Here is a 72,089-nt window from a genome sequence, read left to right on the forward strand (position 1 = left end):
CCAGCAATAACTATGTGTACTTTGTTTGGACCTTGACTCTAATAAATAAATTATAAAAGATTAAAAGTATGAAATTTTTGAAACAATTGGCCATGTGGTAATATCAAGGAATTACTGTTAGCATGATGACTTAGATTTCCTTCAAAACAATATGATAGGGAGGAAGTAGGTCATGGTATAAATTAAATAAAATTGACCACGAATTACTTTAAAGTTGGGTAATGTGCACCTGACAGTTTATTATAAATTACATTCCTTTTTAAATAACTTTGAAATTTCCCATAACAAAAATATTAAATAATGGAAGATAATATGATATATATTGTGCATATTCACAGCAGTATCTGGAAACAGTATCCAGTATCAGACTTATTACCATTTTGCAAGAAAATAAATAATATTCACCCTAAGTGGAAAAAATAAAGATTATAAATAGTCACATATCTGTTCAACTGATTCTTTGCTGCCAGATAATTTACATAACATCTCTGATTTTCGGAATTTTTTGATTTAGACATTTTAGATAAGGGACTGTGATCCTGTGATTTCAACATTTTAATAATCAGCATAGCTGTAGTTGTACTCATCTCCTAAATATGAGCCCTGCATTATAGCAGAAAAGAATCATACATTTTCTACAATATTAGCTATGTCTGATTAACCCCTGTTTATTTTTTGAGTGTCAGCATAAATTTCTTTGGCTCAGTAAGACCTTTCTGAATCCTTCTGTTAGGTTACAGGCCCTGCTACTTACTCCTATAGGCCATATACTTGCCCTTTCATGACATTCAACTTGTTTTAACTACTTATCTTCACTATTAAATTGCCTATTTTTGCTACTAAGTTGAAGCTCAGAGATGTCAGGGATCTTAGTTAATTACTGTATCCTAGCACTTGTACTATGCAATTGGAGTGATAAAGAACTTATGGAGTGATTATAACTAATTGCTAACAGTTTCCAAGTCCTGCCAATAACACCTGAATGAAAAATAAGCACAGAGACATTGTAGACACACTTAGACACACACTTACAGACACATGGTGACATCTTTTAGTATTTTCTTCAGTAGGTTAAGCATAAGCCTTTACTAACTGGTTGAATTAGTAATGAGGAGAGAAATCTTTTTCATTATACACTGTAAAAATTCAGTCTCTTTCTAGTGTAATTTTAATGAATTCTGAATTAAATTTGAATTTCAACTAATTAGAATTTCCCTGAAGAAAGAGCCGCAAATAAACTATGTGGAATGATTTTGATGATAACTACAAAATGAACATCTTCAGTCATAATTCAGTGTCTCAAACCCCAATATTGTTCTCAAGTCTTTCATTTTTTCTCTAGTCAACTTTCCCTCTCTTTGTAATTCCAATTTTAAAGCTTTTCCATTCTACCTGCATCTTAATGCCCTGTTACAGCTTTATCAGATTTTTGAGAAAATTATTTAACATCCTAAATACCAAAAAGGAGAATCCATTATCAGAATCTGACCTCTCCTTGCTGCCTCTGTTGCTACCACCTAAACTATCATCTCTCACCTGGATTTTTGCAAGATCCGTCAGATGCTCCCATTCTCAACCCTTGTTGTCCGTTATCAACAAACACAGCAATCAGAATGATTCTGCTTAAGGCTTCAATTCATTCTATGAAAACTCCAGTCGTTACAAGGCCCATTTGATCTGTAGCCCTCACACTCATTACTTCTCTGAGAGTAACTCTACCACTCTTCTCACTGACTCCATACTGCTCTCCTTACTTTTTCATAAATTAGCCAGGAATTCTCCCCTCTCAGGGCTTTTGCACTAGTTGTTCTTTCTGCCTGGAATTTCCTTCCTGTAGATAACTTCATAATTTTCTCACTTACTTTGTTTATATCTTTACACTATTGTCCCATTTCAAAGAGGCCTTTCATGACTTTATTTCAAATTGCAAGCCCTTTGCATTTCCCTGACTTATTTTTCTCCTGAGCTCTTATACCGTCTAACGTACTATGTATTTTTCTTACTTATTTTGTTTAACGTCTGTCTGTCCCTATTAGTTTGCCAGCTTGGGTCCCAGAAAGTATTCTTGTTCCCTGATATATCTCCAGCTTCTACAGCAGTATCATAAATGCTTTAAAAATATTTATAGAATGAATGAATAACCACTCATTATCACACCTACAAGCTAAGCTGCAACCCCTGTTATCCTTTTATTCCTTTTTGACACTGCTGTCTCCAGGGCCTAGACTCACTCACTACCAACCCACCAGTAATCTCTTCCATTGACCTCCAGTGAGCCATTGTAGAACTCTCTTTTACCTTAAACCTCTCTTTTTGTTATTTAAAATTTCATCTTAGTATTTAAAATATTCAAAACCTTTCGGTCTTTAAAAGGTGCTCAAAACTGCATCTTACCCTGACAGTCTACTCTTGTCAACTTGTTGTGAGTCCTTCTTGCTCTTCATTACTACAGCTTTTTCATTAGTTTGGGCTGCTGTGGTTCTCACCTGAATATAGTTTCCAAACGGATGTCCTGTCTTCTTTTCTTGTCCCCTGCTGTGAACTGAATTGTGTCTCATGTTGAAGCTCTCACCCCAATGTAAATAATATGTCGAGGTAAGAACTTTGGGCAGTAATTGGGTTTAGATGAGATCATGGGGGTTGGATTTCATGATGGGATTATTGTCCTTATAAGAAGAAGAAGAGACACCAGCTCAATCTCTTCAACCTTTTGAGGACATAGCCAGGAGGCAGCTATCTGCAAGCCAAGAAGCAGGCTCTCACCAGAAACTAAATCTGTTGGCACCTTGATCTTGGACTTCCTAGCCTCCAGAACTGTGAGAAATAAATGCCTATTATTTAAGCCACTTAGTATATGACATTTTTGGTTATAGCATCCTGAACTGGCTAAGACATCTCCCTTTATTAATTTCATTTCCCCCACTAAAACCAGAATATTTCTATTAAGCACAAATCGGTCATAGTTCTACCCTAAACATATCAGTGATATCCTCACTCTCTCTCCCCCCCGCCCCCCCCCCAATAAAAAGTTTAAATCCCTTTGTCTACCACCCTCCTATTGTGGCCTTGATGAGCTCTATAATCACTAACACCTAGTCCTGTTAATTTCTCTAACTGTCCATGCTCAGTCTCAGCAATCGACATTTACAGCTACTGATCATCCAAGTCTCCCAACTTTTACTCATCCTTTAGATGTCACCTCCTTAGCAAAACTTTCCTACTCCTCACCCATCCAACACTGTTCCTCTCACAGCACCTTAGACTTACTAATTTGAGGTAAAACCACAATTTATTAAAATAGACCAGGGCAGAGTAGAATTGTGCAGTATTTGACTTTAATGTATTAAATCCTTTGTCATTAGCAAGACAAGCAAGCAAGCAAATAAACAGTCACCAGCCCTTGCACAACAAAACCAGACCTCCAGAAAAGGATATTATAATTTATATAGCCTGCTCTTAATTGAAAGACAACTGCTTCATTTGGTGTGTAATTGATCGGTTTCAATGCTAAGAAACGCCAGAACAAACTGCTGAGGGTTGATACAGGATAAGCATAACAATGAATATTACACTTTATAGATGAACCAAGGAGTCTTCAAGGAGATCTATCTAATCCTACCTATCCTCCCCCTTCTTTCTTGCTAATAGAATGCTGATATTGGAAAGTCAGGTGTTTCATGCCTGCCTCCTTAGCCTTAAGCATCAATTTTAGTCTCAGCTAATAGTGATAATTACCTTCTCTGTGGAAGTGATTGCTTTCAGCACAGATGTATGACAAAATCCTCACCAAAGACATGTAGAGGAAATCTGTTGGAGACATTGTGGAATTGTCTAGATTTGTGAGAGCCAAAATGGGAATGTTGCTGATAGAATAGAAAATTGGAAGAAACTGGATCCTAGATTGTCAAACCCTTGGACTGGACCTCCTCTTCCTCTGGAATTTTTGGTTTATGAGATTTAAAAAAATCTATTGTTTGGACTATACTTTAGTCAGGGTATCTGCTAATTTGCAGCTGAGAAATTCCAACTGATTTGAAAAAGAATTTAAAAAACTTTTTTAAAACAATGTTTTCATACTTATAAAAAACATGTCATCCAAAAAGATGCTGTATAATTTCACTCAGACTCAAATATTAACCTTACTACACTTGCTTCCTCATCCTCTCTCCTCTCTCTCTCTGTATACATGTATGTATGTGTATATATAGGTACACATACATATATGACATTTTTCTGTCCTTTTTGAGAGTAAATTGTACACTTAATGCCTCATTTCCTGCAAGTAAGAATATCTCTTTACCTTGATACGAGTCTCCAAAACAGGAAATTATTGATACAGTACTGTTATCTAATCCATAGACCTTATTAAGTTTTTATGATTTTATGAGTGCATTTATTAGCAAAATAAACAATAATTTTGTGATTCAAAATCCAATTTAGGGTCTTAGATTTCCATGTCTCTTTAGTCTCCTTCAGTCTGAAACTGTTTCTCAGTCTTTGTTTTTCTTGACATTGATGCCTTTGAAGAATGAAGAGCAAAAGCAAGTATTTTGTAGCTTACTCTTTAATTTGAGCTGTCTAATGTGTCCTTATGATTATATTTAGGCCATGCATTTTTGCCAAGAGTACTGGAGAGATTGTATTGTGTCCTTCTGAACCCATCCAATCAGGAGATTCATGATAGCTGTCTCATGTCTGGTAATGCTAATATCGATTTTTTGGTTAAGGTCGTATCTTCCAAATTTCTCTACTGTAGTCCTTATTTTTCTATTTGTAATTATTAGTTTATGAAATAAGTTCTTGTGACCATGTAAATTTCCTATTTATCATCTAATTTTCCCTCACTATTTAGCATGCAATGATGATTCTTGCTTGAATCAATTATTTATTGTGATGTTTGACATGATGATTTTCTAATTCTGTCATTACTTTTACATTTACTGGTTGGCATTCTACTCTATGGAAGAGTTTTTCTTTTCCCTCAAATTATAGATTTTATTTGTTTATATTTGTATGAACTCATAGATTCCTATGCTGTTAAATAGTTATGATTTTTTATAATCATTTTTCGCTCAACTTGTCTCATCCTAGACTGTGGGAACCCCTTTAAACTGGCTTTTCTGTCCTTTTGACATATTGCCATTTTTTAAATTACCTTATTCCTTACTTTCTGGCACAAAAAGATGTGTCCAGGCTTCTGTTGTGTTTTACTAAATATACCCTGGACTCAGCCATTTCTCTAAAGAGCTCCTTTTAGTGGAGAATGGTGTTTAGAAATCAAGAGGAAGTCATTAAGTTATCTCAGTGCTACTCTGTCATTTTACCTAGGTCTTTTCAGCAGAGTAGTAAATACACATGCACATGCACACGTGTGCGCACACACGCACGCACACACACACACACAAACACACACACACCTATAATATATAAAGCTACACAGATATGTTAAAAAACATGATTTTTTTTTAATGACTCAAATTCTAATTCAATGAAAAGGGTTCATTTTAGCCTTCCCCCTTTCCTCTAATATTGAGAAACCTCAATCCCATTATATATATTTATTTGCTCAATCGTACAATGTACTTAAGTAATTTCAGAATTCTTAACTTGTAACACTGAAAAACAAACCTAATAATTGTAATTCAATATAGATACTTCTTTTTATCTTTAGTTTGAAGTTATATAATCAAATTACTGTTTCCAAATATTACTTAGATTAACTCTTTCCCCACCCCCCCTCTCTTCAGTGTAGTTATGTTATTCATTTAAAATAGAATTAGACTTCGTTGTTCTGTATGTATTCTATATTTTGGTTTTCCTCCTTTTCTTATTTTATCAATTTAGGGTTTTGCTTTTGTTTTTGTTTTAGTTTTTGTTTTGAGTTTGTAAAGCATAGCATGACTCTAAAGTCAAATCTATGCACAGAGTTATATTCAGAGAAATGTCACTACCCCATTTTTTCTTCCCATCCTTTACACTCTCTCTCACTTATATCCTGTGGGGAACCAGTTTCATTAGTTTCTTGATTATGGTTCATATATTTCATTTTGCCTAAATCAGTAAGTACATGCATTATTATTATTTCTGTCTTTCTTAAACAAATTTAGCAGCTATAGATACTCTTGGACTTTGCATTTTTAACAATATTTTTGGAAATTACTCTAAATTAGTTCAATAGAGATCTTTCTCATTCCTTGTTATAGTTGCATAGTATGCCATTGTATGAATACATCAAAGTTTATTCAACAGCACTCTTATGTATGGCAGTTAGAGTCTTTTTAATATTTTTCAATTACATATAAAACTGCAATGGAGAACTTCAAAACAAATAGATTTTTCTTATTGTTGAAGTGAGTATCCTTAGGGTAAATTCCTAGAAGTGAAATTTCTGGATCAAAACATAAATAAATGCATATGTAGTTTTGTTAGACATTGTCAGATTTCTTCCCAAAAAGTTTATATGTGTTTAATTTTTGCCAGCAGTAAATGAGAATACCTACAGCCTCACAGACAGAACATATTATCCTACATTTTATTTTTGCCAGTGTGATAGGTTAAAGTGGTAGGTAGGAAACAGTGTATCTTTATCTTGTATCTTTCTGAGTGAGATTGATCAACTTTTTTATATGTTTAAGGGCCTTATTATATGTGTGAAGTTCTAATCATGTTTCTACCTATTTTTCTTAGTCTTTTCACAGAAAGTATACAAATATACAAGTGCCATATGTATTACAAAATACATGTTAAGCATATCAAATTTTCATCTTATACACAAGCTTAAAATCATAACTTTTACAGAAATGACAGACAAATTTGTCTTCCTCTATCAGAATTCTTAAAAATCAAGTTTATTGAATTATAATTTATATTTTAAAATATAAATAATTTAATATTTTAACATATGTATGTAGCATATGTACTTAACTTATGTAGCTATCACTACATGACATTTTCATTACCTTCTCTTGTGACTTTTCTGCATTATTTGGAAGCAAGTGGTCATATTTGAATATTTTTAAGATGTATTTTTATTGATTTCTAATTTAAATTCATTATAATCAGAGAACATACTCTGTATGATTTCAGTCCTAAATTGTCACTTGTGTCATGCACCACTGTAGGCTCAATCTTGTTGAGTGTTCCATATGCACTTGAAAAGATTGTGTATTCTGCTCTGTTTGGGGGAACTGTTTTATATGTTTCAATTGGGTCAAGTTTTTTGATACAATTTTCAACTTTTTTTATAACTTTCTTGATTTTCTATCTACTTGTTTTATAAGTTACAAAGAGAATATTGAACATCTATTTCTCCTTTCCCTTTATAACATTTTAGCGTCCCCTACAACTCTATATGTATTCTTACATCTTGCTAAGTTTGTTTCTACATATTTTATAGGATTTCCCTGCATTGGAGTACATGGAATGTGTGACTCCTCATCTGTCTATTGTTAATATAGAGAACACCTATTGGTTTCTGTAAATTTTTTTGATGTCCAGTCTGTTTACTTGATTATTTTATTAATTCTTGGAGTTTCAATTTTACATATTCTCATGAATTTCCTAAATAAATCCATCATACTTTATCATAAAAAGGATGAGTTTATATTGTTTTTCTAATATTTATGGTTATTTTTAATTTTTTGATATACATTTATAAAAATCTTCAAAATGCTATTGAATAATTAATATTAAAAGGAAGCAACCTTAATTTTTGTATAAAAGAAAAGTTTTAGCATATCAACCTTTAGAATGATACTTTATGTTTGAGTTTATGTTCTTTATATTTAGAAAGTTCTTTTTAGTCTCATTTAATGTAGAAAATATTTTTCAGAAATATTAAAAGTATATGGTTTTGTTTTAATATAATATATTTTCTAATATTAAACTGTCTTTTTATTAAGCCCACTTGTTCAGTGTTGTCTTATTTATTCAACATTTTGCTGAATTGTAGTTTTAAATTTCTTAGTTTTTTACTTATACCATGCCATTAGACTGATATAATGTCAACTGACATTAGACAATATTTTTTTTCCATTCTATTTTTGTTACATTTTAGTATTAACATTATATTAGCCTCATAGTTACTTGAAGATATTTTCATCTTTTTCTAGCATCTGAAATAGTTTAAATTAATTTGAAGTAATCTTTTCTTGAAGTTATTTAGAGTCCACCTGTAGAATTATCTAATCCTAGTGTCCTTTTCAGTGTTAAAACTTCATTTACTCTTTCAATATTTTCTGTGTTAATCAGGCTACCAAATTTTCCATGTATTCTTACATCAATTTTTATAATTAATAGTTTTAAGAATGAGCTATTTCCTCTGGAATTTCAAATCTTTTCTTATAAAATTGAATGTAGAATTCTATTAAACATTTTCATAGTTTTCATAGTTATGTTTTTTTCTTAATTGTGAATATATTTTATCTCTTTTTTTCTTTATTAAAACTCAGGAAGCTTATAACTAACTCCTTTCTAGTCTTTTCAGTTATACACCTACCTATACACACAAATACACCATACATGCCTACAGACAAAAAGTTTTGAAAATTAGTGATGAATATTATCAGCCTGCCTTTGAAGCATGTTATGGTGCCTAGAAATTGTTCCTAAAGGGATCAGAGAGATGGCTCATTCAAAATTATCTTTGTATTTTTACTTGCTTTATAACATACTTCATCTTTTTCTAGTGGAGAAAACGCAGTCTCTACATCAGAGATCCAGAGGTCAGCAAACTACCATCTATGGCTCACATCCAGCTCACTACTTGTTTCTGTATTAGCTGTAAACTAAGAATGGTTTTTACATCTTTTAATAGAAAAAAAAACACAAAAGAACTATAATACTTCGTGACATGTGAAAATGATGTAAAATTTAAATTTCAGTGTTTATAAAAATTTTTAAACCTGTCAAAAAATATTGTGCTCAGTTGAAAACTATACATTATCTACATACTGCACATCTTTTCTGAGTTATCAGCCTTTCACTTTCTTTGAGTTATTTTGCAATTTTGCAACTCTCTGTAAGTGTAGATGACTGGGAAACATGCAAGCTCTGTCTTGTCCAGTAGAGTATTGATTGACTCCTCATTGCTTTGTGGGAAAAAAATAAAGCTTTGCTTCCATTTTTCACCTCGATTCATTTACTCCACATCTCCGTATAAATTGGTGCTTGATTTTTCCTTTGAACTATTTGTAGCATCTGCCTATTTCCTCATATAAGTAGAATAAATACACATGTTTATTTTATCTATGTAAGAGTTATTAATCTTAAAAAAAATACTCCAAATAAGAGGCAACAAGTGTTTATTTGGGATCAAAAGGAATTGCCATCTGGAAAGCACAGATTCTGACAGAGACCCAAATAGTGTCCCAATTACAGGGTGAAGCCAAGGGGTTTTTAATGAGAAGAAGAAGGGAATAATTACATGAATAGAAAAAAGAAATGACTATGGGTGCTAACAAACTGAGTTACTCCTTTGCTATACATGGCCAGTCGCTTCAGAAAGGGAGTTCATAATCATCAGTCATTCTGGTCAGAGAGCTGCTTTCCTGTTAGCTTTGCAAATAGTTGTTTGTAAGACAATATTAGTTTTGCCCAGTGCAAAGGTTATTTTTCCAAGTTCAAACATTTCAAAGGTTCAAGGAGCAACATGTGCAAAGCAGTGCCTCTGGAATGGATGCTCTGGCTTTATTTTAAAATGGCTCCACTTGTGTCAACTTTGCAGAACTTGACAGAACTCAGCCACACTCATTCATCTCTGTGTCATCTATGGCCATTTGCACATTACAATAGCAGAGCTGAATAGTTGCGAGTGGCCATCTGGCCTATAAAGCGGAAAATATTTGCTATTTGGCTCTTTTCTGCAGAAAAATAACCAACTGTTGATCTACATCAGACCAACCACAGCCACACTTCAGGGGGTCCAGTGAGGAGTCCATTTATCAACAGCTGTCCAATCTTTTACATTGCTAAAGTTACACATTTAAGTTTTCATCCACAGTAACAAAGAAAGCAATCGGATGTTATAAATGCAAGTTAGAATAACTATATTTATGTTTAGGTATCAAAATTGGCATTTTAAAAATTCATATCTTTACATCAAATCATGAACTTCTTAATTGAATTTTTTTAAATAAAAGCTGATTCCTATTGAATGTGAGAGAATTGATTCAGTTGTCTGGGCCTGCCTTTCCTAGGAGCAAACAGAACAAACTGAATTAGAAGACACCAAGGTCATACCCCATCTGACCATGTTTTTGAAATGATGTTAAGCTAAGAAAGATTCTTAAAGGATGACTTAAGATGTTATTAGATTGTTAGGTTATTAGATTATTAGATGTTATTATATTATTTGTCATAAAAGTCCATCTCAAGTGTATATTTCAAGGTTTTATATACATAGTCAAGAAAGGTTCTTGCTTGCTTATAAAAAAAATATGATTGTCATCACTAGAGGGAGCTAGTTTTACATAAAATTATGGCAGGAATGTGGAAAAAGAAGAGCACTTTGTTAGACATGTTAAAAAAATAATCTTTTCAAAATATTCTCATTTTATTACGAGTTGTACCTCCAAATAATTTCTTTACTTTATGAGTTGAAAGTTTTCCCCAATGTACTGTTATCTATCTCTTTTCCCAAGAGGATCTTTGATACTCTAAATTTGATAATGGAATAAACATTTTATGGGGTGCTATTTAGTACTATTGATGTTCATAGTCTTTTAATTGTTCTTTAAATTTATTGTTTATTTTCTTCGAAACAGAATTCTGTCTTCGTTCAGCTTAAACAATACGCTAAGCAGAATTTCAGTATATAGAACAATATTTGGGTTAAATGGCCTATTTATTTAATGTAGAAAATAACTTTTCTGTGTTACTTTGAAATGCCTAATTTTCAGGGAATGTAAAATAAAAGTACAAGCATTTAAGTTGAGCAGTCATTTTTTGTAGAGTTGGAAGAAACTGGACTGAGTCCTCTGTTTTGTCCAAGGAGATAGTGAACTTGTTGACCACAAGTTACACGGTTCAAAGCAAGATTTGCAAACTATGGCCAGCAGGCAGCTAGTTGTAAATAAAGTTTTATTGAAACACAGCCATGCCCAATTACTTAAGTATGTCATGTGGCTACCTTCATACTACAGCTATATTTGTTTAGTAAGTATTTGTGATAGAGACCTAATACCTGCGAAGTCTAAAATACTTACTATCTGTCCCTTTAAAGAAAAGTTTGTGGATTTTAAAGCATATTAATTAAAAATATGTATTGAATGGATAAATGAATGGATGGATGAATGAACAAATCAAGTGTGTTCCATGAGTGTAAGCAAAAAGAGCACTAATATATTAGAGAATTGGAGACATTCTTTGAGCCATTCTTTGTTTTTATCACATTCATGTGTATGAAAAATACCTATATTCAAATAAGTATCCTAATTATACCACCAACTCAATGTTGCATAGGCTTTTCTCTCAATGGACAAAAGTATTTCTATGTATCATCTCATTGACCATCAATGTCCAATAAATAGTCTTGGCCAATTAGGAGGTACGTTATGGAAATTACTAAATTCACAGCGTTTCCTTGAAAAATTTAATCGGAACAAGACCTGTTAATTTCCACTAAGTAATAGTTGAGCTAATTTGTCTCTCTACACTTTCCCTGATTCATAGATATCAATGTTTATATATTCTTTATGAATCTCCTTTCAAGTTGAGTACACCCCTAATTCAGAAATAGAATTGAAATTAGTAGAACAAATTGGACCAGATGATTGGATATTTAATAGAAAAAATTGTCTCATACAGTAAAGAACTGGGCTTGGTTAATTCATTAAACAGTTTAAACACACACACACACACACACACACACACACACACACACACACTGATTCTCTATCGCTAAGTTCATAAGCTTACATCAATTTTTTTTAAATTTAGATTATACCCTCCCTTGATAGTACTTTTTGGGCTAATAAAGATTTTTGGCATTTCTTATTTCTACCATAACTTTTTACAGAGAGATATGTTTTTAAAATCATGAAATAATTTTGTCAGTATCTGTGCAGCTGCTCTTAAATCAAGTAGAGAAAATTTAAAATACTGCTAAGTTACACAATTGTTCATTAGTTGCTCATTAATTATAATTGAATCTATCAATATGAACTAGAAAAAATGGGTAAGGATTTTATTTAAAATTGCTTCTCTTTCAGAAAAACAAATAACTGGAAGCCAAAACACAGCTGACAATGCTTTTTCTTTCCTGCATTCTGGTCTTAGCAATCAGTGGTAAACAATATGATTTGTTGTTGTGTCTACTGAGAAGAATATGAACAGCTATTACAAGCCACAGTTAATTGCTCAGTAGTTTTTCTGTTGAACTTGTTGATTTGAATCACAGTAGGGTTTCAAGCTATTTGGTCAACCTCTGTCAGGATTTTTGTGTCAGAAAAAGTACCAAAATGTACAAATTGGAAGAATGATGTTCCTTAATGGTACTTAATGGCACCATCTTTTGACTCTCTCAGTGTGCTTTGATGAACAAGGGACATAGAGATAACTGAGGTCAATAAGAAAATCAGTGAAAGCTGACAAGATTTGATTCTTGGAACTCAGGATGGCTAAATGTCACCAACTCCTTCAAACTAGTTTTTGAATATTTTGGATTCCAGAAAGACCAAAGACTTCAGCCAAACTCTTTTTTTCCCTACTCAATTTCCAACCCTTAATATACACTTTTAAAGGAAACTTGGTGGTAGAAGAGGGGTACTAGATTAATTGAGGTGAACATTTTGTAAGTTATATAAATGTCTAATCACCATGTTGTACACTTGAAACTAATATAATATATGTCGACTATAATTGAAAAAAAAGTGTTTAAGGAAATTTGAAGGAGGCCTTCTAAGTAACTCATAAGTAAGGAAACCAAAGTAGTAGGGATTTCATCCCTAAATATATGTTATGTCTTTCAGCTTTGAGAACTGGGAAGTGGGTCACCATATTTTCAATTGGAAGAGACTGAGTTTTAGGCGATCCAACTACATTTAAGTCAGGATTTTTAAAACCTGGTGCTCATGAATGGACTTCTGGATCTGTGAAGTCTCAGAAATGGCATACAAATTTTTACATTATCTATATCTGTATATTTTGCTGGTATAATGCCGAAAGTTTCACCAGATCCTCAAAGGAGTCTATGATACTAAAAATGTTGAAAGTGATAGGTAAAGGTATTAAGATAAATTATCTTACAGAAAAGGTAAATTGTTCCACTTAATCTTCTCAGTGACTTTGTAAATTGACTAAGTATCATAATGGAAAGGTTAATACTGGTTTTTGTACTTGAGTTGCCTCATATGCAAAATAGAATATAACAATACTAGCTAATAGAGTTGTTATAAGGAACAAATGAGTTATGGATAAGATACGTAGACCTTGCTACATAATAAACATATATGACTGAAGAAAGCTGATTTATGTGTGTGTGTGTGTGTGTGTGTGTGTGTGTGTGTGTGTGTAATAAACATATATGACTGAAGAAAGCTGATGTGTGTGTGTATTTATCATGTAGTAAAGACTAGGCATATGTTTATATGTAAGTACAGATATATATGAAAAGACCGTACACATGAAAAAAAAAACACTAAATAAATATCCTCAGGTTTTAGATGTTTGCCTAAAACCACGTTGTTTATAAAAAGAAGAACTAGGTCTAAAATTTGGGAGACTTGTATGTTTGATTTTTTTTTCAGTTTTAAATTTTCCTAGTTATTGGCTCTGATCAGTTCTCTACAAATGGCTCTAACTTGCATTCCTCTCTGTTCTAACCTGCCTTGTGTTTCACTTTAAAATAATCTTCCATTTCATTCTACTCAGAAACCCTCAGAGTCTCCTTATTATATAGTTTGGATCAAACTTTAAATTTTCGATATGAGCTGGATTAAGGGTACAAAAAGGATTGTTGGAGTACTAGTCTATGAGAGATGGTGAATTATCAATAGAATACTAAAATATAATTTATTTATCCAAACTCCTCTCCTGGAGAGCAAAGTAAGGTACCTTTAAAAGGAGAAACTTTAATTGATACCTTCCCTCCCTGCTGCACTCACACACATCCCTATGCCTCAAACAAGTTCAATATAAATTGCTCTGGCTAATTTCCGTGTTTTTCTTTGACTGAAAGAAGTGTACAGACTTGGAACCAACTTTTAATTTTTTCTGACAGGGGAAGAGAGATTTATCCTCACTGCCTGGGATCACCTTTCTCCCTTCTCAGCTGCAGGACTTTACATTGTTGGGCAAATACTTAAGGAATAAAAGTTTGAAGGGGCACCAATTATTAACCCCACCAAAGAGATCAAACTATTTTTTCTGGGAGCCTTTGAGTCTATCTCTAATCCTGCTTCTGACCATGAATTATAAAAACTTTTGCTGTATAATCCTGCCTCACCTGGATTATCCATTATTGCCTGGAGTAGAATCCACAATAGCACTCTAGTCCATTAGGCTCTCTCTCTGTCTCTCAGCCCTCATTCTTCTTCATCTTAAGCTATCTCAAAAGTGGGGAGTGGTTTTCTTTGTCAAGACTGCCACAAACATTAGGTAGTAGTGAAAAGTCCACTGGCAAAGTTATTACCAAGCAGACCTAGCTTCAAATCCTCATTCCCCTACTTGCTTCCTGTGTGATCCAGAGAAGGTAATTTTGTCTCTCTGAGCTTCCTTATCTTTTTCATCTGTAAAACTAGAAAATAGCATCTACTCAAGGGTCAATGTAAGAATGAAATGAGTACAAAAAAGATCCTGGCAAAGAGCAGCTCTCAATAAATGCTAGGTTGTTTCATTAATTGTAGCCAAAAATTTACTTTGCAAATATAATCTGTTGTGTTTTTGAATGTTTTATAATTTACACAGAATTTTTACATACATCATTGCATTTGTTCCTCATGACGATCTTGTGAAATAAAAAAATATGATTTCTGTTTTACAGATAAGGAAACTGAATGTCACAATAATTAAATGGTTTGCCCTTGACCACACAGCTAGTGTCAGAGCTGGCACTGAAATATATTTCTTTTGAGTTAAATAATTTTCCCTTTCAACTATGCCAAATTGATAGTGAAGAAACTTTCATTGGATTAGACAGTGGTTTTAAACCCAGTTTTTTGCCCCTGTATTTTTCACTTAATATCCATAATTCTCAGTTTCCTCATCTATTAAATAAAAAGCCCAAACTAGACCGCTCTTAACTCTTTTTTAGGTTTTAAATTGCTTGGTTATATAGTTCTAATACTATGCAAACTAAAACTCTACCAACTTCCATAGTTTCTGAAGTATTAAATTGGACATTTTTCTTACTTAGTGTCAAGAATTACTCATAATTACTTTTTTAATCATGGATTGTTGCTTAAATGGTCTTTCCCTAAGAATAACTGGATGAACTCAATATGTAAGAATATATAATCATGTGACATAATGATAGTAAAGCAATTTGTGAAGTTTTCCCAAAAGTTTGCTTTCTATTTCATAAAATTCCTTGATCTCAATTAAAAATAGGGAACTGAAAATTGGAACTACCAAAATATAATGTCATCATAAATTGCTGTGTATACTAAGTCATTCTCATAAATTTTTTTTGCTTAATACATTTTCCCTAACTGATATTGCTTCCTGTTGTTCCCAAGAATTGATGTGACTAAAATGTGAAGTACCACCTTTTCACCCAGATGGCTTTGGCTTCTCTGTTTACATATAGCCTTTTAAAAGAAGTGGAAGAGAAGCATATTACAAAGCAAACACTGGACTGTAAGTGTTCTCTTCCCTTTCTTGGTTAATGATATCATTGTTTACCTGCAGGTTAGAAAACTTTGATAATTCTGAATTTTCCCATAACTTGATCTATACCCAAATATCCCACAACTTAATCTGCCACTAAATATCTCTTGAATCTGATGGCTTATTTGTACTACTAATGCAGAGGTCTCCTGTTAGACTATTAAAATAGATTTCTTTCAGGTTTTTTGTTGCCAGGCTCTCTCACACCCTCCTTTCTCCAAGTGATTTTCCCCCAAACACGAATTAATTAATAATTTCCCTCCACAATCTAAGATCCTCTGTAGCTTTCTTCCTATGAAACATTGCCCCCTAGATAATGACCAATACTCTTAGCATGTAGTTTCTTCATAATTTGGTTTTAGAACCTTCTCTTCAGTCTTCTCTCTGGCCCCACTACTGTGTACCTTATGCGTGCATCAGTCATATAAATTGTTTTCACGGATCCATGTCTTTGCATGTTTTCTTGTTCCCTATTTCTTATATAAAGCTCTTCCTGACAGCCTCCCATGCTCATCTTTTCACTGCAACTCCAGTATTAGTTACTCTGAGAAGATTCCCCTGGCCTTCCCTTCCTACCAAAGCAAGGTTAAGTATTCTATGTGATACCATAGGTTTTGCGCATGTGCCTTTATAGGATTTCTGCATATTTGTAATTAATTATTTGCTTGTCTATCTTTCTCATTAGACTGTGAGATCTTGAGCTTGTATCTGATTCATTCTATGTTCCATAGCCAGTGATATGCCTAGTACGTATTAGGCTGTTAAAATAGGCATATTTAATGAATAGCAAAGGCAAGTGTTTAATATTGACCCCAAAGTTTATTGAGCATGTTCATCACTGGTCCCTAAATCAAAGAAAGAGTCAACAATGTTGGTGACTTAAAATAGTTGGCATGACAGACACAAATGCTGGTAGAATTATTAATTAATAATATGAGCTACAAACTGACAAGGCTTATGTATGTGATTAATGGCCAACTAAGTGCTTTAGACATTAAATGCTATAAATTCAGGCTCAGAAACTGGAGAGCTACAGTGATTTGGTAAAGATTTTTGAAGAAGTAATTTAAGCTGATACTTAAAAAGCATCTAGGATCTGAGAGCTAAAGAGGAAGGGAAAAGATATTGGTAAAGGAAAAATATGATAAAAGGCATAGAGACAGAAGTAAAGAGAGTTCACAAAACAGTGAGCTGACAAATTATGCCAGACTGGAGAATTAGGATGTGGCCACATTGACATAGTTCTTTGTGCCATACTGAGAATAACATATCGTAGAAAATCTTTAGGTAGCTCTATCACTGGAAGGCTTCTGCTGGAGCATTTTAAGACCTGCCTTGAAATGGAGTCCGTGGAAATGTACAAAGAGCTTGAGGAGCAATCAGAATTAGTTTCCAACTGGACATGGGGCTGTTGGTTAAAGAAAACAACCAAAAACAACTCATGCTCAAACCAGGAAAATCAAGTAATAGTCATCATGTTAATAATGAGTGTAACATTGAGCACTATTATCTGTCAGATGTTTGATGTGTATTATTTTTAATACCTACAAAAACTTCAGGTTAAGTGTTGCACCATTACTCTTATCTGATAAGAAGAGTGGTGTTCAGAGAAGCTAAGTAACTTATATTGACCTAAACCCTGATGTCTTTCACTTTAGTTTGTTCCTATGACAGAAGCCTCACCTTACTACTTGTGCCCTTGACTTGATAATTTGCCCACAACCCAAAAAACTCCAAAACAAAACCAAAAAAAAAAAAAAAAATCTAAGTACAACAAGACTGGAAAGCTGAGACTTCTTCTAGAACTTCCAGTATCACAAAGATATAGGCTTCTTGTCTTCACTTGTTTGGGGATTAACCCCCAAGCACCAGTTTAGTTTCCATTTTCAGGTCACTCCTGATGCAAGTCATTTTACTACTCACTAGCATATCTCCTGCAAGTAACATTTCAAATGCAAAGGAAGTCAAATGGAATAGCCAATTCATAGAAAATAATGAATTGCGTTATTAAATGTGAGTCACCAGTGCAATCTCCAGGCGGAAATGTTCATCCTAGTGTTGGAAATGTGGGATAGGAGTTCAGGAGGCAGATCAAGGATATAAAATATGGCCTTTAATCTAGAGGAATTTATTGAACATGTTGGCGCCAATGGTAGCAACAAGGGATGGAAGAGAGCAAAATAGAAGACTAAAACTGAAGCCACACACACCATTAGGGGACAGCCTAGATAAAGAAGCCATCGATAGGAAAAGAGCAGGAGAGAGAAGTGATGCAGAAACTACAGGAGGTGTCTTTAGTGACAGGGTAGTAAAGAGTGTTAATTCTTACAAAAAGGTTAAGAAAGGTAGGAATTAAGTAAAGATGAATAAACTTGTCAATCAAGAAATAATAGGTGACCTTTCAGAATGTGGTTTTAGCACAGTGCCTAAGCTTTGGCATCCTCTTAATCATTCATTAGTTCATTGGGTTAAATAGGAAATTATTTCTAGACTTGATCTGGAAACTGGAAAACTATCAGTACAAGTCAAGCTCTTTATGCCAGTACAAACCACCAATGCTCCAAAGAAAACTATGAAATAAAATAATGCTTACATTTTAGCCTTTCTGTGCCAAATCCTCTCTGCAAATTAAGGCTCTTCTTTCTGTGACTGCCTATGTGGAAAGCTATGCCTTCCCAAAACTGTATATTTGTTTGCTTCCTCCTTCCTCAGTCTTTTACTCATCCATCCATTCATGTATTTATTAATTAAGTAAATACACATTTATGACTTGTCATTTCTATCTGTTGCTTTCAATAATGCAATGAAAATATTTGTGTTATTGAAGTTCTCTCATCTTTGCCAAAAACAGTAGGAGCAAAAGAGCTGAACTTTCTTTGATGAGCCATAACAATATTGTGTTTTATTTCCCATAATGTAGATTAAAAATAATAGAGCGGGAGGAAACGCTAAGAAAATCAAGGAAAAAAGGTCTTTTCCAACAAAGAGTTTATTTTCAGAGAACATTTTTGGCTTTATCTTCAGGTTTAATCAGAGGTTGTGTTGGCCAAAATTGTTATGTTGACATTTGTCTCTGAGGTCAACAACCTCCCTTTTCTAATATTGAATCTATTTTATTGCACCAAAATGCTTTCCTATTTTTTGTCTACTATCAAAATCTATTCAGAAATTGTCCACGTCGGTCATCAACACATTAACTGGAAGTCAGTAAGAGTATTTTCATTTTAAGCTGTCATTTCAATTATTGAGTAAATAGACTTCATCTCTTTTAACCCATTTCCCGTTTAGAAAAAAAAAAAAGTGCAGCTCACTGCCAGCGTTAATTTAATTTTACATAAACAAGCTCTTTGAGGCTAAAGCAAATCTGACTGGTTTTCAAAGCGAAAATAAAATATAAAAACTGTCCTAAGAGTTACTTCTAAACAGAACTTGTCTCTAACTTTATGTAACAGAAATGTATACATAAATCAGATTCATCAAATGAATCTTCGGCTAACAACTGTTCAAGAACGATGTTAACATCACAGTAGGAATTCTGTGTTTTCTAGGATTTGACATTTTTAGCGATCAAGAATTATTATATTTTGTAAATGGAAATGCCACTACTAATGCAGAATGCTATAAATAGAATGATATCATTGATTTCCAAAGACTATTGATATACTAGAGCGATGCAAAAATAATAACAAAAGTGAGATGATATTCCATGGCAAACTTTGGGGGTAAAGTTAGGACTGTGATCCACAGATTATCTCAGGGCAAACACTGCAGCTACATGCACCGCCAGTGAATATTCTTGGGGCAAATGTGAAATGGGTTAAGAAATTTAAGAATCATCAAAGAGATAGAAAAAACTATTTTCAAAGAAGTGCTCCCACCCCCTATTGTTACACCATAAGAAAGCCAGATCTTCCAACTGCCTACCACTTTTTTTTTCACTATAACATGAAGGTGCTTTTACTCATCCTTTGCTTTCAGAAATGGCATCATGTAAAGGAGATACTTTCAGGGAAAGCTTTAAAATAATATAATCTTTTGGTAGGTCCTTTGAGAGCTCACTTTTTTTTTTTTGAATCGTGTGCAGTAATCTCAGTATACTGATTTATTTTCTCTCAGCCTTCACATCTGAGAGCTATTTCTCTTCAAGATGATGCTATAACTAAGGATTTTTAAAAAATCACCTCATAAGTTTTTATTTGATGATAACGAATATAGCCTTTTCTGTTGTTATCCTAGAAAGCTCTTTGTAGGGAAGTCATCAAAGCCTGTTTTTGGCAAGGCCAATTTGAACCATGTGCTGCTATATAACCTTTAACGCTTCAACATAGTTAACAGTCCTGTGTTGTATATCTGAAAGCTACTAAGAAAGAAGATCCTAAAAGTTTTCATAAATTTTTAGTACTAGATCCTGGAGATATCATGTATTGATTGATATCAAAAACATATTCTACTGGCTTTAATTCTCCATCAAAAAAAAAAAACAAATGTTTTATTTAGCGATAACACAAAATTTAACAAATACATATGAGTACTTTGAAATACTATCTTTAGTCTATGGTATTTAACATCTACAGTGTTTAGCATTTATTTTGAATCGTATTAATCTAAGAAGTAATTGAAGTCAAATGTCAAGTGTCCAGAATCGACCTCCACTATAACCGTCCATATTAATTTTGCTAACTACTTTATGCAAAAATGGAATAAACATAAACTTAGATGGAATCTTCCAGATTAAGTTGTTCATTCATTTAATTTAACAACGTTTACTACTAAAAGAATTTTTGGTTGCCACTGTGATGGATGTTAGGTAGTGACCTACCCACTCTCATAAAACTTGAAGCTCTCCAAGTCAAAACAAAACAGTTATTAACTTCTACTAAGCATTTACTGTGTGGAGGGCGTTGCCATTTTATAGATGTCCCCATTTTGCAGTACAGTGCTATTAAGTTGTTTGGTCGGTCCGCTAGTAAGAAGTAGAGTTAGAATTTTAATCCCTGTAGTTGGGTTCCGGAGCCTGTGCCGTTTATTAAATAAAGGAATTATACATGCAGCTATAGAATCACTACCGTGCTAAACAATATGAAGGAGAGAGATGTGGTGCTGTCAGAACGTGTAACAGTTGATTTGGAAAAATGGGGAGCCTGGTCGCTTGCTGCTTTTATCTGAAGGAAGAATTGGTGCTAGGCTCTCATTTTTTTTTGAGGTATAATTGATATATTACATTAATTTAGTTTCAGTTGTAAAATATAATGATTCAACATTTATTTATATTGCAAAATGATCCACACAATAAGTCTAGTTTGTCCATCATGGTACACAGGTACAAAATTTATTCTTGGAATGAGCACTTTTAAAATCTACTCTTAGCAACTTTCAAATATGCAATACAGTATTATGAACTATAGTCACTAGTTTGCACATTACAACCCTCTGTATGATATTTATTTTGTCACTGGAAGTTTGGACCTTTTGACTCCCTTTATCCATTTTGTCCATCAACCATACCCCTAAGCTTTCATTTTAATAGTGGAATGTTCATGAGTAACACCCATTTCTTATTATTCACCCTATTTCAGAGAGGAAAAGTAAAAAAAAAAAAAAAAAAGAAAGAAAGAAAAAAGATGATGCTAAATTGCCTACAAATATTCAAAATATACTCACAGCATATGCCACCTCCCCCCCCCCCACCCCGCCCTCCACCTGCCTTGAGTTACAGATCTCTCTCCTCCTGGAAAGCCCATTCCTGCTTCTCCTTTTCAGAGAAGCTGTTTGCAATGAGTCTAAGGTAAGACAATAGAAAAAGGCCTAAGAAAGAGTGTAGAGTTTCCGGTTCTGTTCCAGGAGATGTCTCATCCCTTGGAGATGGAGTGCGACCCCAGCAAGAGAGGATACATGTGTTCAGTAGGCTGCCTCTACACTTAGCTGTGAAGTTTTGCCATGGAGGATTAGCATATAGAATATGGAAGCGGATACACCTACTGATATAGAAATATGTAATGTCTTTTTAAAGAATGTTGGCAGTAATCTTGGATTATTTGTTTAAAATAATTCCTCTCTACTCAAGTGGCTTTCAGTTTTCATAAGATCTTAAGAGCCTCTCAGAAGCTAAAACTCAGTAATGGCCCCAGAGATAAGAGTCCACTTGGTGTGTTTACTCAAACTTTTTTCTCCCCCAATGTCTTGAGATATTAAATAAACATAAAGCATATTCATGTGTGAAAGGAGTGCTCAAACTTGAGTGCTTTTCTGATTTACAAAGGCCTTATAATTTTGGGAAGTTCCTCTCCTAAAACAAAAAATGTTAACATGTGGTCAGTCAATCCTTGTTCCTCTGTTAGCTCCGCAAAGGGTACTTTATAGTTGAGGAAGTAGTTACACAGTCTTCATCACCTTAATCCTCACAATAATTGCTTCACAAGGGAAAAGCAAGGGTTCTGTTCATTGATCTTATTTCTTCTTCTCCTTCTTCTTCTTCTTCTTCTTCTTCTTCTTCTTCTTCTTCTTCTTCTTCTTCTTCTTCTTCTTCTTCTTCATTATTATTATTATTATTATTATTATTATTATTATCATCTCCATTATGCAAATGGAAAAACTCAGACACAGTTAAGTGGTCTGACCAAGATTACATGACTCCAGGTGGGAGAGTCATGCCTTGCACCTAGGTCTTCTTCCTGTAAATACTATAATATCCCCTCTATCGAATAATAAATAGAGTCACACTGCATCGCAGAAGTCAGTTTGCATTCAATCTCTACCCAATTAACATCTCATCAAAGTACACACCAACAGATTCCACAGGTTTCAAAATGACAGATTTTAACCCTTTGCATTCCTACAAAATCTGCCTGTTAATAGCGTGCTGGCGTTGGAAGAACTTGCTTCCTAATGTTTCATTTAAGTAAGAACTATCTAGAAATTTTTATCCCATTCTTCCTCACTCAATTTAGTGGATTGACAGATTTAGAATGAAAAAAAGAATGGTGCCCTTCATTAAATCCTAATTTTTCATTCACTTATTGTTTTAATCAAATAATATTAAATGTTTAGCAGCACCTAGCACATCTAATACTCTAGGGTCCTAAGAGTTCACAGCCTACTGGGGAGAGAAACAGGTAAATCGATGAGGGTGGTGTGCTGTGATGGGTGCTGGGGAGAAGGCACCCAGGGCAGGAAGAGCAAAAAGAGGGGAATCGTTTAAATCAGTTGGCAGTTGTTCATGGAAACCTTTACATAAGAAGTGTCATTACAGGGTATTGCATCTGATTGCTTCAAAAATTTTTTGTAAAACATTGCTGTTTAAACCAACCAACCAACAAACAAGCAAACCCGCCTTGTAGCCCTAATCTCGATAGCTGCCAGGGTGCCTGAGAGTAAACCCTATCTGTGGCAGAGGGTCATGGCAGGAGCAAAAGGATCAGTGGTGATGGGAAAGCAGAACCACTAATGGTCACCCCTGCTAGCTCAGTAATTCGTGCCCTCATAACCTTGTATTTAAAATAAAGGCAGAGAGAATACCGGAAAGGGATAGAAAAGTGATGGAACCACAGGATGATAAATAGGACCTGGGACTTGACAAGCTAATGCCAGGTATGGTCCCCTTTGCTTACCCCTCAGCAATGCTCCGAAAGAGGGAGGGAAAAGCAGAAAATTTGGTACTGGTTGGACTGACACATTTGCTCTAGCCTCTTTTTCAATTCCTTAGTTCTCCCCTGCAGCTCCTTCCCCTTGCCAACTTCCAACATGTCGAAAGCCTGGTCTCTAGAGGGAACCTAACCTTGAGGTTCCATCCAAATGCCCGTAACATGAGCAGTGAACTAAACAGAGTTGTTTAAAAATCCTTCTGCTGCATTTGGATGGAAGGCTCTCTGTTCCATCTTCCCGATGTCTTCACATTCCATTCCAAGCGCCAACTCACAGAACACATGTCACTCATTAGAATGACTTCTGACTATATTCACTGAAGAATTCATCTGTGCTTTTAGACCAACTAGAGGAGCTGATGGCTGATGTCCAGGATCCTTTGGAACTGTTACCGGTTTTCTTTAATTCTTTCTCAAATTACGTTATTACATAAAGACTTGGTATTTTTTTAATTAGCGAAATGTGGCTGTTTTGCCCATTTTCCTGTGATTCGTTTGGAGCCACAGCTGCATCACTCATTCTGCATATCTTGCAGAAAACTTATGTGTGTTGGGTGCTGTGGGCACAAGGGTGGCTCTTGAGAAGCTTATAGTTTAGTGAAGAATACAGACAGGTGAACAAACTCCTTCAATACACTCAACTTTATCATTCTATAGATAACTTCAGAAAAACTAGTTGATGGTGTAGATTATCAAACATAGGATCAGGCCAGGGTATTTTTTCATCTTGGCCACCAAGTTAGCTTGTGAGCACTTTTGGGAGGCAATATCCTGAGGCTTTTCTTGCACATCCAGAAAAGGTGTCAAGGATTTTAATAATATCTATACATGATGTTTCTGTCTGTATCAAAGTAGAATTGCAATTAATCATGTAATCAAGAAAATCCTAAATAGATTCCTTTCAAAAAGAAATTTTATTTCTTAACACTAGAATAAAAGTAGGTTAGGTAGGTAACACGGGGTAAAAGGGTCAAATATGTGGCGACAGAAAGAAATCTAACTATGGGAAGTGAACGCCCAGTGTAAATACATACAGGCCTTACTGTTAAAATGTACAGCTGAAATGTCAGATTTCATTAACCAATGTCATCATAAAAAATTAATTAATTTTTAAAAAGTAGGTGAGATATGAACCAAGGACTTCATTTTAAAAGCAATTGGTGAAAGAAACACCCACATGTGTCTTTTTTGGTTGTTGGGAAGGCGGAAAAATGTCCTAAAAAGATTGAAGGTGCATTACATAGCTTCAGCACGTTAAGGGTTATGTGACTTTATGTAGCTTCCACTTTTATGTTAACCTCCCTGTGGCAGGCGGCCTCTAAAATATCTCCACGGACCCCCACCTGCTGGTGTTCATGGCTTTGCATAATCCTCTCTTCTTGAGTGTGGGCTGGGCCCAGTGATTCCCTCCCAATGAATAAAATAAGCAGTAGTGGGTGGATGTCGCTTCAGAGATTAGGTTACACAAAGGCTCCGACTTCATCTTGGCCACTCTCTGCTCTCTTTCTCTGAGCAAAACCAGCTGCCCTATGGCATAAGCTGCCCGAGGGAGAGACCCAGGCGACAAGACATTGAAGGGTCCCCGCCAACAGCCAAGAAGAAACTGAGGCCTCCAGTCCAATGACCCATGAAAAATTACTAATTAGCACAACAACCACATGAGTGAGCTTGGAAGTGAATCTCTCTCCAGCTGAGCCCTGAGAGGACTGCGGCCCAAATGCCATGACAGCACCTCCATCGTAGCCCCCTGGTAGCCTTGAGCCAGAGGGGACGGCTAAGCTGCACCCGGATTCCTGACTCACGGAAACGGAGAGATAATACATTTGTTCTTGTAAACCACTAAATTTTGGGAATCATTTGTTTTGTAGTAATAGATATCAAATGCCCCCTCCTCTCAAAAATGAGGAGACTCTTATTTGGATCTTGAAAGAAAGAAAAGGCTGGTTTTACCGGTCTGTAGAAGCAGATGCAGATGATGGACTTGTCAAAATTTTCCTTGCGTCTCTGCTTTTCCTTCTGTATCCTTCACTAGTTGCTCTCCTTTCTCCTCCCTTCCCTTAGGCATTGAGGGTTATAGGATAAGATGTTTGAGGAATTCATGGGCACTGCAGAGATTCCTCAGAGGAAAGGTCTCTGGGGGATGCAGCAGGTGTATGGGTGAGACATAGGCAGACTTCCTGCCCACTTCTTGCAGAGAAGTTCCATTTTTATCTATGTCACAATGAGATTCCACATCACATTTCATTTGAAGGAAGTGTTGCAATCAAAAAGCAAGTCTGGAGAGCTCGGGAAGTGCACGGTGCGCTTGTCTTCCACTTGTTCTTTCTAGAGCAAAGGACCAGGAGTTCAAAGGCACGAGGCGTATTCCTGGGTCTGCCACACAGTTCTCTGAGTCGTAGTGTCCTCATGTCTCAATTGGAGGGTAAATTACCCATCTCACCCTCGTCACAGGGCTACTGGGAGGCTTATCTGTGCGGGTTGACCATGCCATCTCTTTATGGCCTGTAACACTCCAGCCCCGTTATTTTGGGGCTTGTCCTTTCACTGCATTCAGGATTCTACTCAACTCTGAGGTCTTTCCCGACCCCCTACACATATCAACCAACCACCCCATCACTCTGTGAACTCTGTTGATATTTTTTTATCTCACTTACCACCACCCGATATATTTTGTTTTTGTTTAACATTTAAAAAAAATTTTTTTTGGTCTACCTAGCATTGGGATACAGATTCCAAGAGAGCAAGGACTTAGTCTTTTTGACTGTATTCTGTATCCTCAGGGCTTTAGAACACTGCCTGACACTCAGGATGCTCAATAGACATTTTTTGAATGAAATGAACAAGTGAATGAATGAGTGAGTGAAATGAGACAATGCCATGTGCCCCTAATACATTTAATGTGAAATTCAAGAAAGATATTCTTTTTATGGATCTCCTCCAGGGTAATTACATCCTCTGGCTACAAACACACCAGTAACAGATTTGCACTCACCTCTGGGAGAAAGTGAATGCCCTTTTGTGTGTTCAGATGAACTAAGGGTTTCCCAAGCAGCTAAACTGAACAGACGGTATCTTTTTAATTTGATTTTTCAGAAGAAAATACTACATAAAATGGAAGAACAGCAGCCCCTCTCCCCCACATTCCAGTTTACTTACATTATTGCTTTGACGTCCCCTTGACTGTGGTGAGGTTCACATGCCAAGCCCGTGTCGCGTCTCCCCCACCCCGTTGGCACCTGGGCAGCTTCCAGACCCACAGCTGAGGAAAGCAGAACTTGGAGGCACAGGAGAAACAAAGTTGCCCAGTTATGTTTCTTCATAATGTGAGGCTTTGTTTTGTGATAGTTTGGATTCCTGGGTTGGGTTTGAGGCGTGGCTTGTAAATTATTTAATGTGAAACAAAACTGGAGAACAGCAAACAGAATTTGTTAATTTGTCTTTCTACTGTAGAATAAAAACTAATTCAGGATTGCTACTTTTGAAAATGGCTCAAAATGATTTAAGATCAAATAATGCATTTCTAAGTGTTTCTGTGTGTGAGTAGTATGAATGACTAACCCAAAGTTTTTAAATAGAATTTTTTACAAACATTTTAGAATCAGAATCAGTATTCTTTCTCCCCAATGACTTCTTTCTTTATAGACAACAAGAAACCTAACAGCTGCTTTCCCCACCCCTCCTCTATTTGTACATACCTTGTTTTCAAGGTGAAGCTTATTAGCAGTTAGCGCAAATCGAATCCTGATTTTCTAGCTACCAAGTTTCATCTGAAGGACAATGAGGATTAGCTCATTCCTGAGTAGCTATGCCTGGTGGATCCCAGAGAGGTCACCTCAGCAAACCATCCTCGCCTTCACCATTCCCACAGGCAGAGCTGAGACTCGGCTCACAGTATCAGCCAAGGACTAGTCGTTGCCAACTGGCATCTGTTCTTGTTAGGCTGGGGTGTGCTCAGATTAGTTGTTGACTGTGTCATCTTGACTGCTAGCGTTATAACTATTGCCCTTCACTATGGCCCGACTCCCTTTGGAGATGCAAGTGGCTCAATAGATGCTTGAGACTAAAGTTGGAACCTCAGCTGTAGAGGTTGGCTGAGGTGTGGGCAAGTGAGGGAATCTCAGACTGTGGCGGGGAATTCCAGGACACACATGCTCTCTGTGTTCTGAACGGTGCGAGGTATGGTTGTGAGAACCATACTTGCTGCAGTCACTTTGTCACCATGAGGAAAATCAGTCTGAGGAAGAGGCTGTTGCTTAGAGGACAGAGCTGAGAGAGAAAATTATAGTTATAGAGTCCTGAACAAATTGCACCTGAAGCGTACTCTGCCTCTGAACTTCTTGAGCTGCACAAGCTAATATGTTCCCTTAAATGATTTAGCCAATTCGATGTGGACTTTTTATAACTTGAAACAAAAGTAACTCCAATTGGTAAAAGACGGATTTATCACTAGATATATTTAGGGTAGTGTTTTTACAAATATCATCTTTGGATGTCTAAAGACTTAATTATAGTGAAGAAGCTACAATTTACTGTGTGCCTGTTATTTCCTAGTTACTTTATATTATTATTAAATTTAATATCTAAAATAGTCCTATGAGAAGAGGAATATATCCCATTTACCAGAGAGGCCAAATAAAGCTTAGAAAGGATGCATTTCCAAGACCAGCCAGCCAGATGGCCAAACCAGAGTTGAACCCCATGACTGTCTGACGCTAACATTTTGCAATCTCCTGGGCGTTCTATGATATTCCGCCGCTCATGCGCTACATTGCTGTTGTTGACTGGATTGCAAAGGACCATATCTGACATGTTGATGAGTTTTATTTTGGGAGACAGGGAGGAAGCCATGTCACAGCACAGACTTTTGGATCATCTGTTGAAATCTATTGTCACTCTTCTTATGAAAAACATACTTCATGCTCATCAAACAACTTTTTGAGTATAGCATCAGAGGGTTCACAGACCTCTGTGAAGGCCCTCCTTGCATCTCTTTATTCCCCCACTCCCAGGTTAAGAATTCTAGTGTATTCTTTGTACAACCGTAAACAATTTTAAGTTAAAGAAATGACATAATCTGGTTTGGACTCTGTAGACGTATGTCCGGTAGCTTCCAGAGGACAGACCGAAGGGGACCATGGCTGCCGGTAGGAAGCTATATTGGCAGTTTAGGGCCAAACTGCATCTGGGTGACAGGGCAGAGGAAATGTGTAATGTGTAGGTTGGAAAAAGTGATAAATGACGTGACTTTGGATTAAGTTTCACATGACTCCTATGACTTAACTGATGTGACTATACAAGGTGTGGGGGACAGAGAAGCAGGGAGATGTTTCGGATATAAGAAACATCTAAGAAGATGGAAAATTATGAGGGAATATGAGCCAAGGGAAACATGAAGAGTGTGTTTGCTTTTTGTCAAAAGAGAATTTCAGTTTTTATGTAAGCTGCATTTTCCAGGTCATATTGGCGTAGGAGTGAAAACGAAAACAGAAGAGCAGAAACAAACAGTAATTTTCTGGGTTGACTTTCCTTACTGTGCACCAGATACTTCACATGCACGTGGGAGCAGATCTCTTGCTTTTTCTGCCCTGACCACAGAGGCGATGCCTGGAAGCTGCAATGCTCTGCTCAAGAGGCAGCTGGTCTCGTGTCCTGCTCAGACTCCAAAGGCTGGTCTGTGTTCTGCTTTGGTCCATGCTGTCAGCACTTCTCAGGGACCATATTTTGGTAAAAGACACTCCTTTGTATCTCCCAAATCAATACCCAGGTGACTGATTTTGGCGGGGAAAACAAATAAACTTTTTTAAAGTTAGTTTTTAGTATATGATTTCAGTAACCATCTTCTTTCCCATCTTTCTCCCACCTTCCCTAGGAAAACTAAAGACAGATACTCTACTGTATTCAAAGTTGCCACATTCCCTCTATCCCTGACCTAGGAATTAGCTTGTATACTTTGAGTGTCTTTCCTTCGGATGTCTTCAGGTAGCTCCTGCAAGTTGACCAATGGAACACGATCCTAAGGGTGTAAACCCCAAGGGGGAAGCAGTTTGTGTTTACCTCATCCTCTATTCTGAAATAATACCATGATAAAAATGTGAGGTCAGGGAATGTTGTTTGATGTTATTTGGTTGTTGGTATAAAGTTACATTTTGGAAAATTCAATGTACGGTGTGCTTTTTTTTTCCACGCCCCCCCCCCCCAGCATTAACAGCATAGCAACCACCACCACCAAAAAGTTGTATTGGTTTAATGTCTAGATGTTTGTTATATAAATAGTTCAATATCACCTCAAGGCACCAAATTATACGCTGAAAATAGAAACCTAAATCTTCTTGGCTCTCGGTTTGTGCTGATGTATGAAACAGTGAGCGGGAGGGGAACACTGTGCAGGCTTTGGAGAGCCAGACCTCCCACCTCGACCCTTAGCAGCATCCACGGTTTCTGCGGTTTCAGATGCCACGTTTGATGTTGCCGGAGTTTGTATTCTGTGGGGAGTCTCCTTCCTAGGAGGACACCACTCCATCACTAATTTGCTTTGAGTTTTTTTGTTTGTTTGTTTAAAGCAAAATGAAAATAGAGTAACAAAAGAAAGGAAGTTTCCAAAAGACAGCAAAATGTCAGATTTCGAATTGGGCTCAGAATTTACATTCGGAACTGGTCAATTTAATCCCTGCCATTAGCTTCCTAAGGACTTACAGATACCAAACATTTTAAAATTTCACAGCGAACTCTGAGGGTCATGTACCAAAAGCAAGAATGGAATGTCAGAAAACCTTTTCAGAAACCTCAAAGCAGCTTGACAAAACAAGCTGAAAAAAAATTAAGAAGCGGTAGTATCGCACAGACAGCCAAGTGGGCTTTTAATCAGTCGGCAATGGGAACTTTCTGGAGAACACGCTTAAAGCTAATTGTAAGTGCGACAGACAGAGATTCACACATGTCTAGCAACTAATGATACAGCCACACATCCTCTAATGGCCTTGACACACTCTACGAAGGGCCGTTAGCTGCTTCTCAGGCTTTCCGTTCCATCGGGCACACCTTTAGCAATCACTGTGGCTAAGGATGTCTTCCAGCAAGCAACACCGCAGCAGCTATTGGTGCAGATTCTTTGAAAATCTCTGGATTTAATCATTCCCTCTAGTGAAGGCTGACTTTGCAGGTTGAAGGACCTGCAAAGGGCAAGGTCGAGGAGCAAGTATTTCAGATCTTTAAGGGACAAATCTTATTGTTCCAGCTTTATTGAGATGTAATTAACATATAACGTCATTTAAGGTGTACAAGGTGATCTTTTAATTTACATATATATTGCAAAACACTTACCAAAACAAGGTTAGTTAACACATTCATCACCTCACAGTTACCTCTGTGTGCGTGAATGTGTGCATGTGTGTGTGTGGGGGGGGGGAGTCTTTAAGATCTACTCTCTTAGCAACTTTCAAGTGCACAGTATAGTGTCGCCCACTATAGTCACCATGCTGCACATTAGATTCCCAGGACTTATTCATCTTATAACTGAAATCTGTACCCTTTGACCCCCTTCACCCATTTCTCCCACTCCCCGACTCCTGTACTGGCAACTACCAATCTACTCTCTCTGTTCCTATGAGTTCAGTTTCTTAAGACTCAACATATAAGAGAGATCATACAGTATTTGTCTTTCTCTGTCTCACTTGTTTCACTTAGCCTAATGCACTTAAGTTTTACCAACGTTGTCACAAATGGAAGGATTTCCTCCTTTTCGTGGCTGAATAATATTTAGATATATATGACTTTTCAAATATGTATATTTGAATATATATGTATGGATATGTGTATATGGTTATGTATGTGAGTATGTGTGTGTGTGTGTGTGTGTGTGTGTGTATACAACAACTTCTTTATCCAGTCATCTGTCAATAAACTCTTAGGTTGTTTTAATGTCTTGCTTATCATAAATAGTATTGCAATGAATATAGGGGTGATTTCATTTCCTACAGATATATAGTCCCTCATTTATTTAGACCTTTGTTAATTTATTTATATAGTTTTATGGATAGATGTCTTGGACATAACTTGTGAGATTTACTTCTAAATATTCATGCTTTTAATGCTCTGTGACTACTGTTTTTCAAATTTAAGTATTTGCTGCCGCATTAGGAATATAATTGATTTTTGCCAATATTGACTTTTGTATCTACCAACCTTAAAAAACTCACATATCAATTTTAGTAATTTAGTTATAGATTAGTTTGGATTTTGTGTAGATAAAATTGCACTACCTGAAATTCCAAATGTCTTACCTTTATTTCTTCTCCTCCTCCTCCTCCTCCCCCTCCCCCTGTCTCTCTTCCCTTCTTCTCCTCCTTTTCCTTCTCCCTGACGAGAACTTCCAATGCAACATTAAATAATCCTGACTTCATCTAATGGATTTTTGTCAAATTTCATTCACTGGACTTCAAATTTAGCCCATTTAAGAAAGACACCGTTTATAAATTCTCTTTCTCGAAAAAATTATGATTGAGTTACAATGGTTCAGGACTCCTGGAGCTTAGAAAATTAGGCTTCCCTTCCTTAAATTCTCTTTCCATGTGGCTTTGAGATTTGGCCCTTAAAGATTTGAAATACTTACCTCTGTCCCCGAACCTGCAAAGTCAGCCTTCACTACTGAGCAGGAAGACATCTCTAGGGGTCTTCAAAGCATCCATATCAATAACTGCTGCAGTGCTGTTTCTGGAGGGTGTCCTTACCCACAGTGATTGCTAGATGTGTGCCCCAGACACTGGAAAAGCCGAGAAGCACCTAAAGACCTTTTGAAGAGGGTGCCAAGGCCATTTTCAGAATGGAGGCTGTACTATTTTTCTTTATGTGTAGTGCTTTTTATGCCATTTAAGAAATCCTCTCTGGCTCTAAGTTTAAGGTCATGAAGGAGTTATCCTATAGTATCTTCTAATATAGGATAACTATATTAGAAGGCTTTATTCTTTAACTTTCATATCTAAGTAATAATTTACCTGGAATTGATATTTTGGTTTATGATAGGAGTAAAGTCTTAATTTTTCCAATAATGATATTTTAATTGACTCTGTAGTTTTACTGCAAAGACTGTCCTCTCCTCACGGGTTGTGCAGCATCACTGTTGTCATTCACCAAGTGTCCGCATAAAACACTGGGGCTCTCTATTCTGCGTCGGTGATGTATATAAGTCAGTCCTTGAGTCAATACCTCCTTGTTTTAATTAACGTTGCTTTTTATTAAGTCAATGCACAGCGATATAAGTCTGAAAATGGTCTGGGGAACAGATTCCTTCTGCTCTAGGATTGCAGGCCCTGCCTTGGGACTTGGTCCTGGATTCCGTGATGGGGTGATGGGGAGAGAGGAGGGCACAGAGACCTTTCTCAGAGATCCATCAATATCTCAGCTTTCTTTGCTTCTCCTCTGACTCATTTTCTTTCCCAGCCAAGAGACACTTAATCTAGTCTCCAGAATGGAAAATCTGTGCCCTTTAACTAATCATATATCCTTCCAAACCTATTTTTTATGTTCTAAGTTCTTTCTTATACTCTCTTGAGAGATAGACTGTTGAAATTGCAAAGCCCCAAGATTTACTTCTGCTTTCTGTTGCATCATTCCTCCCCTGAGGTAATGAATTATTGGGACTGAATTAGTAGCAGAGCAAACTTTATAAGAAAACGTTGAGGAAAAAAACTTTAAATCATATCTCAGAACATCACCCACCCAATTTGTCTTGAGTTCAGAAAATAAATATGGGTCGAAGACAAACACTGGGAAATCATGAGCAAACTGAAGATGAATTAGAGTAAAATGTCAGGAAAAGGCTTCTTGTAAATAGCATAAACTAAAATTAATTAAGTCATCTTATTTGAAAGTTCATAAACTATTATTTGCTCATCACTGGCCCAAGCAACTTTTCAACCAGAGCAAGTTAAAATAGCTATGTCATAGCTCTCTTCAATGAACTAAATGAACTGCTGATATTTAATTATAATGGAACTCTCTTGAGCCTAAATCAGTGGAGACCACAAGCGGTTTTAATATAAACATTTGCTGATTTTCTATCTAAAATATCTGTCATAATCAAATTGCCCAAGGTTGACAATATGCATCGCTTTACAATGTCAGGTTTAAATAAATATAAAACAAGAAAAGTAATAAGAAAAGTGTGGCTTTTATATACTTTATATTACCATTTAAGATCTAAAAATAGTTTTCATAATTTTATAATTTTAAATGATTTATTTTAAGTAAATTTATAAAATTAATCAATTGTTTATATAAAAAGTTTTCTTGGAAACTAACGGAAGTGAAAAGCTAGTTTTAAAGCCTGGGGAATTCTGTTAATTTACCATCTTCTGTTAGCAATCATTAAAAACACTCGTGCTACTTTCTAGGTTATTAATTCCTGTCAGAGACAGAACTATAGAGCTGGTGACTCTGTTGTCTATATTTTTGGTCTCAGAATATAGATCCAACTACCTACCAGATATCCTTGATTGACCATCTGCTCAGGTGCTCAAGATCCGAATGTCATTCTTGAGTCTTCTCTATTCCTCACCCCTCACATCTAATAAATTACTAAATCATCTTGATTTATTCCCAAATATTCTTAAATCTCTTCATTTCTATTATTACCTAATCTTACCACCTTAGGCTAGGTAATTATTATCAAGGGCCTGAAAAACTACAGAAGATATTCCTGCTTTTACTCTTGTCATCCTCTAATCTGTTATCCACACTGTAAACAGTGACGTCTTTCTAAATTGCAAATCTGACCTGTATGGGCCCTTGCTTACAATTTTTTAATTTCATATTATTGCATTCCATTTCTGAAATATCAACCCCCTTTTCTGACCATCCAAAGCAGAATTATGTATTCTTTATGATTTCCTTTCTTAGAATTAATTATGATTTGATTTTTATCTCCCCTTCTTGATAGAGAAAGAAATTTTTTCCTGTTTATTTTTGTATCCCCAATGCCTAGGGCATAAACTCAAATATATATTTGTTAAGTTAATAACAAACAAACTATATATGTCAATTATAACTCCAAAAAATGTTTAAATATATAAAAATATATATTAAAATCATAGAAAATGAACAAATAATTGGGTTTTATACAATTAATGCTTGGAGAGTTGGAAGGTGATTTTTTCCCTTTGGTATAGTAACTACAGTTAAATTATGTTGTTACAAGTGAATAATAATTCACTCAGTGAACATGACCTTCTATGGTTAACTAAGAAAATGAATCATGATTTAAACCAATGATTTATATATGATTTATATAGTTAAATATAGGTAACAGAATTGTTCTAAAAAGTACTTACATAAATCAGAAAATTTTCACTGTTATCAATAAATTAGCACAAAGTAACCCTAATCTTGAGTAGAAATAAGTCACTGTGGGTCTTCCTGAAACTTGCTCACCTCCTTGATTCCAGAAGTCTTTATTAACTATGAGCTTTAACTCTCTTTCCAAAAAGCCTTTGTTTGGCAAAGGGCTTTTTCACCTGACAAGCTTTGCTAACACTGTCTAGTCTCTTCCTAACTCCACTGTAAAGAGAAGCCACAGTTTTTACTCACAGGGCTGACAAGAGATCATATCTATATTGTGTATCTACTCAGGAGCAACATGAATATTTATAATTGTGTGTCTATTAGTAAAAGTATAGTTTAAGTCTATCTGAATACTTCTGTCTTTATTTTCCAAAGAAATATACTTTAAGTCTTTTCTCCTGTCCTTGAATCACTGGCTTAGCTGATGGTCATGTAAAATAACTTTACATTTGTCTCTTTCTTCAGCAACCATCATTAACAGAACCATGAGCTTTTCTGTCTTTTGATACAAATCTTCCTTGAGGACTAGAAATACCTGTCCAAGCCACTTCAGAGCAATAATTTGGGAAACATATCAAAAGAGCAAAAAAACTTTTTTAATGACTATTAAAACTTTTTTAATAGATATAAAGCATTTTCTTCATAAGTAGTCATTCCAGAAGCTCAGTTCTCAGTGAGGTAAATTTCCACCCTCAAAAAACACAGTACCAGCTCCAATTTAGATACGAATAAACTCATGAAAGACACAAGCACTTAAGATTTGATGAAGAACTGTGACCTCCATTCCCTTGGAAATCCTGCATGACTATGGTGGCCCCATTGAGCACCCAGTAATAGATTCTCTTCATAAATGAATTTGAATAACTAAAATGTTATCAATATAAATACCACTACGCAGAAATACATATCTAGTTTTTTAAAACAAATTCATATATATTCTATTTAATTTTAGAAATATGGATCTCATTCTCCAGAACAAAAGAATGGAAAAAACAAAAAACAAAAAATGAAGAACGAAGAAAGCCTAAATGAGTAAGCCACAGAGATGCTTCAGTTAAAAGGAGAGAATGGCTGGAGGACCCTCATTTGGAGGAGGATGAAACTGAAGAGGAGCCAGCCAGAGAGAGCCTAAGAGGAAGGGAAAGAGGCAGAACTGCAGCGTGATTCATGAGAGCAGGTGTTGCTTGCCAGGCCCGCTGCTTTTGTGCGTTTTTAGCCCTTTCTTGCTCTGCTTTCTGCCCTCTGGTTTCTATTTAAATTCAGTTGCTTCCTTTATTCACAGTTTTCATCCTGGATGTAACTAGTTCTCTGTTATCAGCATCTGTGTTGCTTCAGATGGTGCTTCCTCGTGTCCTTGAAGCATTTCCTGAGGTATGACTCCAACTGTTTCAATTCCAGGTGTCGTCGGTGCCAACCATTAATCAAACATGTACATTCTTGTCACCCACAGAGGACTAGGCTGTTTGTTTATGGTTCTGTCTAGAAGTAGTCACTGTAATAACAAGGGAAAGCTTTAATTGCTCCCAAAATGTATAATCATACCTTGCACATTCCACAGAATAGAAAATCATTTCTAAATAATAGAGAATAAAATGCTATCGCAAATCCCTTTATCTATGTAAATAAACTGCATAAAAGCCCTAGAGCATTTACAAATCTTCAAAGATTGAATGATTTACCTTAGAAATGTGGTGTGTGTTTAAAGGACTTCTATTAACTTTCCATTTTCATAATTGACTTCGTATTGCTTGGCACTCTATTTATATTTTACGACTTTCTTACTCTGTATATACCTGTGCGCCTGTCTGTTCTTCATATATCAGCGGTTAATTTTAAGAGTAAGTTTTCTTATTATCACATATGTAACAAGAAAGCTGTGGTGAACACATTTAAACAACAGCTGTTCAATCACTGTACAACGGGGTCAAGATCTCCACTGAACAATCATGATAGACACAATTTTGTTTTGTTTATAATATTTCAAGTGATAGTCCTGCTTATTTTAATACTGTTTTGGATATCTTGATTGCTGTACTTACTAAACCTGAGCATTTTCAAAACAAGAACCATCCCTGATCCATCTTACTATCCCATAATAAGCCTATTACAAAATAAGGCTTTACATCCAATTGGTGAGTAATTAAAATTTGTTGAATGAAACTACATTTTTCCAGGAAAAAGAAAACAGAAAATTAATGAGACTGAAACTCATTTACCTTTCCATATTAAATGCTTTCTTTAGTATTTGGTCCAGAGTAATTTTTCACAAATAGAACAATTCATAAATTGAAAATACACTAATAATAGTGAAAGGATTAAGTGAAGAAATCCCTTAGAAAAGAGAATATGCAATTGATTTTTCTCCACTTGCTGAAAACACTAGTTTGTACCAAAAGGCTTTTGAAATATGAGTACATTGGGTTTCCTTTGGAGCACAAAAAGGTAATAGAAACTTTCTGTTCAGGAGTTTTAAAAATGGTTTTCTAAAATATGTATTTGTCACTCATATTGAATCTTCACTCAAGTTAAATATAAATTGTTTAATTGTATAGGTGAAAAGAATGAAACAGAAATAATAAATCACATACATGATTAATAAAGTCCTCCAACACCAAAAAGAGACAGTTATAAATGTCTCCTTAGACTAACTTCTATGACATGGCAAAAATTATAGTTCTCTCCTACCATGAACATATGAACATTCTAATAATATAAAAAATACCTTCTCAGAATTGAGAAGACTTAAACCAATTTTTCTTTTTTTGGTTTCAGAATCAGTAATCATCACCGTGTATGAAGAGACAGAATTTCAGAAAAGTGGCAACTTAAGAGTGGGCTATTTTCCAATTGGTCACCTGTATTCAGTTAATATATGATGTACCAATAGTGAATCTTTCTATTCACAATTATGAGCGGTTGAACATCATATCAAAATCAGCTATAATCAATCTTTCTATTTGTTTAGGTCATATCTAATGAATGGATGGGTGACAACTAATCATGATATTTCTGAAAGCATCCATCGTTTTCTCTAGTTAAAAAGACATTCTCTGACATCTATAACGAAAATATTTCTTTATGGTATCCAATTCTCATCACCGTCCGTCAGCATTTTCAGTGTTAATTTGATATGTGCTAGATGTTTGTTATGACCAGAATGGAATTATTAAGAAATTTATTTTTGTTGCAAGTGTATTTCTATAATAAGATAATGTAAGTATGAATACAGTGAGTTTTGAGTAAAGAGTAAGTTGGTTTAGATTAAAAGTGATCATTTTCACATTGTATTTTAAAACTCTTACTCTCCTAGAACTTATCCAGATAGGAATATTTTTAAGTAGATTATTTTTTATTTTTAAAAAATTTATTCTTCTTATACTATTTATGATGAGGACAAAATCAAGTCTTTATTAACCATAAGAAAACTGTATATTTCCTATTGTATTATCTTGTGATATATTTTAATGCTGTAATTGAAACTTCTAACGTTAGTCCATTTTAGTATATTCTTGTCTAGAAGAGCAAGCTCATAAAGATCTATGTATGTCAGTTTCTCTCTTGTTTTGCGATCTAAAGCAGAAGTTGACAAACTGTAAAGCCGCCTAACTCTTATGCACAATAACTTATACACTAAGAATAGTTTTTCCATTTTAAAGGATGTTTTTTAAAAAAGAATAATATGCAACTAAGATTTAATAAGTGGCCGACAAAGTCTAAAATATTTACTCTCTGGTCCCTTATCAAAAATAATAATAATAATAATTAAAATTTTTTAAATTTTTAAAAAAAGGTTGCCAACCCCTGATCTGCAGATAACCACTACCTTTGGGATAATGATAAAAATCCATCTCTGAATTTTTCCTAGAGTCACAGTAACTCGATGTTAGGAAATAACCAACTATTAGTCAGCTGTCAGATGCATCCTCCTCCACAAGTGGCCAGATTCTGTTCCAGTTATTTGTTATGTTGCTGATACAATTTAAAAGAAGATGAAAGCTACAATACTTAGACCCAAAGTATCATCACTGAGATCTTCCAATTGACCAAGAAATAGACACTATGTATTACAAAAGAGGCTGTATAATTTAAATAATATATGTTATGTCACATAACACTTCATCGTTCTCAAGGCACTCAGACTGGACACTCCCACAGTGAGTGGTCCTCAGGCAGAGTAGGAAGACTCCAAATGCACACCTCTTCCCTTCACTTAGGTATCCCATGCCCATAGCAAACTTCAACTACTGACCTTAGAATTCCTGTCCAATGAGGCTATGTGCAGACTTTTCATCTTTCTTCACACATGTCTCTCAATGGTTGGTCACTTCAGTTCATCACCCTTGTAGGTTAACACACGAGAGCTCTTTGTCACATTGATACCTTGAAGATTTAATGGAGGGGGAAGGGGCAGTTGGAATGGGGTCTCTTGGGTTGTTGGAATGGAGAAAGAAAGCCAGAGGGCAAAGATATCTGTGTCGGGTAAGAGAGGGAGAAAAAAAGGAGACAGAAACTTTGGGTGAAATCAATTAAGCTCTCTTTTTGATATGAACTGGCAAATATTTCAGAGTTGTGTTTTAAGAATGGGATTGGCAACTAGAAAATGGATTTAAGTTTCTGAAAGGCAGAAAATGGGTAAACATTTCAAGACTTAAGAGATGAGGCCAGCAATGAGAGAAAGGAGAAAGGGGAATTACAGAGACATATCTGAGGGAACTGGTGTGTGCGTGCGTGCGTGCGTGTGTGTGTGTGTGTGTGTGTGTGTGTGTGTGTATTTATGCCCCCAAGAATTAACCTTAATAAAAGAATAAGTCACAAAGCTCAGGAAAAATGCATCTAATATTGAGTGTAGATCTTTAAGGAAATATAAATTCAAAGTGCTCGGCAGGATCACAGATGCAGTAAAGTTAGAAAATCAAAAGTATCCAAAGGTGCCAACTGCCTGTGGAGGGAAGGGAATTATCATTAACCTTTGCGGGTGAAGCAATTTAGAAAGTCTGAGTCCTTTCACAGGAGAACTCTCAGTGATTATTACCATGGGTCAAGATATATAATAATGAGTACATGGGTTGCTCCATGATTTTGCTAATTAACTAGTTTAATATAGAGCAGTTGTCATAATTTAGAACTGGATTGAGAGATATGCACCTTTGGAAAAGATACATTTCAGGAGTCTGTCGTAAACCAAATGATTGTGGAAGCAGAAAGTATGCTCGGTGACACTCTTGTCCTGCTTCCTCAGGTCATAGTCGAATTCCAGGCTCATGGAGTTGAAACGGGATCCTGCATTGCCAACTTCCATGCTGTTGTACCCTGTGGCCACCATGTCACCTCCCACCCCAACCCAGAACGCTTGATGCTGCCTAAGAAATAGAGTCCCCTATTCCTTACGCATTATGGAAATTCTGTTGCCAGTTCTCAACGAAGCCATTCGATATTCCTGACTGCTGCCCTTCACCCACAAGTGAGTTTAGAAGCATAGTTAATTTTACATTGACCACGTAATAAATTCTATGCTAGCCACTATTGGATGATATAATTGGAGTAAATAAGCCATCTTGAAATTAGATGCTAACTGGGTCTTGCTGTAGATAAAAACAAATAGTTAATTAGAAATGACAGAACACTGCAATGCTCCACTTTTTAGTATTAAAGTTATAGATATTTTCAACTCTTTTCAAACATAGATTTATGAAAATTAAAGAAAAGGCCTAGAAAAAATAAACAAAAACATTTGCAGATGCACTAATATTGAATATAAACAAAAATATAAAAATATTTCTGATATTAAACATGCTAGATACCAAGACTGCCATTATAATCTTCACCGTAGGAGTAGAGGACTAAGTTCTGATTATCCCTTGGCGGTTCAGAAATTTGACCAAATATAGAGAATTGCCTTCTAATCAGGTTTCTGAAACGAGCTTGAAAATGCAAAAATGCATGGCTACCAAAGACTGGAATTTATGAGAAAGAAGGTATTGATTGTTAAAGAGGGCTAAAAGTTGAGAAAGTTCCTGCCCATAGAAAATGAACTCAAGTTCCATGAAAGAGTAATCTATCATTGCTACATCTAAACAATGAACAATATGGACAGCAAGAATAAATGCAAGGTAGTAAAACATACATTGGTGGTACACGAGGGTCGCAGTGATAAACCAGTGGAAACTGAGTCCTTGTAATTATAACTTTGAAATAGTCCCAATTGCTTCAAAATAACATACTTATATTATCAGATAGGTCTAATGTGACATTTAAAAGCCTGATTATTTCTGATGTTAGGATTAATAATTAGTAACAGCAAAGAGCCAGTGATTGGCACCCAAATATAGGTATCCTGGTCAAATTTTCCAAAAAAAAAAAAAAAGAAAGAACGAAATGATTGACCTCTTTGAAAATATACAATACAGAGCACTCAGGTGTCCGCATTTCAAATGCTCAGGAATGGTTATTTTGACTTTCTTATGGTTTTCCGAATATGTACGTATGCGACTTCACAGCATCTTCTAGAAGCCTCTACCATACACATTCTTCTGCCACAAATCAAAAATTTGCATTGTTGGCAAAGCTACTCAAACTTAGCAAACCAATTTAAAACATACTACACTGCAGAAAAGCAGATTAGGCAAATGACGACAATTACATGCTTAAATAGGAAATCAAACAAAAGTTAAATGTACGATTTCTTGAACTGAACTGAGAAATTATGCACCCTTTCAAGGCTGATATGTATTCTTCCTCAGATTTTTATGACCCACTAGTTTTTATGTTTATATTTCTGACTTTAAGCTGAGTTTACGGTACATTCTATAAAATGTTTATTTATATGCTTGAAGCTACTTGTGGTGGATCTTTAAGAATCATTAATTTAAAAATCTATTCTTCAGTTTGCTGTGCAGACTCAGAATGGGTCATTAAAAGGGGGGAAAAAATAAACCATTTGCCTGAATGAGTGAAAGAAAAATAGCCCTATAGAAAAAAAATCAAGAAATATTATTTTTAACCCCCCTAACTCTAAAAACTTTTATGTAGAGTAGGACTAAAGACACAAATCGGAGTGAGATTAGAAGTTAAAAAAAATGTTGTGTGTTATTCAGAAAGCTTTGACAAAATGATGACTTTGAGAAAATAATATTGGCCAACCATGAGATTTTATGTTCATCATGTTTCTGAAAGGTACTAATAGCAACAGTGTGACAAAAGATCACAATGGGAACCGGTCTTCAAGGCAAGGTGGGCACTGCTATAATTGTTATTTATTGTTGACAGGAAGCAATTTAATAACGTCTTTTTAAAAGTACAAGTAAACTGAGAAAATGAGATTCTTTATTTATAGGTTAGATGAAGAAAACAGAAAGAACAAAGCCCAATATTGTGTGTTACCCCATTTCCCATTTAGGAAAAAAAAAAAGTCCAGCTTGCTGCCAGCGTTAATTTTACATAAACACGCTCTTTGAGACGGAAGAAAATCTGACTGGTGTTTAATGTGAAAATAAAATATAAAAACTGTTCTTAGAGTTATTTCTAAACAGAACTCATCTCTAATCTTAATGTAACAGAAATGTATATGACGATCGGTATTGAATAGTTTTTTTTTCATATGAGAAATTTCAAAGCACAGAGCAACACAAAGCAGAACATCACATCCCACACAAAATTATCACGTTTCTCTCTCAATCTTCTTGCCATCCTTGTCATTGTGTGAGCAGTAAACTTTGCAGCAAGCATTTGGATTCTGTTTTCTTAATGTACTCTCTTGGGGAAATGTCTTCCAGACAGACGAAGAGATGTGACACCATCAGAGTACGAACGACCTCGAAGACTTTGCTGCCAAAACTCGTGCCCTTTCCTCTCAAGTGGATAAGGAGCATCTGATCAGCTGAGTCTACTGTTCCCATATTCTCATTATAATGCACAATGACACGTGGCTTCTTAGTTTTCTCTCCATTTCTGTTGTCTACTTCAATCACACTATCATTGTGGAATGCTGACAACATTGTCGCCTCCTTCCTGTCACACCATTTCAGTGCCATAAATCCACCAGAGAATCTAGCTATAGTCATCCCCTTTCCAGTCTCTGTTTTATAGATCATTTGGCATCTGTTTTCTGTTCAAACAACTTGTCCTAACTGCATTAGTCCTGTTTTGATGTAATTCTCCAAAAAGCATGGAAAGTATATGGCAAACTTTAGGGGTAAGTTTAGGACTGTAATCCACAGGTTATCTTGGGATGGATGCTGCAGCCACAAGTACTGCTGGCAAATATTCTCAGGGCAAATGGAAAATGGGTTAAAATAAGTATTGATTGAAAGTAACCTTTATTTCCTGGATGTGAAGAAATTACATATATATATGTGTATGTGTGTGTGTGTGTGTGTGTGTAGTATATATGTGTATATATATGTACATATATGTGTATATATGTATATATGTGCACATATATGTATACATGCATATACTACATATATGTATATATGTACATATATGTGTGCATATATATACTACACACACACACACACACACACATACATATTGTTAATAATGTGATCGAGGACAAGAAATGCTACAAATATTCCTATTGGGGCAGAGACTCTTTTCACAAAAATCCATTTTTTCCTCCTGAGCACTCAGCTATCCTCTATTTTTCTAGTTTCCCTCACAGTTGCATGAGGTCATGTAAATTCTGACTAAGGAAATGTGGGTAGAATGATACGTGCCACCCGGCTACTACTGAAAGAAGTCTTCTGACAATTCTGTCTGCTGTCTCTTTCCTCTAATCTTCCAGTAAGATGTAGAGAATACAACAGAATACTCAAAGGCTCTCAGGCAAGCACTGTTTCTTTTATTGAGAAAGTCTTACTATGAATAATGCATAAACTGAACTTAACCATGTGATAAGTAATGCAGTTTATTTATATTCTTTCACAAACTTCTTATTTTCTTGCAGACAGACAACAATTTGTAGGCTGCTACCCTTTTAGTAGTGCTCAAGTGCCCAAGGAAGGGGAAAGCAAGTGGGTTCCCTCAATCATTTCTTAGAGCAGATCTCCAGACCAATCACAGACACACTAGACTGCTAGCAGGAACAAGAAATAAACTTTATTATTTCAGTTAAGCCACTACCATTGTTGTTTTTTTTTGCCAACACTCTTAGTCTATCTGAGTTAATATAGATTGTTAGAAAGAAAAACAGACTCCAACCTACAAACAGAATACACAGTATTTTCAGATCTTAAAATGTTGAAAATTTTTTATGTTCCACAAAGTAGAAATTGAGCAGATCTCATATTCCAACCATAGAAAATAAACTACTAACTAATAAAAAGATGTTTTTAAAAAGCTAATTAAGTGAAAATTTAAGAACTTTTAATCTTCTATATTATCTTCTATAGTTCTTTGGCCAAAGGGGAAATTTAAAACTTTAAATATCAGATATTTAGAAAATGGCAACAATAGGTCATTGTGCATCAAGATAAAAGTAGAATATAATTAATATAATATATTTTTAAAAGAAAAACTGTAGACTTTATAAATAAACCTAGGAATAAGATTTTTATAATAAAACAAGAGTAAAAGCAATACGATAGTCCACTAAGCAAGTCTAATCAAGAAAAGAAAGCCCTGCAAATATATAAAATACAGAAGGAAATATTAAGAGGTTGTTTAATTTGGGGAAAAAAATATAAATTACCAACATTAACTCAAAAAGTTTATACCTATCTAGCTAAAAAGTTATGGTTATATAAAAGTTGTCAAATTATAACCTCTACAGATATGTACAAGGAAACAATATATACTGTTTGAGTTTTTAGATCTACTAAATTAGAAATGTGGGTATATACTTATCATAGAAATATATAGCATATATTTCTTCTAAATTATCAGAATGAAGAAATTAAATAAAGTAATATATCAAACAAAGGAAGCAGCAACAAAAACTTTTAGAAATCTATTAAGCATAAAACAGCATAACAAAAGAGCCAATCATATCCGCTATAACAACAGCAAGCATGCTAATAATATAAGTTCAAATCAGTTAGGCTCCAAGAAATGGATGGAACAAGGTGGTGTCTGTTGGAGACACACTTACTATTGACTTGGAATCTTTCAAGGTAAATGCAAACACAAAGAAAGGAAGACTCAGAATATTAAAATGAGTTCATTTTGAACTTAAGGTTTTAAATATAAATGGGGCATTTATTATTTAACAGTAAAAAGGAATAAAGTACTGATACATGCAAAAGCATTATGCCAAGTGAAAAAAGCCAAACTCAAAAAGCCACTGTGTCGGCCTAAGACCACCCTCAGGCTTGATGATTCACTAGAAAAACTCACAGAAACCAGAACTGTCATACTCTTGGTGGTGGAGTACTATAGCAAAAGGATATAGATTAAAATAAGCAAAAAGAGAAGTCTGGAAGGGATCAAATGTAAGCTTCCAGGTGTACTCTCCTGATGACGTCACATGGGATACACTTAATTCTCACACACAACAGTGTATAACAACATATGCAAAGTAGTGCCAACCAGGGAAGCTGACACAGCCTTGGTGTCCAAGATTTTCACTGTGAGTCAGTCACATAGGCTCCAGATACTCAGGCTCCAGACCCCAGAAAAAATAGGTATTCACCATAAATCACATTGCTAGCATAAGCTTTCTAGGCAAACCAATACAGCATGGCCTAAGGTCTCAGGTATACAAAAATATTCTTACCAAGTTAAACATTTCAAGGGCTCAGACCTCGGTACCCATGAGCTGACCAAGGGCCAGTCCTGAAAACAGGCCTTTCTTGGGAGTGTACAAAGCTTGAGTAACCTAATCTGATATGCTAACCTTTTCCTGTATAGCCACACAGCGTATGATTCCATTTACATGAAATGTTCAAAATAGGCCAAACCATAAAGACAGAAAACAGATTTGTCATTGACAGGGAACCAGGGGAATAGGAGATGGGGAGTGACTGCTAATGGGTATGAAACACTTTTGATTAAAATGCTCTTGAATTAGTTAGTGGTGGTAGTTGTATAGTCCGTGAAAATACTAAAAACCGCTAAATTGTATATTTAAAATGGTGAGTTTAATGGTAAGTTATGTCTTTATGTAAGTCATATCTAAATAAAACACATGTTAAAAATATTTCATAGTTTAGTATTTATAAGTTGCTACTCAGAGAATTTATTGATAGTAAGTATAGAAAGGGAAGATAATTTATGAAGATATTAAAATAGTTCACATAAATTTTTTAAATCTATTAAGGCAATGTAGTCAGAAAAAATATATGATATCCGGTTTGGGTAAGGCCTATATTAAGAAACAATAAGTGAGAATAATTTGAGGGTATGTCATGAAAGTCTTAAAATATAAATGTTTGACGAAACCAACTAAATAAATTGAATACTACATAGTGACATACTATATATGCACTCATGAAATTCCTTAAAGTATATAGTTAATGATATGGGAAAATAGTCATAGTGTAATATCAAATGGATATAATAAGATATCATAAAAATAATAAATTTAATAACGAATTTTAAAAAATCTACACTTACCAATAACAACTAGATAGAAACACAACCAAATATTTATTAATGGTGAAGGAATTTGATTATTTGTTTGCTTGCAGAAAACATGGCTTTTATATTCAGGAAAAAATATCAAGAATTATGATAATTAAAACATAAATATAAAGAAAGTCTATGGTAGAGCTCAGGAATCTAGCATTTTTAGCGACTGCTTACTAGATGTATGTTCTAGTTTCTGTGATTCGATTCAGTCATGCTTTAATTTTCTCACTTGGAGCTAATACAATAATGCATAACTCAAATGGCATTAGTATGAAATACATTGTTAGCAAAGAGTAAGACTTTGGAAAGTGGCAGATAGTAAGGAATCATTTACAATATTCTTCAATTTTTCAGACTATAAATTTTATATGACATTTTACATTAATCCTGGATATCTTGACTGAGTAATTTTTATTCAGGAGGTTTCAGAAGTAAGAAAGACAAGTTAGGATGAGCTTTCTAAAACAAGCTAGAGTGGTGAACAGACCAGGAGGTGCAAATACCTGAGATAAAACGATCAGATATGCCTACTAGGCATCTCTTAGGCAAAAAGACAATGGCCTGAGCTAGACTGTGGTAAAGATGTAATGGGAAGCTGTGTTCCTGAGTCATTGCTGAACTTTTTATTAAAAACTCGCATGTCCTCATCCATTAACTAGAGCACATGTTAAAAATATTAAACCAGACTTTCTTCCACTTTTCCTTCTTCAGTTTTTATGGAAGGGGATAGCAATGTGGCTCATTCACACATAATAGGAAGTCTCATGGGAGAAAGGATGGTTTTTTTTCCTAAGTGCATCGGTAGAGAATGTTGCCATGGTGATTGAGGTAATAATGATATATTCGTATAGAGCTTTAAAGTTTGTAAACTGCTTTTGTAAACATTACCTTATTTTGATCGCACATCAATCTTATGTAATACGTAGAGTAATAACTGTGTTACTATTTTTGATGTGAGCAATCTCAGGTTTAGAAATTTTTAAATGACTGACTCAGGATTATCACTAGTAAATGACAAATGCAAATTCAAAATTATGTATTCTGAATCCATGGCAAGTGCTGCTATACTGCAGGAAACACACACACACAAAATAAATCATCCAATTGTAATAGAGGAAGGAAAAAACATACCTTCAACCTCACGATAAATAGAATTCCTTCCTTTAAATTGTAGTGTATGGGTGGGTTGCCCATATGGATTAAGATCACTTTAAAAATTACTTTTTTTCATCATCTATATGAAAAATCTCAGTCTGCCAAAACACACAGTTCACTTTGTAAAATACATGCTGTTCACCTAAGATCGTAAATAGCTCAAATGATAAATACTGAATTGCTCTCCTCCTTCTTCCCCCAGACAAGATAAAGAATCCTTGTGATATGCTAATGAAGTTAAATAGCATCATGAATAATTCTCAAGAATCTAGGGGAGCCTATAATATGTTTATCCTGCTTTCAACATTTTTTTTCTGTACAGCTGCTCTTACTGTTTGAAGTTACACATTTGTGAACAAAAAGCAACTTTATATTATCAACATCATTTCATATTTTTATAATTCTCACTGAATATATCTGAAAAAAAATTGACAATAAAGGACATTAAATTAGCAAATATGTACTATGTTGAAACCTTTCCATACATGTAGTCATAAAAATATAACTCTTGAGCTAATTTTCTTTGAATCTTTTTTCCTTTGTTTTGATTTTATTTGTGACTTTCAGAAATGTCTCAGTGAGTTTCTTATTCAGAATATATTCAGTGAGTTTCCAAGGAATAGCTAATATTTAGTGCATAGAAGAACAAAAAATCTCTAATTTGGGAAAAAATAAGATATCAAACATAAAATGTTGTTACCTTTTTTTCTTTGTAATGAGTTACATACTAGTATAAGGGGAAAATTTACTTAAGGAGAAAAACGTAAGTTATGTACTTTTTAAAAAATTCTCATTGTCTGATAATATATTAAAACACACTTGTTATATAAGCTGAATGAATACAGTATGGAGATTTTTAAATTGTAACACTAATTATTTTACCTCCTTCTACTACATTATCAGATAAAACCTGAAGGATTTTGTCACTGGCAAACTGCACAATAAAAAATATTAAAGAAGATCTTAAAATTGGAGTAAAACATTAACAGATAGGAATTTAATTCTACCTATAAAAATGAAAAAAAAAACTAGGATGTTTAATACATGGGTAAATATAAAATGCTTTTTTTTCATTATTAATTTCTTTAAAAATAAATGATTGGACTTCAACAAAATTCAAGACCTGTGCATCAAAACATAAGAATCAGGATAGTGAAAAGATTGTCTACACAATGGGAGAAAAATATAAATAATATATCTGATAAGGATCTAGCATCTAAAGTATATGAAGAAACTTACAACTCAATGAAGGAAAAACAAGGAACCAAATTTGAAGATGGGCAAAGAATTTCAATAAACTTTTCTCCAAAGAAGATATATATATACACACACACACACACCAATAAGCACATGGCAATATTCCCAACATCATTATTAAGAACATGCAAATCAATACCACAATGAGATACCACCTCACACCCATTAGGATGGCTATAATTTTCTTAAAAAGAAAATATTTATGCATGTATAGAGACATTGGAACTATCATCCATTACTGTTGGGGATGTAAATGGTGCAGCTGCTGTAGAAACAGTTTTGCAGTTCCTCGAAAGATTAAACATGAAGTTTACCATAAAACATAAAAATTTCATATATTTAAAAGAACTGAGAACATATGTTCATAAAAAATATATATATACAGATATACAAAACAGCACAATTCATAATAAACAAAAAGTGGAAAAAACACAAATGCCCATCAACTTATGAATAAATTAAATGTGGTATATCCATACAATGAAATATTATTCAGCCATAAAAAGAATTAAAAACTAGAAACAATCTAAGTAAGTGCCCATCAAATATAATGAATAACAAGATATCCATAGGATTATTTATACAAGGGACTCCTACTCAAAAAGAATAAACTTGATACATGCTAAAACAGGGATCAACTTTGGAAACATTATACAAGTGCAACAAACCCAACACCAAAGGCTAAATATTGCATAATTCTGTTTATGTAAAATGTTCAGAACAGGCAAAGCTATAAAGACAGAAGTAGTAGTAGTTTTCAGAGGACAGTGTAAGGGAACTGGAAGTGACTGCTAAGAGGTACAGAGGTTATTGGGAGGGATGATGAAAATATTGTGAAATTAGATAGTGGAAATGGTTGTACTATACTGTAAACACACTTCAAGCTACTGAATTATAGACTTTTTGCTAAAAAAAAATAATTTAGGCAATGAACTTAAGCTTTTAGCGATTTCTTCCTAAAATGAGCAATAATATCACCTAAAAGAGTAAAAGTTATGTTAGACGTTAAAACTTAGCCGAAAGGAGGAGGACCTAATCAACAAACACAAACCCCTCCCTACTCCCTTCCCTTACATTAACTGCCTGGCCCTTTTGTCCTCCACGTTTCTTTCATCTTCTTCCTAAATCAACATTCACCAGCAAAAACACATATCCTTTCAAGGAAACAAATGTTCTTAGGATTTCTCTAGGAAAATGTATTCCTTAGAAAAGCCATCGGCCAAGAAATAGTTAAAGGATGGGGCCCAGCACTATTCATTTACTGTAACCGCATTGTTAAGATGGCAGGGAGCCACATTTTAAATTTATTCTGCCATGGCTTATTCGTAGCCAATTTTGAACTCTTGTCATTTGTGTTTGTTTATTTGTTTTCTTTTTTTAAGAGGAGCCCCATTTAAAAAACCCAGACTGCGGGCTTTTCAGGACATTTCAGAAACAGATGCATGTAATGTGTTTGAGGCTTTTAAAATAGCCCTTTATTTGGTTATATTTGAGAAAGTTCATCACAAAACAAAGTCCTTCTTTTAGTGCTCCACGAAAATATATCAACTATTATTATTAATAGTAAAAGAAGTTGGTATTTATTTAACCCATCAATATCATATTTATAAAAATATATTTTTTAAAACCAATCTCAAACTATAGTTTGAGTAAGTGCCATGAATATGCCCATTATGGTGCTAAGAGTATAAGAATAACCAAAAAAAAAAATCATTTCTAAAATCTTAAATCATTACAGGCACAGAAGAATATTAGTTAATTATGCACAAAAAGTGCTAACACAATCCAGTGAGGACTGGCCGGACTATTCAAAACCACAATGAGCACTTTTTTTTTCTTCCTCCATATATTCCTGAGAGTGGCTTGAGAGTCACTTAGTTTAGGATTTCAAAATTAAATTCTTATACGTTGGACCTATTATGTTTTAAAATTTTAGGCGATCTCTACTTATCCAGAATAACTTGAGCCAAAGATTCATATAAAGTTATATAAAAAAAAAAAAACGAATTTAAAACATTTGAATAATTCAAACGAGAGTATATTATTCATTTTAAATCACATAAGTAATTGATCGAATTATTTAATTACATAATCTTGAGATAGTTGTGTCTTATTTCACGTGCCCTCTTACTCTTGAAAGCCTTGGAGCCCTGATAGCTGTGAAAGGGACTCATCGGAAGGAAAGAGAGATGCTGGAGGGAGGACTCCAAGAAGGGAGGTCAAACCAGAAGAACACTTAAGACAGTTTGGAATGCTAGAGCCTTGGACCCCTCCAGAAGCACTCCGGCACAGCTGTGGGAAGCTTTATGCAACTTCCTACCAACTTCAAGAAAAAGCACAACTGTGTCTACTTCGGTAACATTTATCTCCAATGGCCGTTTGTTTGAGGATGCGTGATTCATTGGTGAACTTTCCAGAAATAGTCTACAAGGAAGAAGTTGAACTTTCAGTCAATCAATGACCAATAAATTAATTGTAGCAAAGATGGTTCAGAGATTAAGTCACTGCTGGGTTTAACCTGGTTTCCAGTGACAAATGGGTGGAAATCTAGGCAGTGAGGAATCAGGAACTTTTAAAATGAAAAAGAGGTAACTACATGGGAACAGTGGAAAAGGATTTTTTCAGCATCTTTTTTTTCTTAATTAATTCCTATTTAAATTCCTAATATATTCTCCACAGGGGTCCCAGGAGAGTCCTTGCCCACTTAGACAGGGCCCTTTCTGAGCAATGAAAGAAGCCTCTTTCAATAGGTATGTAATGGTATATTCTGGCCATGATCAAGGAAGGAGACACACTTGGCTAAGGAAATAATAAATTTCAATATTGTTTAGCACCCCTTATCTAACAGCTTATGAGTCAATGTTTGTACAGACTTCTGAGTTCCTAGAGTGAGAGTAAATAAAAACAATTATCATTAAATATCAAGCTTTGCAGTCCGCACCCTGAAGGGTGTATTTACAGAAACAGTCTTAAGCATCTCTCTGAAGAGCCATGAGCCAAACTGACCAAAGAGGAGGATCCTATCTGAGAGCACTGTAATTTAGCCATTGCAGCGCCTTCTTGGTGTTGCAAAGGCCATGGAGTAGCACTAGAGTCAGATATGCTGAAGGACAGTTGCATAGTTCTTTCTTTCTTACTGGAGATAGAAGGAATTTACTTATCTTTATTAAGCCAATTGCTGAATTGATAAAATGGAGGTAATAAGAGCATTCTTTGAAGGTTGCTATGGGGATTAAGAATAATGTACATAAAATTCATATCAATGTACTAGCATCTATTAGAGTTACAATAACTTGCAGCTATTACAGTGGTAGTCTCAAGTATCTCATAAAAAGTCTCTGCCTTCCAGCCAGTCTTTATTCTCTCACTTACATTTCCTTCTTAATTGATTGGCTATATGCTATTATTTCAATTTACCTTATTGCCTTGTGCTTTATTTTTATCTCTGACTGTCTGAAGAATAATTGGGCTCCATTGTTTGCTTGACTAGTTTCATCCCAGCTTCATCTCCTCAAGACTATAAATTATATCTTGCCTTGACTCCAAGATCCGCATTCAGCAGTCAAGTCCCACCCAGTCCTTACATCAAGTTGGAAGTGGGCAGCCAGGGGATATCAGTAAAGAGTTTATGGATGAACTAGGGTGTCGACTACACCTTGAAGGACAGGCACAATTGAAATGGAAAAGAGTTGTTCATTCACTTTTCAGTTTTCCATATAAACCACCAAGTTTTATTTTGCATTCATCATTACAATGCCATTCTTCCTTTCTTCAACATTTTGACAGCATTTCAATGTTCCGAGAATAGATGTCATTGTCAAGGACAAAAGAAATCAGTTTAATTTTTATTGATAACTGATTGGGTTGATTATTTCTTGATGATATGACAGTGCTTTGATTTTATTCGACTCTGAGACTTTGGGCTGGTAGGATTACGAGTACAGCTGTTTTCAAAGTGTGATTTGTGGAGTCCTGGAGTTCTAAGGAGATATCCTGAGACTCCTCCCAGGGAATCTGGAAGGGAGCCCAAGTCAGGGTGCAGGCTGTTTGGCTCTGACCCAAGCATTCCACTTCTATTGCTTTATACATACTCAGTCCTAGATAAGATTTTATTTACAAAATAAAAAAAAAAATTACACAATTTGAAAAATAAACTGAACTCTACTTCACATATGAGGAACCAAAAACTAGTCTGTTGGCATGCTCAATATTATACTTTTTTTTTTGTACAGCAAAGGAAACCATCAACAAAACAAAAAGACAGCTGGCTATTTGTGAGAAGATATTCACTAATGATACATCTGATAAGGGGTTAATATCCAAAATTTATAAAGAACTTATACAACTCAACAACAAAAAACGAACAATCCAATTAAAAAATGGGCAGAAGACCTGAACAGATACTTCTCCAAAGAGGAAGTACAGATGGCTAACAGACATATGAAAAGATGTTCGAGGTCACTAATCATCAGAAAAATGCAAATTAAAACCACAATTAGATATTACCTCACACCTGTCAGAATGACTATAATCAATAAATCAAAAAACAGCAAGTGTTGGTGACGATGTGGAGAAAAGGGAACCTTCATACATTGTTGCTGGGATTGCAAATTGGTATAGCCACTATGGAAAACAGTATGGAATTTTCTCAAAAAATTAAAAATGGATATACCTTTTGACCCAGCAAGTGCACTTCTGGGTATTTATCTAAAGAAAATCAAAATAATAATTCATAAAGATCTATGCACTCCAATATTCATGGCAGCACAATTTACAATAGCCAAGATATGGAAGCAACCTAAATGCCCATCAACAGAGGATTGGATAAAGAAATTATGGTTCATATATATAATGGAATATTACTCGGCCATTAAAAAAAATGAAATTCTACCATTTGCAATGACATGGATGGTCCTAGAGGTTATTATGTTGAGTGAAATAAGTCAGACAGAAAAAAGTAAATACCACATGATTTCACTTATATGTGGTATCTAAGGAACAAAAAGAACAAACTAATCAAAAACAGACTCACAAATATAGTGGACAGTTTGGTGACAGACAGAGGGGAGAGGGGTTGGGAGGCTGGGAGAAAGGGGTGAAGGGTTAAAGATGTACAAATTAGTTGTTGATAGTTGAGCACAGGGAGCACGGCAGAGGGAATGCAGTCAGCATTAATATGATGGTTAAGTGGAGGGCCAGGGGAGGGAGGAAGCAATTGGGGGGATTGTTTTATGAACATTATAGATATCTAACCAATATACTATATCCTTGAATCTAATTTATATAAATAAATTTATTTTAAAAAATATTATACGTTTTACCTTTAAACCACATGAATATTAACCTCAGCAAATACTTATTGACTCAGTGTGTGGTAAGGTGCTCAGGCTTGACAGTGATACAAAGTGATGGTCCCTGCCCTTGATGAGAAGACAGTCCAGGGTAGCAGTGGTTGCTGGTTGTCTACTCAATATCCCTCCTTTCCTTCTTTCTAGCAGAAATACAGTGTAAAGGCAAGAGTCAAGGTGATCAATTAAAAGACATTTCCCAGTCACCTCTGTTGCTAGGGGTAGCCAATAAAAAGTAAGCTAAGATGTTGGGTGAGGCCTCTAAGAAAGTGACTTAGAAGGGAAAAAAATGTGAAATATACTTTTATCTATTGTTTCTCTTCCTTTCTGCTCTGATATGTAGATGTGATTGCTGGAGTTCTCTTGGATAGATGGCAACATTATGGATGGAACCATGTGCTAACTACATCATTTCAGAAAAACAGAAGAGTCCTAGGAGCCTGATGATCTTGAAGTGGCCAAACCAACCCAGAACTGCTCACCTCTGGATTTCCTTTACATAAGGTAAAAATATGCCTCTAATTTGTTCAAGCCACTGTTGTTATCATTATTTTTTTAATATTAGGCCAAACCTAATCCTAATGGATATAGACAGGTAAAGAAATAAATTTAGGAGGATGATAAATTAGGGTGCTGATAGAATATTTAGGGAAATATGAGGCTAAATGATAATCCAGACACTAAGGTTTGGGGAAAAGTTTTAAGAAGAGGTGATGTCTAAACAAAACCTTATTAAAGTGAATTGGAGTTAGCCAAGCAAAGATTATGGGAAGAGGCTATCAGAGATGCAGAGCAGTGTGTGCAGACACCTGAGGGTGGGGTGTAGGGAGGTAACCAGTGCACTCTGGTAATTTTAAGTATTTCAGTGAAGGTGGAGCAAAGAGTATGTGGGAGGGGGAGTGGTAATGCATGAGAAGGGGTCATAAAGTATCTTGTTTGACTGAAAAGGGAGGCCACTAAAAGATTTTAAGCAGGGCAGTAGCATGCTATTTAGATTTAGACACATCATTCTCGTTTTAAGTTGAAGTGATGGAAAACCAATTAGGAGGCTGTTTTAATAATACTGACAAAAAGTAGAGCAAAAAAAAAAAAGAGATGAAGAAAAGGGAAATTTTTAGAATGTAGTTCTCGATCAAATTGGATGGAGAAGATGACTCTGTGACATCGTTGAGGAATTGGGAAGAATCGAGGTTGATGTCTGGGTTCCTGGGTGGATAATTTCAATCACTGATAAAGGAATCCAGTAAGAGGAGTGGGCTGCTGCCTTCAGAGGTCACCAAAAGATGAGTTAGATCTGCATATGGGAACACTTATAAAATGTCGATCATAAAAGATAAGCTTTCTGTGCCTCTAGCTCATTCTTTCCATGATTTAGCTGTCTTTTTCCCTCTTATTTTATTCTATTTCACAGTGTCTATCCACTGCTCTTCTTCATATGGTACAAACATAATGGACAATTTTCTAAATCTAAATGTTTCATCCTTCAACATAAAACATCTGTCCAAATTTGTCCAATATAAAAGGCACATGACACAACAGAGGAAAACACATGTTTCAATAATAATTCTGCTCTTCTCTGTCACTAACCTTTTTTCCTTCTTCTGATTAGATATGCGAAAACCCAAAAAAGACTGTATAGCAGAGACACATTATTCTAATTATCCAATCTCATACCAGATTTCTTGTGTGGAACTATTTACACCCATTCTCTGCAGTATACATTCTTTTATACTGCATGGTTGTTAGGGAGACTTAGTTTAACCATAGTCAGTGTGATGAGATCAGATTCAAGAAGAAACATCTAGTTTGGTCCATAATGCTGAGGCGGAGCAATACAAGATTACTTTGGATGTAAGTAGATAAATAACAAGGACAGTCACTAACTAACAGTAGTTATATCGAAACAGCTAGTATATCTACAGTATGGAACCTAAGGAAAGCAGATAATCAAGTAGTAAATATAGAGGAATCTTCATATATTTTGCTTTTTTTATTAATTTCTTCAATTTTGTGTTAAGCACATACTATATTCTCGTGAAGCTGAGGATCTAGCAATAGAGGCAGACAAACACATGAGTAAATATGTGATCACAAATGAGAACAAGTACTCTGAAAGAAATGTCATGAGTAATAAAAGTCTGTAAGAGAGGGACCTGATTTAGATTGAGGATGGGCCATGTAAGCTGCAATTAGCAGAATCTATGTTAGGCAGCTTTAACAGAAAGGTATTTATTGCAGACTATTAAATGGCTTTCAGAATGAGTAGTAAAGCCTCAGAATCTAGAATGAGACTCACCACAAGAACTGAATCATGAGAGGAGCTATCACTTATGACAGAATCATAGAGCTGAATTCTTGCTGCTGATCCCAAAACCACAACCCCTCTGCTGAGATCTGCCCTTTTGAAAGGGAGGCCTGCTTTTCTCTCCAGTTAGCTCAGTTCTGAAGCCTTCCTTGAGGGCTTCTATTTGATAAACGTACATCACATTGAGAACTCAGGTAGCAAGGGAATATGGATAATGCAGTTCTAAGCTTTTCAGCAACTCAGTTCAAGTGGCCACATCAAAGGAAGTTGAGAGAGGCAATAAGCAAGAGAACCACAGTACCTACTACAGGTATCAGGGAAAGCCTTCCTGGGGAAATAAGTGAGACTTGAGGGAACAGTGTTTGGCCAAGTGAAGAGAGGAAAGAAGAGGATCACAGGTAGAGAGATCAGCATACATGCAGGCACTGAAGTAGAAAGTACTTCTTCCTTGTACTTCCCATCTAGACCTTAAAGGAAGGCCAAAGAGTCAATGATTCTGGAGGTCAGTGAGTAAGGGGTGAAGTGTTGAGAAGTAGCCACAGAAGCTGACCCAGGCCAGGTCATGTCAGAACTCAAAGGCCATGTTAACAATTTTAATAATTTAAAATATAAATTTAACAATTTTAAATTTCTCCTAAGTAACACTGAACGCCATTTCAGGGCTTTAAGCTGAAGATTGCTGTAATTATATTAATATTTTTAAAGCTAACTCTAGCTGCTGTGTGTAGAGTGGGTTTTAGGGGGAAGGGCTATGGGGAGGCTTGTGTTGTAGACCTAGTGAGTGGGGATGGCGGAATGATCCATAGCATCACCTGGAACGAGAGAGTCAGCAGGACTTGGAGGAAATAAGGGAGGAAACAGACAATGTACAAGGATTTACTATAAATAAAAATGAAGAGTTACTACTATACAATACAAAAGCATTCCTCTCCCCCCAAAATGGTAATTCTTCTAAGCATCTTTAAAAAAATAAAATATGAAAGTATAAACACAGCTCATTCATTACTTGGCCTGGTTCCCACTGGATGCCATTTATTTGTTTATCAGTTGGTATCAACTCTGTGTGGTCTTGTTTCTTTAGTTCATTCTTCGTTTGTTTTTTTTTTTTTTTTTTGATGAGTGTGTTTACTACACATAAAAATTAATTACCCTATTCTACGTAATACTCTTTGCGTTCAGAAGAACAACTCCAGGCATCCAGTTTTATTATGTTACCTAGTCGCAAAAAAGAAGGAAAGCAAACAGAAAAAAAAGAAAGAAAGAAAGAAAGAAAGAAAGAAAGAAAGAAAGAAAGAAAGAAAGAAAGAAAGAAAGAAAGAAAGAAAGAAAGAAAGAACAAAAACAGATGGGGTTAAGTATAAAAGACGAGTGAAAGCCTGTAGGTCATAGAGAGAACAGTGAGCAACTGGAGAAATCAACAACAACGAAGTAATAGGAAGGATAACAGTGTTAAAGACCTAGGGCTCGGTTTTGAAAAGGAAAGCGAGGTAGAATTTAAATGAGTCTATTTCATGCTCCAGTGCATGGTGTTTCTATTCAAGACCTTGTTTGTGCATTTTTAACCTGCACAGGAAACATTTCCTATGCCTGCACGCCTCTTTGTGAACAGAGAAACAAGAGCTAGATATCATACCACAAGCTGCCATCTCTAAGGTAAGGACAGGAGATTAATATTAAAATGTGGAAAATGCAGAAAGGAGATGAGAAAGCTGAAGCAGTCAATACAAAGAAAATAATGGAATAGGAGGAAAGTAAAAACAGTCTGATAATTTCCAAATTCATCTCTTCTGCCTCTTTATTTATTCTTTACTTAAAATCCTATATTTTGGCTTCTTTTCTCCATTCTTCTGAAAACTATTCTAGACTCTGGTGACCTCCTAATGTTTTGATGTAAAGGCCTTATTCATAATTCTTTTCTGTATATTCCACTTAAAAATGAAGTTACATTAATATACCTCTTTTTCCTTAAATCTAAATACTTTACTATTTTATGAAAGTAATACATAGTATTTGTAAAAAAAAAAAAGTACAAAGAAGAAATTAAATTCATTCCAACTTCAAAAAACTGCAAACTATTAAATGAACATGTTTCCCGACATTTTTCTCTTCATGGACATACACCCACACACAGAGAATTATAATGCAGTTTCACATAAATGCACAATACGTGCTGTTTTCCTAACCTGTTTTTTTTTTCATTCAACATCAATAAAGATTCACGTCATTGATTTTAATGATAATGTAGCTTTCATTTGCTTCTCTTTAAACATTTTGGTTGTTTCTAATTTTTTACTAAGATGCTTCAGAACATAAAGAAGGAAATCTGAATTCTTTGACTGTATCAGAACACCAATATCAAAACCTACCGAGCACACCAGAGTAAAACCACACACCCTTCTCATTTATGAGTGTTGATGTACTTGCAGGTTTATTTTCTAGGTTTTATCCATAATAGTTGGATTGATACACTCAAAAGATGTTTTACATCTCGATAAATATTTTAAATGCTGTCAGAAAAGTTGCTCGAATTTGTATTTCAAATAAGTTTCCTTAGTTTTGCAAAACTTAATAATTACTAAGTTTTGGCATGTGTTTCACTCTTCGGAATACTCATTACTATTTTCATTTCTTTGATTACTGATAAGGTGGAATAGCAGTTCAAATATTCATTCGTCATTTTTACTTTCCTATCTGAATGCCTTTCAATTCTTGCTTTTTCTCCTATCATGATATGTATATTTTTAAATTTATTTTTATCTATTTATTAGGATTAGTAAAATTAACTCTCTGTCATATATGTTGAAAATGTTTTTCCTGGTCCCTGAGGTTATCTTCAAACTCATTTATTGTATTTCTGCAGGTCAAAAGTTTTCTATCCTTCTTTCTCTCTTACCCCGTTCCCCCTGCCCCTTTTTTTGGTGCAGTATGCTTGGAACTTAGAAAAAACTTTCTCAACAAGATATTATACAAATTTTGACTTATGCATTCTAATAATTTAAGGACTGAATTTTCTACAAATATTTGATCAACTTGGAATTTATTTTGGATGTTTTATTTTTCTAAATAACTACTCAGTTATTATATCACCATCATTTTTGAATAATGAATTCCCCCCCACACCTGACTTTAGATGTCATATTTATCACACTAAGTTCTTATACATATGGGTTTATTTCATGGCATCTCTGGTCTTTTTCATTAATGTCAGTCTATTTCTATACCATACAGTTATTTTTATAAATATATATGCTATATAAAAGCATTTATAGTCTTACTTCTCTTTTTCATTAGACTCCTCTGGATCATCGAATCCAAATCTATCCATTTCTCACTTTCTCCACTAATAATACCATTTTAGTCCAAATCAGTTATGTCTTGCCTAGATTACTGAAATTAACTCTCAAATAATCTCATTCCATTCTTGATTATCATACAGAAATCAGAATGAAGTCTCCTGTTCCTCTGCTTAAAATCTCCTAAAGGCTTTCCATTCAAACCCCTCTTAAAGTAAATCTACATTTGAAACTCTGTTTACAGGATGTATAAACATAGCTCGAGCTCATCTCTCAATGACCTTATCCTCCCTTTTCCTTAATACCCTCCAGCCACACTGGCTTTCTCGCTCTTTCTCAGACAGGACAAGCTCATTCACATGTGAGATGCCTGTGCTAGCCTAGCTTTTACCCCTTTTTGGAATGCTCCTCTTCCTGTTTTGTGCATGGAGGTTTCCTTCTTGTTATTCAGATCTTAGCTGAAATAGCAGTGTCCGAGAAATCTCTGGTACGATTGACACTTATTATGTCACCCTACTTTACTTCTCTCTCTAGCATTCATTATTGGTCATTTTTTTTGAGGGTATTATTTTATTAATATCTTTTTGCATTCCATTAGAAGCCTTTTGAGAGCAGAAACATCAACTCTCTTTTTAAATTGTCCAGTAAGACAAAAGTGCTGGCATGCAGTACTTTCCCACAAAGTCAAAATTTGTGGAGCAGGCAAAAGAATAAATTTGTGCAAAAAGTATAATTATATTATATTTTCATTGTGGGTTATAATAACAGTCAATGAAAAGGTAAATCTCCATTTTAATGCTTTTTGTCTTGAATTCAGGTTTGTCTGATTTTAGCAAGACATCTGCTTCTATACAGAATGGAGTAACAAGAATGGGGATTTGTCTCCCACGCTGCACAACTAGAAAACCATATAAAATACATGAAATAATAATTTTCAGACATTGAACAACAGACAACACAAGACAATGATTTATAAAAGAAGAAGGAAAACAAGTGACTTTAGACCTATGAGTGTTCCGACTTACAGGAAGTTTCTGGACAGTATCAGAAAAATGACAAACCCGTGCCCAGCAGTCTTGCTGAGATAAAGAAACAGTTTGTTGTTCAAGAAAGCCAATATGAATAGAATTTGCAAGGCAGAAGACCAGAGAGAAAAGAGCTGCACAGAGAGAGCCTGGGAGATATGAGTATAGATCCCCTCAAGTTTTTGACTTAGTGTTAATTTGCCCATGAATAAGGGAACAGCCTAAGGCTGAGGAAAGAACCACTGGACAGTAATAAGCAGAACAATCCCCAGAGCTCATACAGAGCCAGGCTCAGTTCTGCTCCTACCAGCCAGAGCCAGAGTGGAAGCACCTCCTAATACACAGCATTCGTCAGTTCGCATGAGGGCATTGTCTCAGTGGTGAGGATAAATTAGCCCTAGGCTGAACGCTGTCTAGGACCTGCTCTGACAAATCTTAAAGCAAGATTTTAAAGCATCAAATTGTGTCCAAGTAACTTACTGAGTCCCAGAAAAAATGTTTAAAAAGCCCAAATATTTAAAGGATTGCAAAAAAAAAAAAAAAAAAAAATCCAACACCTAATGGTATATTTTTAAAAATGATATTTAGTACAGGAGATGGAAAGAAAACAGTATCCAGCATCCAATCAAAACTCAATGGGCATGCGATGGGCATATAATGTACAGCATAGGGAATATAGTCAATAATATTGTAATGACTATGGTATGGTGTCAGATGGGTCAATATTATACAGCTTAACATGTGTGTATTTTAGTCCTGGAACAAAAGAGAGAACAAAATATTTGATAAAATTATGACCGAATTTTTCCAAATTTGATGAAAACCGCAAACCCCAGATTCAAGAAGCTCAATGAACACCAAGCAGAAGAAATATGAAGAACATGACATCAAGACACATCGTAAGCATGTTCTTAAACCCAACATGATTCTTGCTAGTCTTCTGTTGGATTTTGTCTGGGTCGTTCTTTTATTTCAAGCTTTCGTAAACATTTATTTTTGATAACTTCTTTATAGATAAATGTAATTAAGTTTAGTTTTTTGAATGTGAATCATTTTGTTGTAAAAGATGACTATTTCATTTGTAATTATTATTAAACAAACATTATTGGTTTTACATTCTTCATCTTATTTTTGCTTCCTTTGTTTTCTGAAGTTTGCTATATGATCTGTGTTTCATTTGTTTTTCCCTCCCCCTGTGGCTGCGTTATTGACAGCTTCAACCCCTACCCCACATCTGTAAGCATTCTCACAGTAATCTGCCCGGTATAGACTCTAATATCTTCAATTAGTGGTCACTTTTACAACGTTAAATACATCTCTCCACTTATAAACTTGAAAGTAAATATATATTTATTGTTTCTTACCATGAAATTTAAAGAAATTAAATTGGTTTTCTCATGTTGCACTCACAAGTAGTCATTCATTTACTCTCTTGCCTTGCTCATTTGAGAATTCCTTATTTTAATGTATTTTTGTGTGTGGTTAGTATATCATCAAATAAATTTTTCTAGTCAGTCACATATAGACTTTTGAATAATATATTTGAGTCTACTTTTTAAACTCTAACATGTGGAAAAATTTATTGAATATTTAATTCTTGGTTCACAATTTTACATTCAAAATTTGTTAATATATTGTCCTATTATTTTCTCTTATCCATAATTGCTGAGTAGAAATTTGATATAAACTTTTTTTTCCCCTTCTTAGTGATATGCTTCTTCTACATGGATTATGTATCATCCTTTTAAATCACCGAAGATCAGTAATTCACCAGGATGTCTGCCCGCCTGCTCACTCATGCATGCCCTCTCTCACTCTCTCTCTGTCTCTCTCACTCTCTCTCTCTTTCAAACACACACACACACACACACACACACACACACGCACAGACCAAGACTTTCTAAATTATAGAACCATGTCATCTCATTAAAGTATCTTTATTCTAACATTTTTTTGAATTTTTTTTCTGTTCTGTTTTTCAGAAAATCAACTGTTCATCTTTTTGATTCTAATGTATTTTACCTAAACTCATCTTTTAAAAAATTTCCTTGGTATTTTTAAAATTAATTTCTCAAGTAATTAATTTCATTTTCTAGTTTGTCAATATGTGTTCTGGCTTAAAACTCATTGTTATATTTTGTAACGATATTAATTTTCTCCATTATATCTTCTCTTAGTGCTTAATTAACTAATCATTTTCTATCAAATGTATATTTTATATTAAAAATACATGTATTTTTTAATTTTCCTGATGCAATACTGTTGTATTTTAAAGTTGCCTCCCATCTGATGGAATACGATATTTATTTTAGGTTTTTTTATGGTTTTATTTTATAGTTTGAGTCTTTTCGCTTGTAATAAATAGTAACAGTAACAGTCGCCACTATTATTGTTGTGCTATGATTCCTACTGCTATGGCTACTATCAATACAATTGTTTCCACCAACGATGCCATCACAAGTTAGTCCTTTTTAATTATTACTCTTTTCTAGGCCCTGTATCACTCAAAATCCTATTAGGAAACAAAATCCAATTCAGAAGACTCAAGAAACATTAATGTAATTAGTACTTACAGAGTCATGGTCAGGATTAAGAAAACTGATAAGGGATGCTGAGGAACTCAGAGATCAGCCACAGTGAAGAACTCGTACCATTCCATAGGCCTGAAGAGGTAAGAGGAGGAAATGGCATACTGGAGAGCCAAGCTGGGAAACCAAAGGAAGAATAGTCTGCAGAGTCATGTACTGAACACCTTAAATACATCATGTCTTTTGATCACCATAACAAAATGAGTGTTACTATTACCTGAGCTTTAGATATGTGGATGCAATGCATTTTGTAACTTGTCCAAGAACACGGAGCTCAAAAATTGCATATCTAGGCCTCTTAACCATCTTTCTGACTTCAAAGTCTATACTCCTGTCTCCTGTAATAACAATTTCTTCATCAAATCCTTATCGAGCCCCTTCTATGCCAGACACTGCCAGAGATATTGGCCCTAGAATAATGAATGAAACCAACATGATCTTTTCCTTCATGTGACTTCCTTACCTTTGATCTATCTTCTACTTTCCCTAAAATAGTATAGGAGACATCTTCTTGATTCCCTTTAGACTTCCCCTTCACAAACAAGATGGCATATGTTCCCATTCATTTTCCTGAGGACCAAAGGAGAGAGGGTGGGGAATTATATATTGTGGTCAAAGAGATTTCTCCTGCTGTTTCTCTCAGAATTTTGGGGGAGTCTAATCTTTACATCCAGTAAGCCAGGCTGAGAGCGTAGTTGGTAGTACAACAGCATATCCACTGTTTCTGGGAGTTGGTTTATTTTTCCTGCTTCTTTGTGTTCACTCTGGGATGAAAAGTCAAACAGACTGACATTCTATACTTCTGCCATTAGGTCCTTGAGTATTTGGTCATCTCTTTTCTGAAGTTGTTTCACAGTAGACCTGCTTCCGGATTTTACACCTCCCAAGTAAGAAGCTACTTGGCTTACAGCTTTTCTTAAATTCTGCCTGAGCTGTGTTTGGAGAATTGCTCAAGATAGAATATTTTTATTCTTTCTCACAGTCTAGCCATGCTTATAGCTCTAGCTGTGGATATTATTGAGGGCCTTCATATTTCTTTGTTTCTGCAATGTCTTTATTTTCTTGGCATATACTTGCAAATATGGACTTGTACTCAAACTCAGGGCTGGCTTCATTGAGAAATGGGATAAATAGAGCAAACTGAGGGAGGAGTAGAAAATCTTGGGAGACGTTACAGAGGATTTGGAGCTGGACTCAGCAGAGAAGATAGAAGGGTATCTGATAGAGTGTTACACAATACTGTGTTTCCTTTGAAATAGGTTTTATTGAGTTTGATATCAAAAAATTATTTATCTCAATTACAGATTTTTCCTGCTATTGTTCATATTTCTTCATTTTCTACTTTGTATGTGCTTTATCTTTTCCAATTAATTTAGACATACTTCCTTTATTAAGCTAACATATCAAAAAGGTAGAAATTCTAACTGGGTATCCCTAAGTATTATAAAATATAAAACCTAAGTATTATAAAATATAAAACCTCCTAAATGGAATGAATGTTAACAAACCATTATCCAAGGAAATGTTCTTATAGACAAATTTGTGCTCAAGTGACTAGCAGGAGTCTCATTCCTAAATTAAAAGGCATTTTCATACCATTTCTCACTTAATGCTTAGATACCTTTCATGCTGTTAATTCTCCATTGGTAGCAATAGTTATAGCCAAGGTCTGCTGGTCACAAATGGACTCCCCTACTCTCCTACCTTGATTCATTTATTCAACAAACCTTAATTTAACTCCTATAACATAGTTTGCTAGATGCTGAAAACAGCTCAAAGATATTATCAAGAGTCTCTGTCTTCAAGGAGATTTCTGTTCAGGGATTATTAATAGTCATTAAAATCAATTTTTTTAAAAAATTTCTTTTATTTTAGTAAAGGTTTTCAGTACCTCTAAAATCTATGTAGCAATGTAGAAATAACTGTTATTTTTAAATGAGAAAAATCTAACTAATCAGTTCAAAAGGGAAAAGAAACATGAATTTAAGAATAAGGGAAACTACTCTTGCTTTTCAAATTAAATGCTTTTCTCAGAAACTACATCTGTTTTTGTTTTTTGTTATTGTTAGAACATTGCTATTCTTTTTTATTTTAGTTGACAGTCAATATTATTTTATATTAGGTACAGGTGTACAGCATTTATATAATTTATGAAGTGATCACCCTGATTAGTCTAATATTCACCTGGCACTATAGTTTCACAATATTATTCACTACATTCTCTATGCAGTACTTTACATTCCCTTGACAATTTGGTAACATATAACAATTTGTATTTCTAAATCTCTTCACCTTTTATGCCCAGCCACCCAACACCCCTCTCATCTGGCAACCCTCAGCTTGTTCTCTGTATCAGTGAGTCTCTTTCTGAGTGGGTTTTTTTTGTTTTGTTTTTTGGTATTTAGATTCCATATATAAGTGAGATCATAAAATATTTACCTTTGTCTGACTTATTTCACTTAGCATAATACCCTTTAGGTACATCAGTGTTGTCACACATGGTAAAATTTCACCTTATTATGACTGAGTAATATTTCATTGTATATATTATCACCACTTTTTTATCCAATCATCTCTTGATGGGCACTTAGGTTTCTTTCATCTTGGCTATTGTAAATCATGTTGCAGTGAATATAGGGGTGCATGTATCTTTTCAAGTTAGTGTTTAGGGTTTCTTCGGACAAAAACCCAGAAGTGGAATTGCCAGGTAACAAGGTAGTTCTATTTTTAATTCTTTGAGGAACTTCCATACTGTTTTCTCTAGTGGCTGCACCAATTTGTAATCCCACCAACAGTGCACAAAGGTTCCCTTTTCTCCATATCCTTATCAACACTTGTTTTCTGATTTATCGATGATACCCTTTCTGACAGGTTTGACATGATACCACATGTGGTTTTAATGTTCATTTTTCTAATGATTAGTAGTATTGAGCATCTTTTCATATTTCTATAGGCCATCTATATTTCTTTGGAGAAATGTCTATTCAGGTCCTCTGCCCATTTTTTAATTGGATTGTTTGGTTTTTTGGAATTGAGTTGTATGAGTTCTGTATAAATTTTGGATATTAACACCTTGTCAGATGTATCATTGGCAAGTATCTTCTCTCATTCAGTAGATTGTCTTTTCGTTTTCTTGATGGCTTCCTTCACTATGCAAAAACTCTTTAGTTTGATGTATTCCCATTTGTTTATTTTTTCTTTTTTCCCCCTTGCCTGGAGGATATATCAGAAAAAATATATATATATTACTAAGAGCAATATGAGAAAGTTTATGGCCTATGTTTTCTTCTAGGAGTTTTAAGGTTTGCAGGCTTACATTGAAATCTTTAATCTATTTTCGTGTTTATTCTTCTGTATGAAGTAAGAAGGTGTCCGGTGTCATTTTTTTGCATGTATCTGTCAGTTTTTACACCATTTATTAAATAGACTGTCTAACTCCATTGTATATTCTTGCTTCCTTTGTCAGATTAAATGACCATATGGCATAGGTTTATTTCTGGACTCTATTCTGTTCCATTGATCTTTGTGTCTGTTTTTATGCCAGTGCCATGCTGTTTTGATTACTATGGACTTATAGTATAATTTGATATCAGGTAGTATGATATTGCCAACTTTGTTCTTCTTTCTTAAGATTTCTGTGGCTGTTTGGGGTCTTTTATGGTTCTATATAAATTTTAGGATTATTTTTTCATGTTCTGTGAAAAAATGCTATTGATATTTTTATTAGGATTATATTGAATCTGTAGAATGCTTTGGGTAGTTTGGACATTTTAATAATGTTAATTCTTCCTATCTATGAGCACAGTATATGCTTCCATTTATTTGTATCTTCTTCAATGTGTTATAATTTTCTAAGTACAGGTATTTTACCTCCTTGACTAAATTTATTTCTAGGTGTTTTGTTTTTTTTTTTTTTTTTTGATGCAATACTAACTAGGATTTTTTTTTTCTGAATTTCTCTTTCCGATAGTTCATGATTGGTGTATAAAAATGTAACTGATTTCTGAATATTAATTTTGTATCCTTCTACTTTACTAAATTCATGATCAGTCCTAATAGTTTTATGGTGGAATTTTGGAGTTCTTTCTATATAGTAACATGTCATCTGCAAATAATGACAGTTTTACTTCTTCCTTTCCAATTTGGATGACTTTTATTTCTTTTTCTTATCTGATTGCTGTGGTTAGGACTTCCAATGCCATGTTGAATAAAAGTGGTAAAAGTGGACATCCTTGTCTTGTTTCTTGTCTTAAGGAGAACACTTGTAGCTTTTTCCCATTGAGTATGATGTTACCTATGGGTTTATTATATACGGCCTTTCTTATGTTGAGCTATATTCCCTCTATTTCCACTTTGCTAAGAGTTTTTTCATAAATGAATACTGGATTTTCTCAAATTCTTTTTATGCATCTATTGATATAATCATATGGCTTTTATCTTTCATTTTGTTTATGCAGTGTATCACATTTATTGTTTTGTGGATATTGAACCAATCTTGCATCTCAGGAATAAATCCCACTCGATCATGATGTTTTATCTTTTTAACGTATTGCTGAATCCAGTTTACTAATGTTTTGTAGAGGATTTTTGCATCTATATTCATCAGGGATATCAGGTTATGACTTATTTATTTTGGGTCTTTGCTTTTGGGATAATGGCGGCCTCTTAAAATAATCTTGGGAGTCTTTCCTTCTCTTAAATTTTTTGGAGTGCTCTAAGAAGAATAAATTTTAATTCTTTCGAATGCTTTAATACTTTTGAATTTAGGGGTAAAATTCATTTGGAAGTTATCTGGTCCAGGGCTTTTGTTTTTATGAGAGTTTTTAAAACACTGATTTAATTGCATCAGCAGTAAGCAGTCAGTTTAGATTTTCTGTTTCTTCTTGATTCAGTCTTGGAAGATTGGATATTTCTAAGAATTTATCCATTTCTTTCAGATTGTCCAATTTGTTTGAATATAATTGGTTCTAGTATTTTCTTATAATCTTTTGTATTTCTGTGGTGTTAGTTGTCACTTCTCCGTTTTTATTTTTGGTTTTATTTATTTCGGCCCTCTCTATTTTTTCCTTGAGTCTGGTTAAAGGTTTTTCAATTTTGTTTATCTTTTCAAAACACTAGTTCTTGGTTTGTTTGTTTGTTTGTTTTGTTTTCCTAGTTCCTTTAAGTTTAGGATTAGATTTTTTACATGAGATATTTCTTGTTTCTTGAGGTAGGCCTGTGTTTATATGAGTTTCCCTCTTAGGACCTCTTTTTCGTGTCCCTTAGATTTGGGGTTGTATTTTCATTTTCATTTGTCTCGAGGTATCTCTTGATTTCTTTCTCGATCTCATTGTTAACTCATTTATTATTTAGTGGGATGTTTTTGTGTTTTTCAAATTTTTTCTTATAATTGATTTCTAGTTTTATACCATTGTTGTCAGAGATGTTTGATATGATTTCAATCATTTTAAGTTTATTGGGACTTTTTTTGTGACCTCATCAGTGGTCTATCTTGGAAAATGTTCCATGTGCATTTGAGAAGAATATATATTCCATTTTTGGGGGGTGAAATGCTATAAAAATATCAACTAAAGCTGTATGGTCTAGTGTTCCTTTAAAGCCATGGTTTCCTTCTCAATTTTCTGTTTGGAAGATCAGTCCATTGGTATCAATGGGGAGTGTTAAAGTCCCCTGCCATGATTGTATTACTGTCTATCTCTTCTTTTATGTTGGTCAATATTTGCTTTATGTATTTAGGTGCTTCTATGTTGGGTGCATAGATATTTACTATGGTTATATCCTCTTGATGGATCGATCCTTTTATCATTATCTAATGTCCTCCTTTTCTCTTATTATAGTCTTTGTTTAAAGTTTATTTTGTCTGATATAAGTATTCTTATACCAACTTTTTCTGTTTTCCATTGGCATTAAATATTTTTTCCATCTTTTTATTTTCATTCTATGTATGTCTTTCGATCTGAAGTAGGTGTATTGCAGACGCACATGTATGAGTCTTGTTTTTTTATCCATTCAGCTACCCTATGTCTTTTGACTGAAACATTTAATCCATTTACATTTAAAGAAATTGTTGATAAATATGTAGTTATTGCCATTTTGTTATTTATATTTATGTTCCTTTATTCCTCCCTCCCCCCTTCTTCTTAAAGAAGTCCCTTTAACATTTCTTGCAATACTGGTTTTGCAATGCTTAATTCCTTTAGTTTTTCCTTGTCTAAGAAGCTGTTTATCTCTGTTTCAATTTTAAATGATAGCCTTGCTGGTAGAATAGTCTTGATTGTAGGTCCTTGCTTTTTATCACTTTGAATATTTCCTGCCAGTCCCTTTTGGTCTGGAAAGTTTCTATTTACAATCAGCTAACAGTCTTATGGGAGTTCCCTTTCAGTAACTAGTTGCCTTTCTCTTAATGCTTTTAGAATTCTCTTTTTGCTTTTAACCTTTTCCATTTTAATTATAATGCATATTGGTGTGGGCCTCTTTTGGTACATCTTGTTTGAGATTCTCTGCACTTCCGGGACTTGTATGTCTATTTCTTTCACCAGGTTAAGGAAGTTTTGAGTCATTTTTTCTTCAAATAGGCTTTCTACCCCTTGCTCTCTCTCTTCTCTTTCTGGTACTCCTATGATGCAAATATTGTTACACTTGATGTTGTCCTAGAGGTCCTTTAAATTATCCTCATTTTTTCGATTCTCTTTTTTTGTTGCTCCAATTGGGTGTTTGCTCCTACCTTGTTTTCCAAATTGCTGATTCACTCTTCGGCTTCATCTAATCTGGTGTTGATTCCTTCTAGTGTGTTTTTCATTTCAATTTTTATATTATTTGTTTGTGACTGGTTCTTTTTCATGGTTTCTATGTCCTTTTTTATGCTTACATTCTTTTTGTCGAAGTTCTCACTGAGATCATCTATTCTTTCCCTAAATTCATTGAGCATCCTTATAACCAGTGTTTGAACTCTGTCTCCATTAGATTTTTTTTCTATAGTTTTCATCTGTTCTTTAATTTAAGACATAGTTCTTTGTTTCTTTATTTTGGTTGCCTCTCTGTTCATTTATATGATTAGGTAAACCTCCTACGTCTGTCAGTCTTCAGTGGGTGGCCTTATGGGGTTCAGTGGCACAATCTCCCTTATAACCTGCACTGTGTGCTCCTGGAGGGTTCTTTGTGTGGGTGTGTGTCCCCTTCTGTTTTAGTTGGGCTTTGATTGCTGTTTTGCTGTTGGCATGTCAGTGGGTGGGACTGACTTTCATGCTTATGAGGATTGGACATGCCCACAGTATATGGGCTGCTGTGTAGGGGCTGATCTCACAGAGCAGAGTTCTCCCTAGTGGGCTCCTGTGCCTGTCAAGACCACTCTTCGAGTGTGCTACTTATGAGCTAACCGGGTAGTACTCTGTTGTGATCTGAAGCTGGCCACTGTGCGTGTTGGTTCTGGGGCCTCTTGAGAGAGGCTTCTGTGTAGGCCAAGATCAGCTGCTGCCTATAATCGTCTCAGGGCTACCTGATAGGAGTCTCAAAGCTATCTGCAATTGTTTTCTGTCTGTGCTGGATCTGGAGATGTGTGGGAGAGGCGACACAGAACTGAGGCCAGCTGCCACCAGTCCTTGGTATGAAGCATCTAAGGAAAAGGCCCAGGGTACCCCAAGGCCTGATACCCCTTGCAGGTCACCTATAGTAATCAGCCACTGAAAGAATCTCAGCCACTACTCAAGTTGGGTGAGGTAGGGTCCCAGGTATCACCAGGGTGGGGCAAGTAGTGTTCATCAGGTTAATGCAGATTCAGGTTTGGCACCAGTGCTGAGCCTAGGGCCCCTCCCAAAAATCTCGGGACACACCGAGGCCATCTTCTACCTGCCTCAGGCCCATAGACTCCTGAGAGTTATCCAAGAAAAGCTGCCATGTGGGTTGGAGCCGACTGCCCACAACTGAAATTTCCTCCAGCAGTATGTGAGTGGAGGCTCACTATTTGCTATGAAAGAGCCTCCTGCGGTGCATGAGGTAGGGCTGGTTTCCAGACTGCCAAAAGTGCCTTCTGCAGTGCATGTGTTGGGTGGAGCAGGGTCCCAGGGAATCACTGTAGTGAAGCGAGTGGAGTTCACTAGGCCAATGCAGACAGATTTGGCTGTGATGAGAAGGGGGCTCAACACAGGAAAAATGGTACCCACCTGTAGGCTACATAGTAGGAGGGCTCAACACAAGGATAATGGTGGCCTACCCTCTAACCCTCTCCCTGTAGCCATGCAACTCAGTCTTTCTCTGTATGTCTCTGGCACCTCCCAAGTCACTGTAACCTCTGCTGGAATGCAGGGTGAGTGCCTGCAAGCTAGTCTGTGTGCAGGCCCTTTAAGAGGATGTCTGGTTTTCCAGCAGTCTTGTGTCTCATCTGGTCAGGTGGAATCTCTGCTGATTTTCTCAGCCAGATATTGTGGGGATTCCTCTTCCTGGTATTGAAAGGACTACACTGAAAGAACTATAAAGATGAAGTAGATACCTGACATTTCTTTTAGAGCCACCTCCTCATTTTCACTAAACCCACTGACTGAATTCCTTTCTGCACTGAGCATGTTGTGGCCAAGGCTAATTTCTCATGGATGTTATATTCTGGTCACAACTCCTGCCAGAAATTTGGGGAAGTGTTCAGATCAATCCAGACAACAATTATGTGCTCTGTGCACATGTTTAACTAGAACAGTGATCAGAAGTGACACTTTCCTGCAAAATAGTTAATTTGGATAGGATGAGTGAACATTCCTTTGGTCC

The sequence above is a fragment of the Rousettus aegyptiacus genome, unplaced genomic scaffold, assembly GCF_014176215.1.
Source record: "Rousettus aegyptiacus isolate mRouAeg1 unplaced genomic scaffold, mRouAeg1.p scaffold_m13_p_4, whole genome shotgun sequence".
NCBI classification, from domain to species: domain Eukaryota; kingdom Metazoa; phylum Chordata; class Mammalia; order Chiroptera; family Pteropodidae; genus Rousettus; species Rousettus aegyptiacus.